Source organism: Juglans regia, chromosome 14, assembly GCF_001411555.2.
Source record: "Juglans regia cultivar Chandler chromosome 14, Walnut 2.0, whole genome shotgun sequence".
In the NCBI taxonomy this organism is placed as follows: Eukaryota; Viridiplantae; Streptophyta; class Magnoliopsida; order Fagales; family Juglandaceae; genus Juglans; species Juglans regia.
Window position 1 is genome coordinate 10780600 of NC_049914.1, and position 72089 is coordinate 10852688.

A 72089-nucleotide genomic window follows, 5' to 3' on the forward strand; every position below is an offset into this window, starting at 1 on the left:
TCAATGAAATTCATGGTCATGTGAGTCCATGGCTAAAGTGGCATAGGGAGGGATTGTAATAACCTCCTTGGTAGGGTGTTATCAATCTTTACCCTTTGATATACATCACAGCCTCTTATAAATTGCTCAACATCTCTCTTCAAGTTGGGCCTGTAGAATTCCCTTCTTACCTTATGAATGGCCTTGTCATACCCCGACTGCCCCCACCATGGATTGCTATGCATCAATTCCAGCAACTTGGTTTTGAAGGTCGTAGGTATGTACAACCTGTTCTTATACATTAGCAACTCCCCGTCATATAATACACATGGGCAGCTTGTTTTCCTTGAACTGAGTGATCAGCCCCTGTAATACTTCATCATTATCATAGGCAACCTTTAATTCCTCCATCCAACTCACAGAGGAAAATTAAATTAAGGATTGCATATATGGTTCCTCGATTTCCTTTCTTGATAGGTCATCGGCCACCTTATTCTCAATTCCCTTCCTGTATTCCACTAGGAAACCATACCCAAGTAACTTGGTAACCCACTTTTGTTGGACAGGTGTGCCCACCTTTTAGTCTAACAAATACTTCAAACTTTGCTAGTCAGTTCTGATTACAAAGAGCTTTCCCAACAAGTAGGATCTCTATCTATTCACCATTGAAACTATGACATACAATTTCTTTTTGTAGGTTGACATTTATTTGGTTCTACCTCTTAATGCTTGGCTGAAAAAAGCTAAGGGCTCCCTTTTTGCATTAATACAACTCCAATAGCTATTCTCGATGCATCACACTTGATGACAAAAGGAGAGGAAAAATTCGGTAGTGCCAACACTGAGGGTTGCACTACAACCTCCTTCAATTGATAGAAGACAGACTTAAGACCCCTTAGTCCACAAAAAATTGTTCCTTTTTAGCATATATGTTAGTGGGGCAGCAATCTCTCCATACCCCTTTATAAATCTCTGGAAGTAACCCATGAAACCCTCTTAAAGCCTTCAATGAGCTAGTTCTTAATGGCTAAAAGCTTTTTTGGATCAGCCTTTACCCCCTAGGTTGAGGTTAAGTGACCAAGATAGGCAATCTCTTAACACCCAAACCGGGCACTTGCTTTGTTTAGCATAGAGCCGATGCTACCTTAGTGTTTCCAGGGTTACCTTTAAGTGTTCTTCATGTTCCCGCTCCTTCTTGTTGTACACCAAAATATCATTAAAAAAATAAAATAAATCTTCTAAGATAAGGTTTAAATAGCTCGTTCATTAAGCTTTGAAAGGTTGAAGGGGGCATTGGTCAGCCCTAAGGGTATGACTAGGAACTCATAGTGCCCTTCGCGGATCCTAAATGTTGTTTTAGGAACATTTCCTAGTTTCACGCAAATTTGGTGGTAACAAGACCTCAAGTCTAATTTCGAAAATATCACAGCATTGAATAATTCATCCATGAACTCCTCCACAACTAGAATTGGGAGTTACCGTGACCTGATTCAACCCCCTGTAGTCCACACATAATCTCTATAAGCCATCGACTTTCCTCACCAAAAGAACTGGTGAAGAGTAAGGACTTGATTGGGTTAAATGACCCCCCGAGTTTAGGAGTTCCCAAACTATTTTTTCAATTTCATTTTTTTTTTATAGTAAGAGTATCGGTATGGCCTTTTTTATAGTAAGGGTATCGTTATGGCCTTATAATAAGGTAATGGCATGGTTTTTGGCTCGGTTTGGTGGTAACCCCTTCGGTTCTTGGAATACTTCACTGTAGGCCTGTAGAAGGGACTGAATAGTTGTTGTATGTTCACTTGTTATTTTCTATCCAGCATCTTCTTCACCCTCTATAACATGTATAAACACCTCTATCTTCTCCGGTTTACTGTCATGATTAAGGGGCCCTTCCTTTATTAATTTTGCTAGAGTTAGCCCCTTTAATGTTATTGCTCTCCCTTGGTATGTGAATTGCATTGTCAAATCCTCAAAGTTCCAAAAGATTGAACTAAATTCTTTGAGCCACCGAATTTCCAATACCATATTGCACCCTGCTAGTACCAATACATGAGCATCCAAAGTATACAAAATTCCTTATATTTTCACCCTCACACCTCTTGGGGTAGGACAACCCTATTAACAATAGTTGGATCCAAGAAATTATGGGTAGATCCCGTGTCAATGAGGATTGTAACCCAAGTAAATCCTATGGAACCTTTGACCCTCATAGTTTTGGGGCAGTGTGACCCTATTAAGGCATGTAAAGAAATTTTAAGGTTGGCCATAGTAACATTCACCTCCTCCTTATCCCTCTCGGGTGGAACACTGCCTCATCTATTTCATCCTCATTTTCAGTTAGGACTTCCTTCAATAGGTATAACCCAGGGTTTTGACATTTATGCCCTGGGTTCCATTTAGTGTCACAATAATAACACAACCCATTTTCCCTCATTTCCTTCATTTGGGCCTGCTTTATTTTCTGGACTCGCAGGTTGGTTGATTTCTATGGTGTGTGGATTCTCAATAAACCTGGTTTGGCTGAATATGAGTTTGGTTGGTTTGTGGTGTTATTATTATTATTATTATTATTATTATTATTATTATTAGGTTCTCTTCCTGAATTTTTGCTAGGCTATAGGTTGTAGCTAATGTGGAGTGAGTCGAAGACTATATTCTCACATGGAATCTAATCTCATCCCTCAAGTCACTTAAGAAATAACTTAATTTGTAGGGATCTAACAGCCCCCTCAATCTATTGGATAAGGACTCAAACCGTACCTTATATTATTCCCTAGATCCTCCTCCTTGTCTTAGTCTAGTTAATGCCTTCATGGGATCATTATAGGCATTAGGGCCAAACCGAAGTTGTAGGGACTTAACTAGGGAGTCCCAATTGGATAGTAGACCAGAATCTTCCAAGTCTTGAAACCAAATGAGGGCTTAACCCTCAATATGAAAGGAAGCTAACCGGATTTGGTGTTGTGGTGAGGTATTGTGAAAAGAGAAGAACTACTTTACCTCGTATAACCAACCCATGGGGTCTTTTTCATGAAATACTGGAAAATGTAGCCTCACACGTCTGGCTTCTACGTCTCCACCAGAGTTGTTCCTTCCTTCATCCCGATTATGCATTCCCAATGTAGAGCCACCAGGGTTGTAGGTGCTGTTTCTTTTCTACATTTCCATTGTTAAAGCTGTCATTTGTTGCAATAAAGCTTCCATTTGTCTTTTTAGGTGCACTACTTCTACATTTATGGACTTTTTAGCACCGTCAACCCATCTTGTAACTGTGTTAGGCGGGTACCCCCAACCATTAAAATCATATTCTCACAAAGACTAGTATTTCTCTGATACCAACTGTAATAGATATGTAAATGTAGCAGTTGATTGAGAAAAGGTTTGATAATAAATTTGTAATATAATGGTTGATTGAAAAGCAAGATCCACTTTGAGGGTGGAAAACCTTCAAGAACTGGAGAAGGAAAAGAGAAGAACTTTCTAGATAAAAAAATACTACAGCTAGAGAACCTTCATTATTTCTGGTAAGAGAGGTGTGGAGGTAAAGAATAAGTAAGACTTTTTGTTCTGGGAGAGTGTGCATGAAATCTCCAATTCTATGTTGTGTGGTCCATTCTTAAACAAATGGGACAATGATGTTGCACCCTTCCATTGGAGGGTATTGTTTGTGGTTTAACACCACATCATCTCTAAAGATTTTCTCTTTTATTTAAAATGTAATACGTGATATTTGTAATCATTGAATTTTTTACTAACAAGTGAAGTAATCAAAATGTTTCGTTTATACAAAGAAAAGTAAGTCGTATGAAATTTCCAAGAACCAGTAGAATTATATTTAAGACTGTTCATCTGAATTCCAGCCCGAGAACCCGGGTATACCCAAACCAAAACTCGGGTTTCATCAAAATGTAATATGTGATATTTGTAATCATTGAATTTTTTTTATTAACAAGTGAAGTAATCAAAATGTTTTGTTTATACAAAGAGAAGTCAGCCGTATGAAATTTCCAAGAACTGGTAGAATTATATTTAAGATTATTCATTAGGGTTCCGGCTCGGGAACCCGTATATACCCAGATCGGAACTCAAGTTTTAAACCCAGGCCAAAACCCGGATTGGCTTAGCTCGGGTTAGACCTGAGCCAAACCCAGATGAATCTAGATTTTTAAAAATCCGAGTTCCGGGTTGAACCCGGGTCTTTTATTATTATTCATATTATCATTATACGAAAGCCTACATTGTATAAGGTAAATTCTAAAAAAAGTGATGAGAGATTATACACTCGGTTGAAAGAAAGAGTCATGATTTTTTAACAAGATTGACAGGAAGTTGAATTATTTGATTTGAGGATGGACACTTCGAGTCTTTCAGGTGTACTGCATTTCATTTAACATATCATTAGGAAAGAACATCAGTGTACTTTGGAAAAATTAATTAAAAAATATACATAATAACCTTCCAAAAAGAGCAGCAGATGAATATATCATTTTCCAGTTCTCCAGAAGTACCTTAACTCGAGTGGAGAAAGCGCAATTTCTATTTCTTTGAATGATTTTCCTTTCGTTTCCAAAACATTGCTCTTCGCAAAAAACACAGCCAGTAGCAAAAAGCACCAAAGATCATATACAATATTTATGCCTAGGAATGACAATGTGATACGATGCATTAATTCGATATGAATACAACATGATAATAGCATATTTTGATTTAGTCTTAACGGATTCGAATAAAAATGAAATTGACCCGTTAATACACGATTGCTTAACGGGTCAACCCGTTAAGAAAGTTAAAATTACAATTATACCCTTGTACTTAAAAATAAAATTGATAAGATTTTAATTTTGATATTTTTATAAAATTTAGATTGTAATTTTGAACTTGTAATTAATTTTATATTTTTTTATAAATATTATGATTTTAACATTTGTATAAAATTATATTAAACTTAATCAACGAGTTAAATTCAATGTCGTGTTAATATATTTTGTAATATTCACTAATTGGTCGTGTCAGCCCATTATGTTAATGGATCATATTAGAATTTGAAATTTTAACGCAATAAATTTAACAGGTCGTACTCGGATAGACCCATATAGTATAATATACATATCTTAACACGATACAAACACGACTCGTTAACAAGATTTGACACCCCTACTTGTGCCCCTATTTGCTCTAGTAGGCGCATAACATTGCTTTTGGAGTGATTGCAAGTTATGTTTTTAAAACCCGATACCGGATTTCAAACCCATACCCAAATCGAGCTGGTCAGATTTTAGCATCTTAGATTCCAGCCCGAGTTTGATCCAAGCCAAAATCCAAAACCGGCATCCGATTTCCTGGGTTCCAGATAGGGCCGGAAAATTAGCTATAAATGGAAGAAAGTGAATGCTAAATACGCCTGGAGCTTTCGATACAAATGCTAAAGCTCTGATGACTAAAACAACCCCCGCTTATATGATACAGAAATAAATCAAGCAACGTTTTCAACTTTTCTTCAGGCAATAACAAGCACGCAAAATCAAAATAATTATAAGACATGTACACATCTGGGGAACAAAAAGGCGGCAAATGAAACATGCGAGAAGATGATGGTTATACTGTTAAACTGTAAGGCGGGGGTATTTCTCGGTCCCTCGAAAGTCCAAGACCTCGGGGCCTCGGCCACCCCCAACCCAATTCACGTTTTGTTAGAATTGTGAAGGCAGTGAGTGCTAGAGTCAGAGAAAGGGAAAAGGTAATTTGGGGCATCTGCCAGCCTATTTGATCAATTAAAGCACTCAGCCAGCACCGATAATCTATTCTATCCGTCAATGTCATGATTTCATATGACTTGTACAATGGCAGCTTAGATCACCTGCACATAAATAAAAGGATGTAATACGAGTCAATCTATCAGACAATACCAACTGACAGTAACAAAAAATCAACAAAGAATATTTAGTTTTCATAAATATAACCCCCGCGACATCAGCAGATTATACCGGCTAATAGGTAAGCATTCAAGCCGTAACTTGGAAATCTGTTTTAATTCTGTTTGAGATTGTTGAGAACAGATTTTGCAACATTAAGAACAAATTTTGCAACATTAAGTTAGAGGACAGGTTTAGGGAGTGAGATGAGAATAGTGTTTTGTTAGAAAGTTTAAAATATTATATTTTAATATTATTATTATTTTGAGATTTGAAAAAATTGAATTGAGATTTGAAAAAGTTGAATTATTTATTATATTTTGTATGAAGATTTAAAAAATGTATAATGATGAGATGAAATGAAAATTTTATATTTTGTCTTGTACTCCAAACCAACCCTAAAAGTAGGCTACAGGAGCATGGGTGCATGCCCGCCCATGGAGGTCTACAAGACCGAAAAGCATTCAGATAGGACGAAGGGGCAGGGGGAGGGGGGGAAGGGGAAAGAAGTGTGATTCCACGGGGAAGAGAAAAGTCTGCCACAAAACATGCAGCCACTGTAAGACACAAATATAACAAGCGCAGAAAAAAGTTTGGTCCTTACCCGATCGCAACCAGACCCCATATCTTTCAGGAGTTTTTGACGCATCATAGGCCTGTTGAGATCGGTTATGAATTGTAAGTCAGTGCCATCCCCTCAATATGGCGCTACCAAATTACACAAGATTATTTTCATTTGGGTTTAAGCATTGCCAGCCACGCAAGAAGTATCATCCTGACAAGAATCACATCCCAAATGTCCTGTTATAGAGATCACCAGAGCTCGGCGTCCGATACTTCGAATCTTCATAGCCAGTATAAAATTTATTATACCCCAGTCTATCATTTCTTAAGAGCTCTGGCATACCTAGACCATTCCCACTTTGAACTTCATTCCAACTGTCCCAGTGGCCATTAGACATAAGTGCATTTCTAGACTGTTGGAGGGACAGCTGTGCAGCAAAAGGGGACAGATTGCTCGCTTGTGATTGATCCGCAAGCCTTGTAGAAAGGCCATAAGAATTGCTACGATGAGAAAAATTATCATCAATGTCGGCAAATCTCATGTTCTGCTGCTGCGAGAGCGATCTTTGCATCAATAGCTGAAATCTGGAGTCACTTTCATATGCACTTAATTGTGGAGGGAAAGTTGATCTCATGTCTAAGACTGGATTGTTAAGCCCACCTTGAAGTCTCCCTTCACCCACAGCCAAAATTGCAGGATCCATAAACTCAATATCCCCAGTATTAACAATATTTCCAGTGGGCATCGTCTGATATGAGTTTCTCAACAAGGAGGACGGGTCAAGCAAATGATTCCCTGACAAATAAACGAAAAAAAGTAAATTACCCAATCATTTTCTTTTTCTTTTATCAGCTAATCATTTTCAACATGGAATAGAGATGTGAAAACCTGGTTAAAGATCAGGATAAACAAATATTATATAACTAACCAGTCATGGGGTCAAATGCCTGGTCCATTCTCTTGCTAGAGGAAAAGCCCGGTGGTGGTGCCCTGCTTGACATAGAGAATCCAGGTGGGGCTGAAATTTGTGCCCTTGAAACACCTGAAAAAATTACGGCTGTCATTTTTTTATGAGCAAAATTAAGGCTGTCATTAAATTAATTTCCAAACGGCCCAAAGGCAGCTATCCCCAAAACTAAACAGCACAGAATGTAATTGATAGAAGATTACATAAAAGCGGAAGCTGCAATTAGATGAAAAAAACCCCCCAACATAAATCATAGAATGTAAATCAGAAGTTCAGGAAACTAAAGAAGACTCACCAGAAAGCTTATTAGGAGTGAAAGCGGGATGAATGTTAGCAAGATTCTCAGATTCTTCAAAATTTCGGGAAGAGAAACCATTGCCAATCCCATGATTTTCCAAATACAAATCTCTTCCACCACAATACTGGCTGAATGATCGGCTCATTGGCAATTGCTCAATGGCATTGAAAGATTGCTGTACATCAAATGGTTGACTTCTCAACTCCTCATGCCTTGCAAAAGAAAACCTCGACTGATTATTATTTGGTGCTCTCCAGGAACCTGATATCATGTGAGAACCAGTCTGAGTATCACCTTCCTTAAACAACTTAGCCAGATTCTGAGGGGATCCCAACGACTCATCCCATGGATCACAGTCCAATGACAATATATTTGAGATTATACTGCTCTCTCCTTTATCGACAGCAGCATTGCCCTCATTATTCGTCACACCACTCAAGAATCTCCCCATTTGCTTCCCTTTATCTTCATTTGGATGCAAAAAGGAATGCTCCAAGGTTATATCCAAACCAGGGGCATTGTTCACCAAGTTATCAGGGAAACCATTAGATATCACTGAAATGCTAGATGAATGTAGAAGCAAACCATCGTTAACTCTATTATCCACAGATATCGGACGATCAGCATTTAAACTAAGTGCACCATAATCCTCACCATGCTGAAGAGGATGAGACCTTGAAACATGGAGCGAATTAGCCAAATTGGTCAAATAAGTAGACCTACTTACAACTTCTGGGTCCTTGAGTCTTTGACTCTCAAAAGATAGAATATCATCTTCAACTTCAGAAGATGTATCTTGTATTACTCGAGTATGTGAATCTGATATCCAGTCACACTGTTCTCTTGATGCACACACCCCATCGATGGAAGGTGCTTTCCCAACAGTTGAGATTAATAAAGGTTCTGTATGTTGCTCAGCATAATCTTGCTGCAACCTTTGACGTCCAGGTTCTTTAATCAAGACACGATCAAAAAGTGAACTATTAGGTCTGATTGCAACAGAATGTTCATCTCTGGCAATTCTATCAATACTTATTGAAGATATATCAGAGCATAAGTTCTGAATCTGTCCATCACTGGCAAGCCCTAATTTTTCATTGGTAGAACCGCAGGACACCTCAGTATAAGCAGAATTTGTAACCTCTGGTGGCAGACTAATACCTCTATCATTGTCCTCAGATGCTGGTGGACAAGAAAACTCACTGCTTAATGTTAAAGAAAAAGTTCCATCCGGCATGGCAACTTTCTCGGATGAATTGGTTGGAGAATCTGTAATTATATGCTGTTTCAAAGTGTTTAATGATTCCAGTTTACTGGTTGGGTTTATAGTTTGAATATCTTCATTCAATGTGGGCCTCTTTGCAGCATCACTTTGCAATAAGGAAGCCTGAGTTATGCCTGTAACTGCTGATGTAAATGACAATGTACTAGCAACTGTGTCAGGGTTCTGCTTAGAAGGTCCATTTGTACTTGCTATACTGGAAGCTGGTAGATGGCCATTAGTAGCTCGCATTCCCCTGGTACAAATAATACAAATTTGAGTACTAGTAATTGTCACAAACAAAATAAAGGACAATAATTGGTGCATACCATGAGGCCGCAGCAGGAAGAGCTACAGATCTACCAGAACTTCCATTTGGTGGAGAACTTCTAACAACACTCGCAATATTCTGCTAGATAAATGTAATCAAATCACGACATTTATAAAGCTTAGTATTCAAGAATACTGTAAGTTCAAACATTTTTAAAAAAGCATGGGTTCCGCAAATCCAGAGTATCTAAGATATTGTAAGTGACACAGTTCACTCAATCACAGGTTGCTTAAACTTAAGATGAGACTCGTACATCTCAATTATAAAACTGAGTCTCTCAGTATTCCCTTTTCAATGTAAGTATTGGATATCTCACAATCATTAATGCTAGATATCTCTTGCATTTGTATCTCTCCAGTATTTTGGCCACAACCATTATTCTGAAAAACAAAAAAGCATCATCAATCCTATCCAATTTGTTATGCTTACTAGGTATGTGTTGGATGCCATGAGTGTCTCGATAAGTCATTTTCCATTTCCTTGAAGAAAATGAAGTGTACATGTAATGTGTGGTATAAGGTGTGTACCCAATCTTAAAGAGACATCCATCCAACAAAAATGTGAGTGAAAAATTCACACCAACACAATTATAGGAATGATCATTACAAATGGGAAGTCACAACTCTTCTTTTCTCATACACCAAAAACGAGTACCAGTCCAACAATAGGCATGTTGGGAACATCTGATACACCAATATTGTGATATAAGGGCATGCAAAAGCATTCCTTCCACGTGTATTGAACTGTGTACCTAAAATAGATCAATTTGATAATGACAAAAATAGAGCAAAATCCCTCTGCAATATGTTACTTTAGTATAAAGCAAACTGCCTATGACAGCAGTCAAGCAAAATGCATAACTTATGGCATCTGGTCTTACACTAGTAGTTTTGACAATGGGCTTTCCAGTTGAAGTGGAACTGTTAATATAATATTCATCTGGTGGTGGTGGTAACACATTCCCCGAACGCCGCTGCATATTGTTTGTTGCACCAGTAATTTGTTGAACTCGACTCCTTTAAAACCACTATGTAAGTTAATTAATCTTCCTATGAAGACACCATGTAAAGATCAAGCAGCACAAAGCAAAAAAATTCAATCGAAATATTTTTGTAAGATCAATATACCCAATACATGTCATATAAAATTTTCAAATTTCATATGTAAAATTCTCTTCAAACATTGAAACTCCAACTTCATATACTATCTTTCCCAATAATGTGCAATTCCTATTTTAGTAAAAAACAACAAAAAAAACATGACTTTAAGATTTTCCAGATGCCAACCTTCTTTTAGCCATGCCACCCCTGGAATTTCCAATCGTGTCAATTAACCAAATCCAGAAATGGTCAAGGTTCCTCATCTTTTCTGATGCTTAGGTTTCACATATATAGTTATTGCCATAATGAGGAATGTTTTTAAAAGACACCATTGGACGAGGCCAGAGACTAGATTTCTTTCAAAACCAAGGTGCTTATAACCAATCACATGAAAATTCCATTGTGCATTGTTAATCACAATTTCCATCATAGAGAAAGAAAGTTGCAGATGCACGCTCACACTCAATTAGCTCTTGCTACAGTATCCTCGGAAAATAACATAAATGGGCATTACCTAAGTGACACCAAGCTAATAACAAGAACAAGGCTTTTAAAAACAAAAATATCACATGCACAACTTATACATTTACCTTGTATATGCTGAAATTATTTCATCTTTAGAGAAACTATCCTCTTGAGGACCAATCTCATGCAAATAGAGACAATCCGTATTGCTGCAAGGCTGCACCGAATATACGTTCCGTACTCAATTGGATGAACAATTTGGCTTATGTGACAACTAAAAAGAAAATTATAATACCTAATAAACCAAGCAAGGATGCATACCACATTTCTCAGCCAAGCATGACAATACTTTGTGGTTCCAAAGCAAGCCCTAGCACATACTCCGAGAGTTATTGATATTATAACTAAAATGATGCATGCTCATAAACCACCCACTGATAATAGAAGTACTTTTCAAGAAGCATCAGCATGCATATACCTCAAGGATCTGCCATCCAAAATAAACCCATGTACATTTTGAATACAACGAATAGCTTCCTCCTCTTTGGAATAGGTAATATATCTGGATACATGAGCATTTAGTAAGTACAATACTAATTACCTGTGAACGAAGGTAATCAAAACAATGTTATAAACCAAATAACTCAAAAAGCCCTATAAAACAGGATCACCGAAAAACGAAAAGGCAAAAACTACGAAAGGATACTATAATGGGAAGGCAAAATAATAGTAAAAATGTATGCAATTAAATTCAAACGACATTTTACACTTTAAAGCATTAGTAACACAAAATTTAAAATATCCAACAAGACAGACGAACATGCAGTGCATCATGTGTTGAGTAACCAGGCGAAAATAAAATATATGTTACTTACACACTACATGTACTGTTTGGAAATTGTTGAATTACACCAGCTGCAGTCCGAGACATGGACACTTTTAGAACCTTACCATACTGACCAAAATATTCACGGTGTTGGAGAAGCTGCATAAACATTAAGATATATTCATGCACACCTCAAAAGAAATCAACCAAACATAATGAGTAGAGATTAGAGAGAGGAAAGAGAAAGGCTACATCTTCATCTGCCAGATTTAAAGGCAAGCCAACTATGTAAACAAGGTTCCGTTGAATCACGCGAACACTGCTCAGTTGCTTCCGTCCCTCAGATGGTTTGCATTTAGCTTTCAGGCACTTTTTCCTATCCATACTGATTTCAGCCACCATCCTGTTGAAGAAAATAAAATGAAAGCAGCATTACAAATACTAATAAAGATTCCATACCAGCAGCAAATACTGTTCATAGAATAACCACCTCTCACAGTTTGCAGCCATCCCAACAATCTTTACTTTGTCATAAGGGGAGCGACAGGCAGGACACCGCCCCTCCGTCTCATCCTTTTCAGCCATCTCCAGGATGTGATGCCAGCACCAAACACATATCTGTATGTAAGTGGACAAAGGTTCAGAAGATAATTAAGAAAGTAAATAGTAATATGGTTGACACCAGAAATGTAGATACAGCTAGTTCATCTACAAAATTAAGAACATATTTTGTATAAACTCGTCATACTATAAGAATTACAAAGCATATTATCACAACCAAGACCAAGAGAATGGAGAAAGTGCAACATATTCTTCAAATTCATCCCGTGTATACTTCATTTATTGCTGGTTCTGCAGCTAACATGATGAAAGGAAAATGCATTGCAAGAGCATGGGATAAAGACGCACGTGATTGAACCTCTGTAGTGAACAACGATCAGAAAAGGAAAAACAACTCGATATACTTGTTAAAATATATACTCCAATAAATAAAGTTAATCTACTCACTCAAAAACCGTCTACCCAAAAAAATAATAAACAGTCTCAAACCTCATAACCACATTTACATGGCTTCAACTGCTGATCAGTCAAATCCATCTCTTCTGCGCAGAGAGGACAAGTCTTTTCTCCCTCGTCACTCATGATTTACCTGAAACAATCTGGAGAAAGGAAAAAAAATGATGCTATGGAATCAACAACAAGTTCACCAGATGCCCAGAACAAACACTTGAATGAATATAGCATATATGCAAATAAATCATTAAGCTTGTTTCGGTAGATGGTAACAATAGCGGATTTTAAACCTTCGAAAGACCAAGGTAAGTCTTCACCTCCTTTTTAAAACGATATGGGATTTAGATGCACAATTTAAAATCTAACTTTCCTTTCCCTTCAATAGTTTATAAAGTATTAACGACTAAGGCAGAATTTGACAAACGGAACTTACAAAATACATACCCCTCATCAAGCAATAACAACTTCACAGAAAAATAAAAGAAAAATGAGTGAAACCAACCCAAATATTACAATAACAGTAAAAAACATCAAATCTAACCAAAATACATTTTCAAACCACTCGTGAGTCGTGACGTTCCTTTGAAAAATCCAAATTCATATTCTAAAAGCCCTATCCATTCAACGTATCAGGCATTTTGCGGCTAACTGTTAAAAATTAAAAAAAATAACGATAATCCAGAAATCGATCAAATAAACATCGCCTCAAAGATTCCACAGATCATTCAAAGAAATCAAACAGGAAAAATCCCCCCATATTAAACTATATTAAATAAGTAACTAGATATAAAATAAATGACCTACTTTCTAATCAGAGTCGTTGACATGCAGGACACAAAATCCGAACCAAACAAGTAAACGGACACAAATCTGGAAATGAGTGTAACATACAAACATCTCCAATTGTCCCAAAATATAGATGAAAACAGATTGAGCTTTGGAAAACGAAACCAAAAAAAAGGGGAAAAAATTGGGGATCTTAGAAAGAAAGAGGAAGGATCCAGGAACTACGAATTTGAGATTCAAGCTGAAGGACTTACACAGTTGAGGGATCGAGAAGAGGAACGAAACTGCGAGGATGAGAATGTGTGAGAAGCGCACGATAGAGAAGGAGAGAACCACAAGAGAGGCCTATCGGAGAGAGAGAGAGAGGGAGAGAGAGAGTGCTGTTGTGTTTGGATGGCTTTTTCTTTCTTTCTGCTCTGCGTCGCTGTCATTTATAAATAAATATTATCACACATCTTTTCCACTTAAATGCCCCGGGGTTTGTAAAAAAAAAAAAAAAGCCATGGGGTTTTGTCTTAATTCCGGGTATATGGTTTCGGTTTTTTCGGGTTCGGTAACCAGGTTTTCCAGTGTTGGATATCTCCAGCTGGCCGGGGGAGGCCCCGCCCCATCCCATGTGGACTGCAGGGTATATCTCCTGAGGGCGGAACCCAAGCCCGTCAGTCTAGCCCATATTATATATATATATATATATATAGCTGCCTATATCTTAAAAGTATATATAACATCAAAAATAATGAAAAGTTTAAAATAAAGATCAATCCAGCGTCGTCTTCTTCTGTCGTTCATTTCCATAATATTTTCTTTTATTTCGGTCACATTTTTACTTTTGGTTAGCTATTGTATTTGATAGTCCAAAATATCTACCCTTGATAGAAGGGATGGAGTGTAAAATATTTTCTACAATCTGCAGACATTTCATACTCAAGTTGAGGAAGAAAAATTTCTTGTCGTGCTGTTTGAGAGTTTTCTTCTCGCCGTTTGGTATGCAAAAATTTCTAATTTCACTTCTGCATCTTATTTTAATTCTCCTCTTTCTCACATGTTTATTTTCTTTCTACGGCTCAATCTCATGTTTGTTTTCTTTCTTCAGCTCAACAACATAGGTATGTTTCTTTTTCTTCTTCATTTCCCTTCTTTCCCGTATGATTTCTTTCTTCATTTCAGATGTATTTTCGTATCTCTGTTTTGTTTCTTCTTCGTTTCTTTTTGGTTTGAAGAGAGGAAGAGAAAGAGTTGCCGTGTGCGTCTGAATGGCAGTATGCGACGGAGAGGGAAAATGAAGTTCGTGGTGGCCGGGTCTGGTAGAGATTGTCGCCAATGTGAAGTGGTGGAGGTGTGGTGGCCTGGGTGGGCGCCTATAGCTGCGCTGGTTGAGAGAAATGGGAGAAACCCATTTCGGATGGGTCTCCACGGGGGACAGATAGGGTTGCGCGTGGGGGACATCAGTGGTGGCTGGGTTGGTCGCCAGCATGAGGGGGAGTCGCCTGTGGTGGTCGTGACGGTAGGTGGCCGCATACAGCGACGCCGGTTGAGAGAAATGGGAGAAACCCATTTCAAATGGGTTTCTGCTAGGGAGAGATAAGGCTGCGCGTGGGGGAGAGATGGTGCCTTGGTTGGTCGTCGGCGTGAGAGGGACTCCCCGGTGGTGGCAGTGAGGCTGGCCGGCGCATGGCGGAGCCGGACTGAATTGAAGGAGAACGGACCTTGAGGATGAATCGAGCCACAGAGAGAGACAACATGAAGAAAAAAATTAATAAAATCATTATAAAATCACTACAAAAAAATAATATATGTTGAAAAAATATCTAATTATTTGTTATTAATAAATAATAGTCAATTCTTATTTTTTTTGGCATAAAACTGAATATATAATATAATGTAGGTAGGAATATTTATAAAGAAAATAGCTCTAGATGGAAAAGTCAATAATGTCCTTAATAACATACAAGATTTTAAAGCCAATTTTCCCCCCACTAGTTGAACCACTTCCTTTCTTTTTACAGAACCTTGTATCGCAATCCCTGACCTTTTCAAATTTATAAACACATTTCATCAAAGAATTAAGTTGATTACATTGAAAATCAGTATCATAGTAGACAAATAAATATAAAAGAATTATCTGCATGTCAACTATTTTGAAACAAATAAAATATCCAGCATGCTCATCTTAAATGGATTCATTTCCAATAGCCAGGAATCAAACGGAATACAGAATAAAAAAAAAATTAAAATTAATGACTTCAAACCCAATGTATTTAACCATTAGTAGATAATATGCGAGGATTGGTAAAATTACTCCATGTATCAAAAATTAATAATTATAAGCTATTGCATATTTAATATGAATAATACAAAAAAGAAAACTTACATAGGTGTTCAAAAGGCAGGCATACGTCAATATGAATTGGAACACTTTCAATTCTTGAGGTATGTTTCGGTTGTTACCAAAAGAGAGATAATAATAAAATAATAAATAAGAGAATATTGGACTGGGCTTTTGGGTGGACTTGGACTTTTAGCTCGTACAAGATGGCTTGGCTTGTTGTAGGTATCAGTGTCACTGGTGTTGGACTTGGATCTACCCACGGGAGAGTTGATCAATCCCAATTAATATATATGTTGAAGAACATTGACAATAATTTGAAGGTTGATTCAAGATAGATTGGAACTATTATATACTTTTAGAAAATAAAATGGTATATATTACTGTCTTGGTGTGGTATAATTTTTAATTTTTCAATTTAGTTCCAATCTTTCTTTTTTCTTTTCTTTTTCTAAAAAAGAAAAGAACCAAATATAGAAAAAATGACCATGAGTGTGATATTAGTGTAGAACTTTTTCGAAAAAAAAAATGCTCGAGGGAAATGGGTAGTTGCTGATCAGCAAGTTAAATTTTTCGTTGGGATAGCTTAAATAAATATGTATTCTTGATTTTTTTAATTGTTTTTAGCATTTGTATTTTTTAAAAAAATACACAAAAAAATGCATTAAAAAAAAACATAATACACCATTCGGTACGGAATGTTGGTGGGAATAGCACTCCCCTTAAGAACATATTTGGGTAATGAAATGAGATGAAAATTCGGTGAATAATAATGAAATAGTTTGTAATTTGAATTAGTTTGTCTTCCAAACTTACTTGAACCTATAGTTTGTTTAAACTTATTGCTATTTAAATTAGTAGTTTCTAAATAAAATAATCTATATTATCCTCATAGACCCTATCATTAAATTCTCTTCTTCTACACTATATGTTTATATTTTAAAACAATTTAATACAGGACAAACATGCTTCGCACGTAATTTCACCGTTAGTATATATATATATATATATTTAAAAAGTAATTTTTTTCGTTTTGAAGAGAACTAACGACTACTATTTTTATTAGGTTTTGTTTAAAAACTTAGGGCTGGTTTAGATTCAAAGATAAGATAAGATGGTCTTAGATGAAAGTTGAAAAAAATATTATTAGAATATTATTTTTTAATATTATTATTATTATTTTAGAATTTGAAAAAGTTAAATTGAGATTTGAAAAAGTTGAATTGTTTATTATATTTTGTGTGAGAATTTAAAAAAGTTGTAATGATGATATGAGATAAAATGAAACAATTTCCGAATCCAAACAGGGCCTTAACCTCTTTTCCCCCGCAGCGTCTCTCTCTCTCTCTCTGGGCCTCGTCCAAACTCCCGTCGCTATCTCTCCCTCTTTCTCTCATCGTTGAACCTAGCCTCCCAGCCTCAAGTATCTCTCTCTGCTAGAGTTTGGCTTTGGATAATTTTAGATTTTTGTTTTTTTCAATTGGTTTTGGGCAATGGTTTTACCCGGGGAAGGGAGGAGGGTCATGAGGGCCAATCCGCCCCCCGACATACAGGTGGCCCATTAATAGAGGGGCTGGACAACCTTAATTGTAATTTGATTCCTAACGAATAGGAGTGAAATTGATTTCATTTAGTTTGATCTATGTTATAGCATGTTGGGAAATCAAACCGACCGGTTTGATTTCAAGCATGTTTGGGCATTTGGAATATCTTAAAATTTTGTGAACAGTAATGAAATGATTTAAATAAAAATATTTTATTGAGATTTGGGAAATGAAAGAAAAGAGTAATGTTATACACCACTCTCATCCCATTTTAGTAATACTAAATAGTATGTGACACATTCATCACCATTAAATAATAAAGAAGCATACAATAAATAATCATTTGATGGTAATAAATGTGCCACATCTTACTAAGTGAGATGAGAGTAGGATGGTAATATGGTGTGTAGAATTTTCCATTTTAAAAATCCTAAGTATGTCTAAAAGTGCCCATATTCATATCATACAATATTTACAATGATGCTATATAACTAGGTCATAATATACCAATACGTAGAATCAAACTAATAACTCAATATTAATATTTATACACAATAGTAAGTTGTACTGATAGCTTTATAATATGTATCATTCATATAATGTATATTTATATGTATTACAAAAATAATAAATCATTTTCTGAAGGCCAACCGAAAACTTGAAAACTGATATTCAAAACCAAAACCGACAGATCATAAAGAAAAGGAAAAGTCTAAAGGCAGGCATACCTCATGCCTATACGCGGACGACATCCTACGTGGAGATCATGCGCACCGTTTTATTTAATTCAAAACGGTGCGTATTTGAGATAATGAAATGTATTCTGGTTCTCCCAGGTATGTGTTCTGATAACGAACCCGAACCCTAACATTTCAAAAACCCTTGCTCGACTTCGTCCTTCTTCTTCTTCCTGTTCGGTTTCTCTGTGCGAAGAGGGGTCGTCTTGCTCGACGCGGTTTCTTCTTGCTCGAAGCGGTTTCTCTGTGCGAAGCGATTTCTTCTTGCTCGAAAACCCAGATTTTTCTCGTGGTGCGAATCGATCTGTGGTTCCCAACCCAGATTTCTCTCCTCCCAGGTATGTGATTTCTCTCCTCCCAGGTATGAGCTGTTAAAATTCACTAGAGAATGACTTGTGTGTTTCTGTTATTATTCACTAGAGAATGACTTGCTCGAAAACCCAAATTCACTAGAGAATTAAATAAATCCAATTTTTCATGCATTATTATTCACTAGATAATGACTTGTGATCATTAAAATTTTCAGGGTAGTTGATTAGTTTTTGAAGGATTTTTTGTAGAATATGGAAGAGAAGCTGATTTATTTGTGGTTGGATATTAAAATCATTCCATGTCAATCAATAAGAATAAATTGGATTCTTGAGCTCAATAGGAATAAATTGGATTCTTGAGCTAAAATATCATGTCCAGTAGAGAGAAGTTCATTGGTGGATTCCCCATAAATATAGGGTTGTATGCTTAATGGATTCCCCATAAATATAATTTTTTTAAGTTACCTACATGCAAAGTTTATATCTTAATTGATAAAAAGAACGAGGATGAATAAGAACTAAAAGGGAAAAAAAGGAGATGAAATGGAACACGTGCAGTGGATAGGTTTGTATATTGGAAAAAATAACTACAAAAAGGGTATGAAATCAGTGGAAAATGGTCTAGAGGGTATGTACCTGTGCATATGGTCTAGATGGGATTTCGTGGAAGGCAGTGGTGAAGAGAAAGTACTTTTTGAAGTATTCACAACCATCAACCATTACAAAAGTATATTTGGACAAGGGTAAGGTACCAACATTTTACAACTCTGAAGCAGCAATAATGCCTAATATTTTTCAGATTTGATATGTTTTGATATGGAAGTGTTCTTAGAGCATCAATAGTTTGGTCATCATGTGTAAATAGCTTGATATGCTAGGGTGTCGAATGAATATGTTTGGATTAAAAACACCTGGTGCATATATGAATATGTTGGGAAGACATATATAAAGGCAGACTTAGCATTAATCCCTATCAAGTCTACCATTTCCATAAAACCTCACTTGATTTTATAATGGTGAGGCAGATAATGAACTTGTATGTTATAGTGGGCTGTTATAGATTGTTTGTTTTGGGGGGAGGGGGCTGCAGAGGATGTTATGAATAGGTTGACTAAGGTGTATGAAATCACCATGTATTTGTTGAGGCAGATTTATAAAGCCATGAGAACATTCCAGATTTACTAAGTGAACTGAATCTTATGATGCTACTTGTTTTAGTGTCCTAGTACAGAAGGAAATCCTAATTAATGCCTAATATGCTTTGACTGGTATTTTTCCAGGTACTTCAACCCTTAAGAGTCAGTTTGGATGAAGAGTGCAAGTGGTGAGTTCCTGCATGAGTGCGATTCGACCTTTTCTCAGCAGCTTGAAATCGTAATTTGTTGCTATGTGTCTCAGTGGGCAAATATGTATACATGTAGATAGGCGTATATATAGGGACCTTATGAATAGTACTGTGTATTTATTGGCATTCCTAGCCTCCTGTAGTACTTCCCAAACATGCAAACTCTTAATGTAATTCCATGGCCTTCATTGACTGTATATTGGATTAATGAGTAATTAAATCTATGTTTCCTCAATACTAATTTGGTATATTATGGATGAGCTGAAAATTTTAATCTTGATTTTGAGAGGCAGTCAACGTTGATGGTTGATGGTTTGGACTACTGATTGTTTGGGCTGTTTCATTGTTGGAGGTGCTGTGCAGGTGTCGTGACAGATTTAGAATGTCGTCATCAGTTGCTTCAACGTCGTTGCTTAATCATACATCGAGTAACGTCCCAATGTGCAGCTGTGGGAATCAAGCTGTACTTAGAATATCAAATACTCGAAGAAATCCGGGCCGAGCATTCTTTGGGTGTCCACTGTACAACAAAGAGGTAGGTAAACGCAATTAATAGTACTTGTGTGTTTCTGTTTTCATATTAATGTTTTATTCAAAAATTTGATTATTTATTTATAATCAGGGGTTATCGCAGTGCAAGTTTTTCAAGTGGTCAGATAGTAGTGAATATAAAGAGCAAGCCCTTGTAAAGAGAGAAGCTGAAGTATTAAGGAAAGAGGAAGAACTTAAAAAGAGGGAAGCAGAATTAAGGAAAGAGGAAGAACTTAAAAAGAGAGAAGTAGAAGTATTAAGGAAAGATGAAGAACTTAAAAAGAGAGAAGCAGAAGTATTAAGGAAAGATGAAGAACTTCAAAAAAGAGAAGCAGAGTTCGGGAAGAGGGAGTTGGCACTCCATAACGATCAAGCCCAGTTTCGCCGTCAGGAAGCCGACATGCTGCATGCACGCAAACTATTTCTTGTACTTTGGCTAATAGCCATATTTATTTACTTGTATTTGATACTCTCACTGCGTTGACGAGTTTGTATTTGTATTTTATAAGAACTTAGCGTTTGTAAGTCGAGACTTTAAAATTATGTATTTCAGACAATATTCTGATTTGTATTTGATCTTCAATCCTGAGACTTTATTTTGTCTGAACGTGCCACTACTTATTAAAAAGTATGTATATGCGTGAAAATGACTTACTAGCCTGATCATTTTGTCAGAACATTTGACAGGAATAAATTACAGGTTTATTGATTTACTTTTTTCCACGTTGACATAAGAGGTAATATCAAACACAGTATAATTTACAAACCAACAACTGATGACAGTCACATTCAATCAAAACTACATAAATTAAGTACTTGGATACAAACTCCAACTTACATATATAGCGTACTTGGATACAAAATGTGCAAAACGTGGGCTCAAATACCAAGCCGCATTTACAAAACGAATACTTTTACCACTAATACATAGTCTACTCCAAAACTCTAACACTAACACGCAAATTCCTACGTTTCACCCCTAACACACATGCCAACAAACTACATCCAACCCAAATTCAACACACAACATAAGTAAACATAATAGATCTCTAAAATTTTGCTACAAGACGATGCTTGGCTGCGTTCCATCTACCATCTCCGGTTGTGTTCCATCCATTCCTAGTTGCATCTGTGAACATAATATAAGATAAAGTAAAACCCACATAAAAAACAACGAACTATATAATAAAATGATTTCTCAAGTGGTAATTGTATACTTTCTTGTGTCCCTATCACTGGATGTTGTCCACTTTCTTGTGTTCCCATCACTGGATGTTGTCCACTTTCTTCATTGACCATTATGGGAGTTTGTACATTTTCTTGCATCCTCATTTCCGATAGGCCGAGTTGGTTTTCACTGCTTTCCAATAGTTCGGTGTCCAATCTACGCCTCTGACAACATAGAAAATATGAATGAGTTCACAAGTAAGTGAAAGTAATAGTATATTATCAAATACTCGAATATGAACATTAGGTAATAATGACAATAATTATGCTCTCACCAGTCTACTTTTTCCCTTATCTTGTTTCTTATTCGCAGCCTTAGTTTTAATTTTCTTCACTCGTTCCTCCATCCTCGACATCCTCCTCTTACACGGGGGTCTTCCCTTGCCTCTGACAACATGGGGACTTAGCACATTTTTGGAACTTCCTTCCGTGACTGCATTCACGGTACTTCCTCCAACATTGAGATCTATGTTGGAGGGCTTCGATGTGCGCCATACATCATTCATCGCATACAAGTTCGAAATCATTTCCTGAGTATGTCCATCGCACGAAACTGCATTTGTTATTACCTCATTGAAAGTTCTCAAAATATGTTTATACCTAACAGTTTCGGGTCTCTGATCAACAGCGTCATAACTGGTCGAAATAATAGTATAAGCCCGTTTTATGTCTTTCCTCCACCGGTCTATTATGTACTTTTCTGGCAATTCACGGACTTTCTTAGCTGAAAAAATGGCAAGAATATGTCTACATATTATCCCTCGCATCTCAAACAACCCACAAACACACTTCGCCTCACACTCGGCCTCATTAAAGTAAAGAGTATACGTAACCTCCTTGATGAAATCTTCAGCCTTAACTTGATCATCGACCGAGTAAGTTGCGATTACTCCATCCATTTTCTCGAAACGACAATGACAGTATATCATTCCCATTATCTCTTGTTGAACCTCCTTAAATTTTGCATTTGTGTATACATCTTGAAACTTCTTCTCAAGAGACAAGTGTGATATGCAAGGGATAGTGAAGTTAAATGAATTGAAGTCAGCTTGGTTTTCGTTCTCAACTTTTTTCTTGAGAGCATTGTCGAACTGATCAACAAACTCTTTAAAGTTTGTTCTGGCATGCACGTAGCCATCGAAGAAAGCATTCATGCTCTCACTGCGTTGAGTTGTACTCGTTCCAGCCCAGAACGAGTTCTTTAAATATACCGGCACCCAAAACTCTTTTTCTGCATATAAGCTTTGCAACCATGCATTTTCATGCAAGTTGAAAGTATCATTGAGGCTTTTCCAAGAATTCTCAAACTCCTCAATTGTAAGGGAGTCATATACACAAGATAGCAACTTACTTTTCAAGCCACATTTGTATTGACCATGTGAACCAAGTTTCTCAGGGACCTTTCGCAATATGTGCCACAAGCAATATCTATGCCGCGTGTTTGGGAAGACAATGGCGATCACATTTTTCATTGCGCGATCTTGATCTGTAATAATAGCATTCGGCGCTTTTCCATCCATGCAATCAAGCCAAGTTTTAAATAACCAAATAAACGATTCTGTATCATCACTTGAAATAAGGCCTGCACCCAAAATGATTGACTGTCCATGATGGTTTACACCCACAAAAGGTGCAAATGGCATTCCATACCTATTTGTCAAGTATGTGGTATCGAATGTTACCACATCTCCAAAGTAGTTGTATGCCCCTCTACTACGGGGGTCCGCCCAAAACACACTTTTTAGTCTATCATCATCGTCTAATTCCCTGAGGCTGAAAAAACCATCATTCTTGTTTTGCATCCTTCTAAAATACTCAAACAGCGCTTGAGCACCACCTTTACCAAGAAGCAGGTGTCGTGCCTTGTCAATATAGTTACGACAATCTTTTTCTTCAAATGGTACGTTCTCATACCCACCCGCTTCAGTCACAAGAGCATGGAAACTCTTATTCATCTGTATACCAGCCTCATCATTAGTATCCAACACCCTCTTAACGGACTCGTTAACTTCTCTGTTGCATCTGAAAAACCTGGATTTTCTAGGACTGAGCCCATGATTGTGTGTGTTAAAGACGGATGTCACACACAGCTTCCCATCCTTTAACATGACATTCATCCTTACCTTGCAGTCTGTCTTGCTTGTTGGCCGAGGCTTCGAGACGTTTGACGACCTATTCCGTGCCTTGCCACCCCGAGCACATCCCACAGTGACATATTTCACAGTCCCATCTTTCTCTCTTTTACTCCTTTGTGTCATTACCGAGGAAACCACATTGCCTTCCGTAATGTTTATAATAATTCATCAACTCAGTCTCCGACTCAAAACACAACCCTGGCTTTGGCTCCTCAGTAATATCAACCCCATCAGTGCCAGTCTCGTTCGTATCAACTGTATTACCCACAGAGGCAGTAGATTGCGCTTCAACTTCTATTGAGTCTGATGTGGCCTCACTAATTTCTTCAACAGAGTTACTTTGCTGCACTATATTTTCTTGTAAATTAGTAGAAAAAAGTATGACATGAAAAAATATGTTTTGAATAATAATGTAAAAGACACTGTATGTGGAGAATCCAAGACATCACCTCACTGGCACATGGATATGGGTTGGTAGAAGTTGGAGGAACGAATGCTGGTAAAGCCGAACAAGAGCTAGCAGCAACACTAGCGCTGGTTTGTACACTAGAACTGGCAGCTACACTAGAGCTGACACTACTTGAGGAACTAGACGTGAGAGCGGAAGTAGAGATCCATGGGTGTTGCTGTAGTTTTCCAAAAGGTATGTCGTAAACATAAGCAGTTAGACCAAATATTCAAGTACAACATTAACTACAAAGGCATACTCTACAAAATGATCACCTGGCTGCTCCATGGATATGGGTAGGCAGTTGGAGGAGGTCCCATCATTTGTATAGCGGAACTATACAAGGCAGCAGTACTTGATGCGGCACCGGAACTATTCAAGGCAGCACTACTTGACGCAACACCCAGGCTACTCAAGGTAGCAATACTTGACGCGGCAGCGGAAGTAGAGTTCCATGGGTGTTGCTGTAGTTTTCCAGAAAAATTTAAACATAAATAATTAGACAAAATATTCAAGTTTAGAAAATTAAAGCACACTAACTACAACAAATATTCCAAGAAATGATCACCTGGTTGCTCAATGGATATGGGTAGGCGTTTGAAGGAGGCACAAAAGGTGGTAACCACGCATGAGGCACTGGACCATAGTAACTTGGCATGTAATTTGAAAAAGTTGGATAAAGTGGTTTTGATATGTTGTCCTAACATATAGCAACATAATGTTAATCAACCCAGTTCGATAATGACTACACATAAAATAAACACACGCCAACTGTTGAAAGAGGTTTACAATACCTGGATTGATGGATTGGTAATAGGAACTGTTATGCGGGATACATCTTCTTTCTCTTTCTCATTATCCATCTATCTCAATAATAAAATTAAGATGCACGCACCTACAATATTATATTAAAATGACTTTCAATATGACAAAAATATTTTTTTTCCTATTACACATAGTAACAAGAAGTCAAGATATCCCTTCAGGACTTAGCCTTTAAGACTTAGCTTAGCATCATAATTTAGTCTACACTTTTGAAATTAAAATTTTATTCTATACTAGAAGTCAATCTTTACAAATATATAAGTAAACTGAAAAATCTTTACATAAATACTTGAATAAGAAAAATAATTTAGTTGGACACTTTTATATATATATACAACTTTTTACTATATTTGTCATTCAGTATTTCTTTACACAAAAAAATTACAATCAATTTCAAACAGAATGCAAATGTTCATCCCAAATAAATTTTTCCCTTTCAGATGCAATCAAGCCACTGGGCGTGCGTTTTCCCTTATCAACAAGAAAAAATAGACTAAAAAAAATAAACATCTAAAAAAAATAAACTACATATTTTTCATTTTTTTCAAACAATAAATCACACTTAATAGTTGCAGCAACTGGATATGGACATTACCAATTTCAAATGGAAATGGGTTGCAACAACTGGGTGCGCTTTTTCCCCTTTCGAAGACTGCAAATGGTCACTCACGGCAGACGGCGTTTCCCCTTCCGCACGAACTGGCGTCGACGGCTTCTGTTTCTCTCGCTCACAGTAGATTTTCACTCACATCTGATTCACTTCACCCACGGCAGATTCACGAAATAAAATCTCCCGCTCGAAGAAAGCTTCTGTTCTGCTTTTCCTTTCCATTTCTATTGTTTTACATTTCAATTTCTTTTTTTTTTTTTTAATTAATTACTTATGTGGCAAAATGCCACGTAAGTGTCGTCCGCAGGCAGGCAGGGCAGTTCTCTAAAGAAAAATCGGATCTAAGAACCCAATTCAATTCGGTTTTACCGTTTTTCTAAACACCCCTCCCGGCAACAGTGACTGGTTATTGAGAGTCGAGACCTTTTTATTGTAGAAAAATAGATCTACATTTGGCACATCTTGGCAAGGTTTCAAAGAAGTCGGCCGAGCGATATTTCCACAAACGGGTAGCATTTTATGAGCTATAAATGGAAGGAAACTGGATGCCAAAGAAGCCCGGGGCTTTGTTCCGACGACGCAAACAACCCACTTTTAATACAAAAATACATCAAAGAGATATTTTCAACATTTCTTCAGACAAAAAGAAAGTCTCGCAAAGGTCAAAATAATTTAAGACATGTACACACATCCGGGAAACAAAAATGCGAATGAAACATGTGAGTAGATGATGGTTATACTCTTGAACTGTATTGAGGGGGCATTTCTTGTCCCTAGAAAGTCGAAACCCTGAGGGCCCCGGCCGCCCCCCAATTTCACATTTTGTTAGAATTGAGAAGGCAGTGAATGTTAGAGTCGAAGAAGAGAGACGTTCAGATTCCATCTATGTATTTTGGGAGCAACACTCTTGGAACATCTGGAGCATCTGCCAGCCTATTTTTGATCAATTGAAGCATTCAACCAGCACCAAAAATCTATTCTATCCATCAATGTCATGATTTCATATGACTTGTACAATCACAGCTTAGTTCACCTGCACATAAATTGATGGACGCAATAAAAGCAAATCTATCAGATGATTCCAACTGACAAAAACAAAGAATACTAAAATCTACACAGATGAGATGAAATGAGAAATCTTTAAATAGTGAGATACTTTGTGAATAATAATAAAATGACTTGAGTTAAAATGTTTTATTGGGTTTTAGGGAATTAGAGATAATGTTGAATACAAATATTATAAAGTCAAAATATTATTAGAATATAATTTTTTTTTATTTATTTTTGTTTTGAAATTTGAAAAAGTTGAATTATTTTTTTGTAGTCTGTTTAGAAGTTTGGGGAAGTTGTAATAATTAAGTAATTTAGATGAAAAATTTGAAATTAAAAAGTACATTTGAATGGTGTTTAGATGTTGAGATGGAATAGGATGAGAGGTTGACACCATCTGTGAAACCAAACGGGAAGTTGTTTACAATAACATAATCCCTGGCAGATTATACCAGATAATGGGCAAGCATTCAAGCCATTACTAAGAAATCAGTCTTCATTCCGTTTGAAAATTTTGAGATCAGATTTTGCAACTTAGGCTGTAGACACATCTGCTGCCAACAATTTTCTGAATACAAGACCTAAAAAAGAATTCAGATAGGGGGAAGAGGAGGGAGAGAGAAGGGAAAAGTATGAGTTTTCACAGGGAAGAGAAACAGTACATGCTCACAAACTCTGCCACAAAACATGTAGCCACTCTAAGACAGATATACCCAGGGTTTAAAAGAGTTTGGTACTTACCCGATCGCAGCCAGACCCCATATCTTTCAGGAGTTTTTGGCACTTCATCGGACTGTTGAGATCGGTTATGAATTGTGAGTCAGTGACATCCCCTCAATATGGCGCTACCAAATTGCACAAGATTATTTTCGTGTTTAGTTTAAGCACTGCCAGCCATGCAAAAAGTATCACCTGACAAGAATTACATCCCAAATGTCCTGTTATAAAGATCACCAGAGCTCGGCATCCGATACTTTGAATCTTCATAGCCGGTATAAAATTTATTATACCCCAGTCTATCATTTCTTAGGAGCTCTGTCATACCCAGACCATTCCCACCTTGAACTTCATTCCAACTGTCCCAGTGGCCATTAGACATAAGTGCATTTCTAGACTGTTGGAGGGACAGCTGTGCAGCAAAAGGGGATAGGTTGCTCGCTTGTGATTGATCCGCAAGCCTTGTAGAAAGGCCATAAGAATTGCTACGATGTGAAAAATTATCATCAATGTCAGCAAATCTCCTGTTCTGCTGCGGGGACAGCGAGCTTTGCATCAATAGCTGAAATCTGGAGTCATTTTCAAAGGCACTTAATTGTGGAGGGAAAGTTGATCTCATGTCTAAGCCTGGATTGATAAGCCCACCTTGAAGTCTCCCTTCACCCACAGCCAAAATTGCAGGATCCATAAACTCAATATCACCAGTATTAACAATATTTCCAGTGGGCATCGTCTGATATGAGTTTCTCAACAAGGAGGATGTGTCAAGCAAATGATTCCCTGACAAGTAAAAGACAAAAGTAAATTACCTAATCATATGAACATGGAAGAGATGTAAAAAACCTAGTTAAACATCAGGATAAACAATATATAAAACTAACCAGTCATGGGGTCAAGTGCCTGGTCCATTCTCTTGCTAGAGGAAAAACCCGGTGGTGGTGCCCTGCTTGGCATAGAGAATCCAGGTGGGGCTGAAATTTGTGCTCTAGAAACACCTGAAAAATATTGGTAAATTAAGCTCCTCATTTAGTTGATTTCCAACCCCAAACCTTGGACAACACAGAATGTAATCAATAGAAGATTGCACAAAAGCAGAAGCTGCAATTAGATGACTGAAACCCACCAATATAAATAACAGAAAGTGAATCAAAAGTTCAGGAAACTAAATAAGACTCACCAGAAAGCTTATTAGGAGAGAAAACGGGATGAATGTTGGCAAAATTCTCAGATTCTTCAAAATTTCGGGAAGAGAAGCCATTGCCAATCCCTTGTTTGTCCAAATATAAATCTCTTCCACCACAATACTGGCTGAATGATCGGTTCATTGGCAATTGCTCAAAGGCATCGAAAGATTGCTGTACATCAAAAGGTTGACTTCTCGATTCCTCATGCCTTGCAAAAGAAAACCTGGACTGATTGTTGTTTGGTGCTTTCCAGGAACCTGATATTATGTGAGAACCAGACTGTTTATCACTTTCCCTAAACAAATTAGCCAGATTCTGAGGGGATGCCAACGACTCACCCCATGTGTCACAGTCCATTGATAATATATTTGAGATTATACTGCTCTCTCCTTTATCTACACCAGCAGCATTGCCCTCATTATTCGTCACACCACCCAGGAAACTTCTCATTTGCTTCCTTTTATTGTCATTTGGATGCAAAAAGGAATGCTCCAAGGTCATATCCAAACCAGACGCATTGTTGACCAAGTTCTCAGGGAAAGCATTAGAAATCACTGAAATGCTAGATGAATCTAGAAGCAAACCATCGTTAACTCTATTATCCACAGATATCGGACGATCGGCATTTAAACTAAGTGCACCATAATCCTCACCATGCTGAAGAGGATGAGACCTTGAAACATGGAACGAATTACCCAAATTGGTTAGATAGGTAGACCTACTTACAACTTCTGGATCCTTGAGTCTTTGACTCTCAAAAGATAGTATATCATCTTCTACTTCAGAAGATGTATCTTGTATTCCTTGAGTACGTGAATCTGATTTACAGTCATATTGTTCTCTCGATACATACACCCCATTCATGGCAGTAGCTTTACCAACTGTTGAGATTAAAGGTTCTCTATTTTGCTCAGCATAATCTTGCTGCAACCCTTGATTTCCAGGTTCTTTAATCGAGATCGGATCATAAAGTGAATCATTAGGTCTGACTGCAACAGCATGTTCATCTCTGGCAATTCTATCAATACTTATTAACGACATATCAGAGCATAAGTTCTGGATCTGTCTATCACTTTCAACCCCTAATTTTTCAGTGGTAGAACCGCAGGACTCCTCAATATAAGCAGAATTTGTAATCTCTGGTAGCAGACTTATACCTCTATCATTGTCAGCAGATGCTGGTGGACATGTGAAGTCACTGCTCAATGTTAAAGAAGCACGAGTTCCATCTGGTGTGGCAAGTTTCTTGAATGGGTTGGTTGGAGAATCCATAATTCTATGCTGTTTCAAAAGGTTTAATGATTCCTTACTTGTTTGGTTCATAGTTTGAATATCTTCATTCAATATTGGCCTCTTGCCAACATCACCATTTAATGTGGAAGCCTGAGCTAAGCCTGTAACTGCCAATGGAAATACCAATGTACTAGCAATTGTATCAGGTTTCTGCTTAGAAGGTCCGTTTGTACTTGATATACTGGAAGCTGGCAGATGGCCATCAGTAGCTCGCATTCCCCTGGAACAAACAATACAAACTTTAGTACTAGTAATTGTCATCAACAAAATAAAGGACAATAATTGGTGCATACCATGAGGCCGCAGCAGGAAGAGCTATGGATCTACCAGAACTTCCATTTGGTGGAGAACTTCTAACAACACTTGCAATATTCTGCTAGTAAAATGTAATCAAATCATGATAATTATATAGCCTAATATTCAAGATACTGCAAGTTAAAATGTTACTTCATAGGGCATGGGTTCTACACATCCAAATGTAGACAATATTGTACGTGGCACTATTCACTTATTCCAATATTGCTTGGACTTAAGGGGAGACTCATACATCTCATTCAGAAAACAGGATATTTTCATATCATTTTTTATGTAAAAACTGGATATCACAAAATACCATATATAACGCATACATTTGCATCTCTCTAGGATTTTGGTCCAACCATTATTCTGAAAAAAAAAAAGTAGCATCACCAATCCTATGCAATTTGTTATGAGCACTTAGGTATGTGTTGGATGCCATGAGTGTCTCGATAAGTCATCTTCCATTTCCTTGAAGAAAATGAAGTGTACATCTAATGTGTGGTATAATGTGTCTAACCAATCTTAGAGAGACATCCATCTAACGAAAAAGTAAGGAGTGAAAAATTCTCACACCCACACACAACTATAGGAATGATCATTACAAATGGGAAGTCACAACTCTTCTTCTCTCATACACCACAAACGGGTACCAGTCCAACAATAGGCTTGTTGGGAACATCTGATACACCAAATCGTGATATAATGGCATGCAAAAGCAGTCCTTCACATGTATTGAACTGTGTAACTAACATAGATCAATGTGATAATGACAACAATAAAGCAATTTCCCTCTGCAATATGTTACTTAATGTAAAGCAAAATGCCTATGACTTCATGATGACAGCAGTAAAGTGAAATGCATAACTTATGGCATCTGGTCTTACACTAGTTGTTTTGACAATGGGCTTTCCAGTTGAAGTGGAACTGTTAATATAATATTCATCTGCTGGTGGTGGTAACAAATTCCCGGAACGTCGCTGCAAATTGTTTGTGGCACCAGTAATTTGTTGAACTCGACTCCTTTAAAACCACTATGTAAGTTAATTAATCGTCCAATAAAGACACCACATAAAGATCAAACGGCACAAAGCAAAAAACCTCATTCAAAATATAAGATCAATACCCAATACAAGTGATATCAAATTTTCAAGTCCATTACAAGCCATTTCATACTGTAAATTTCTCTTCCAAACGTTGAAATTCCAACTTCATATGCTATGTTTAACAATAATGTGCAATTCCTATTTAATAAACAACAAAAAGCATGACCCGTTAACACTAAAATTCTCCAGATACTAATCTTATTCTAGCATGCATCCCGTCAAATTTCCAATTGTGTCAATTAACCAAGTCCAGAAATGGTCTAGCATCCCCATTTTTTCTGACGTTCAGGTTTCACATGTATAGTTATTACCATAATGAGGAAGGTTTTCAAAAGACACTGGGCAGCATCATGGAATGAGACCAGAGATGAGATTTCTTTCAAAACCAAGGTGCTTATAACCAATCACATGAAAATTCCATTGTGCATTGTCAATCACAATTTCTATCAAAGAGAAAGAAAGTTGCAGATGCACGCTCACACTCAATTAGCTCTTGCTGTCGTACCCTCGGAAAATCACAACAAATGGACATTACCTAAGTGACACCAAGCTAATAACAAGAACAAGGTTTCTGAAAACAGAAATCTCACATGCACAACTTATACATTTACCTTGTATATGCTGAAATTATTTCATCTTTAGAGAAACTATCCTCTTGAGGACCAATCTCATGCAAATAGAGACAATCCGAATTGCTGCAAGGCTGCATCAAATTGATGTACCGTACTCAATTAGATGAAGATTTAGGCCTAAGTGAGAACTAAAAAGCAAGTTATAAGACCTAATAAACCAAGTAATGATGCATACCACATTTCTTAGCCAAGCATGACAATACTTTGTGGTTCCAAAGCAAGCCCTAGCACATACTCCAAGTGAGATTAAAACTAAAATGATGCATCCTCATGCTACCCATTGATAACAGAAATACTTTTCAAAAAACATATATGCATATACCTTAAGGATCTACCATCCAAAATAAATCCATGTACATTTTGAATACAACGAATCGCTTCCTCCTCTTTTGAATAGGTAATATATCTGGATGCATGAGCATTTAGTAAGAACAATACTACTAAACTGTGAACAAAGGTAATCAAAACAATGTTACAAACCAAATAACTCAAAAAAACCCTATAAACCTGAAAAATGGAAAAGGCAAAAACTAGAAAAGCATAATATTAGGGAAGAGAAATAATAGCAAAAACATATGCAATTAAATCGAAACATCGTTTCACACTTCGGAGGTAACACAAATTTTTTTTGATAAGTTAAAAAATACCTAACTACACAAAGAACATTCATTACAAGATTAGGGCTGTAAATGAACCAGTTCATAGGATTGTTCGCCCAATATACACTCGGTTAAACTCGAACCAAGCTCGACTCATGAAAAAAAAAAATTTGATGGTGAAAGCAATAACCCACTCGATTAGTAAATGATACATACTCGATTAAGCTCGACTCAATTAGAGCTCATTCATACGTTGTTATATAATATTCTTATCTAGATGTATGTATACATATTTAATTTAATAATATAGTATAGCAACCTTTATAATTAAATATATAGCATATAACCTAGTTACTTATGCCTAGTCATTTATGCATATATATTGAATGTAGCCTATCGTTATACGTTAGTTAGTTAAGTACTTAAGTGATTAAATAAAAGTAGCTACTTTTATGTATAAAATTTGGTAGGTAGGACTTAGTAGTTTCATATATGTTGTTGTAAGAACCGTATAAGAAATGTTGATATATGTCGTTGTATATACACACCATATCACCATTGCAAAACTAATATATACATATTATACATATATATATATATATTACTAACAAGTAACTTATGTAGACATATAAAATAAGGTTATTAGGGATAAATACCAACCAGTTACATATTGTAACGAATAAATTACATAAAATGCTTATAATTAGTCTACAGTCTGTAGTTACATATTATAGAATTTTGTTTCCCTTTCATCTAATTTTTATTATTGTTATCCCATTTGTAATTCCTTAGGTTGAGATTTAAAAAGGTGTAATGAAATTTTTTAAGTTCCAACTTTTTATTCATTCATAAAAATTTTATAATCTTATAATTCAATATAGGGCCTATATATTAGTTATAAAAATTTCCTTAAATTTCATAATCTTTTTGCAATTTTGAATTATTCAATTTCATTCAAAAATAAATAAATAGAAAATATTAAAAAAGATCATTAGCAAAGCTTGAAAATAACTCGACTCTGCTTGAGCTCGAGTTTTAAGTCAAGCTCGACTCATAACCCAAAAGATCGCCTCAGCTTCGATCGATTACAGCTCTAAGTTTACATGGTGTTGAGTAACCAATCGAAAACAAAAGATATGAAACTTACACACTACATGTACTGTTTGGAAATTGCTGAATTACACCAGCTGCTGTCCGAGACATGGACACTTTTAGAACCTTGCCATACTGACCAAAATATTCACGGTTTTGGAGAAGCTGCACAAAACATTAAAAAATTCTCATTCACTCCTCAAAAGAAGTCAACCAAACATAATGAGATAGAGATTAGAGACAGAGACAGAGAGGCTACATCTTCATCTGCCAGATTTAGAGGCAAGCCAACTATGTATACAAGGTTCCGTTGAATCACGCGGACACTGCTGAGTTGCTTCCGTCCCTCGGATGGTTTGGATTTAACCTTCTGGCACTTTTTTTTATCCATACTGATTTCAGCCACCATCCTGTTGAAGAAAATAAAATGAAAACAACATTAAAAATATTAATAATATTAATAACGATTCCAAGCCAGCAGCAAATACTATTCATAGAATAACCACCTCTCACAGTTTGCAGCCATCCCAACAATCTTTTCCTTGTCATAAGGGGAGCGACAGGCAGGACACCGCCCCTCCGTCTCAACCTTTTCAGCCATATCCAGGATGTGATGCCAGCACCAAACACATATCTGTATGTAAGCGGACATAGAGAATTAAGAAAAGCAAATATTAATAGAAGCATTAAAAAAATTATATGGTTGATGTCAGAAATGTTGACGCAGCTAGTTGATTTACAAAATTAAGGACATATTTAGTATAAACTCTTCATACTATAAGAATTACAAAGCAGCAAATATATAGTATTGCAACCAAGACCAAGAGAATGTAGAAAGTGCAACATATTCTTCAAACTCATCCAGGGCATACTTCATTTATTTCTGGCTCTGTTGGTAAGATGATAAAAGGAAAATGTTTCGCAAGAGCACATGATAAATATGCACATGATTGTGCCTCTGTAGTGAACAAGGATTAGAAAAGGAAAAACAACTCGATATACTTACTAAAATATAGACTCAAATAAATATAGTTAGTTAATCTACTCAGTCTAAAACTGTCTACAAAGAAAAGTAATACAAAGTCTCAAACCTCATAACCACATTTACATGGCTTCAACTGCTGATCAGTCAAATCCATCTCTTCTGCGCAGAGAGGACAAGTCTTTTCTCCCTCATCACTCATGATTACCTGAAACAATCTGGAGAAAGCACAAAATGATAATGTGGAATCAGCATCAAGTTTACCAGCATGCCCAGACCAAATATTAAAGGAACATAGTATATATGCAAATAAAATCATTAAGGTTGTTTTGGTAGACGGTAACAACTGCAAATTTAAAACAAGGGTCTAAGGTCAATCTTTCTCCTTTTTTTGGATCAATAAACAAACTTTTACTGATAATAAGGATAGGCAATAGCCCAAGTCTTTCTCCTAAGTCTTAAAAACGATATAAAATAAAAACACAATTTAAAATCTTACTTCCCTTTCTCTTTAATAGTTTTATCAAGTATTAACGAAACAGAAGGCAAAATTTGAAAGCCGGAAATTACCAATACATACTACTCATCAAGCAATAAAAACTTCACAGAAACATTAAAAAAAAAAAGAAAGAAGGAGGAGTGAAACCAACCAAAAAGTTACAAAAACAGTAGAAAAAATCAAATCTAACCAAAATACATTTCCAAGCCACTTGTGACGCTCCTTTGAAAAAAATCCAATTCACATCCTAAAAGCCCTATCCATTCAACGTATCAGCATTTAGCGGCTAACTGTTAAAAATTAAAAAAATGAACAAAAATCTAGAAATCGATCAAATAAACATCGCCACAAAGGTTCCAAATATCATTAAAAAAAGTCAAAAAGGAAAAATCCCCACCGATTAAACTACATTAAATAAGTATTTAGATAAAAAAAAAAATGACCGACGTTGTAATCAGAATTGTTGGCATCCAGAACACATAATCCGAAACAAACAAGCAAAACGGACACAAATCTGGAAGTGAGTGTAACATAAAACATCTCCAATTGCCCCCAAATATATAGATGAAAGCAGATTGAGGTTTGGAATACAAAAAAAAAAAGGGATAAAAATTGGGGATCTTAGAAAGAAAGAGGAAGGATCCAGGAACTAGGGGTTTGAGATTCGAGCTGAAAGACTTACACAGTTGAGGGATCGAGAAGGGGGAACGAATCTGCGAGTATGAGATTGTGTGAGAAGCGCACGATAGAAAAAGAGAGAACCACAAGAGAGGCGTATCAGAGAGAGAGAGAGAGAGAGAGCTGCTGTGTTTGGATGGCTTTTTCTTTCTATTCTGCTCTGCGTCGCTGTCCATTATAAATATTATTATAACACAACTTTTCCACTTAAATGCCCTTGGGTTTTGGCTAAATTCCGGCTATGTGGTTTCGGTTTTGTCGGGTTCAGGAACCGGGTTCTCCAGTGCCGGATCTCTCCAACTTTCAACCACTCAGCCGCCTCGGATGCGTGCCACGCCACTGTGGTTTGATTCCCGGCGAGTCGGCGACAGTGATTGATTATTTGCCCGACATTTACACGTTGATTGAGAAATATCGGAAGCGAGAATGGACCAATGTTAATTAATTTTTTTTTTTTTTTAGAAACAATTAGTTTTATTGAAAGAATTACATCATTTCTTTCAAAACTATATAAAAATCAGAAATTTTCTCAATATCTAACAAATATTCATGAAAGTTTAAAGCATCCTTGGCAAGTCTATGAGTAGCAGAGTTTACCTCATGCTGCATTGACCAGTATGACGACAAGTTTAGCAAGCCAACTTGGCTCCTGTAGTTAGTCTCCTTGGGAAAACCATTCACAACCTGAAGCGCATCCCCTTCAAGTATAAGGTTCCTGAGGCCAAGATCCTAACTGAAGGTGACTGCTATCGTGACAGCATAAGTTTCGGCTAGAAGAGCAGTGGCATTTAGCACTCTGGTTGCTTGAAGAGTACCAGTTATTTGTCCTACAGTATCCCTGATAATAACTCCAATGCCAATTTTACTTCTAACTTTGTAAATAGATGCATCCCAATTCACTTTGAAGAACCATGCAGGAGGCTTTTCTCATACTTGAGTAGATTGCAGGGATTGAGAGCTTTAAGTCAAGTGTTGGTCTCGAGAACTTTGGAAATCTTGAAGATCCTCCCTAGCTTGCTTGATAATGAAAGCTTGGATGATTAAGGCTTTGTTTGTTTTCCAAAAACATTTCATCTCATCTCATCTCATATCACCTCATCATTACAACTTTCTCAAATCCCTACACAAAATAAAATAAACAATTTAACTTTTTCAAATCCCAAAACAACAATAATATTAAAAAATATATTCTAACAATATTTTATTCAACTTTTTAACTTTAATCTCAACTCATCTCATCTCATCTCTGAAAACAAACGAGCAAGCCTTTCCCGTGAGGAACCTAATTCATTCTTGTCCAAATCAATCTAGTAGTTATGGATGCCTCTGCTAATTCATTCTCATTAGTTTGTGAAGCCATTGATCCCATATCTCCAGAAAGTATTCACTTTGCAAAGTCATTTTTTGGTGTTTGTAACAACTTTGATTCCAAACATCTTTAGAAGTTATGCAGCACCATAGGACATGACCCACAGTTTCGGCAACATTTTTACATATGGTGCATGTATCATCCTTGATAACATTCCTTCTACTCATATTGGATGCAATGGAAAGAGCATTTTTGCAGGCTCTCCATATAAATATTTTAACTGTATTGAGAATTTTAAGGTTGCGTTTGGGTAGAAAGGTGATCTCAGATATTCTGTAAATAGTAGTGAAAAAATAATAAAAAAGTAATGATAAAATATTGAATAGTAGGGGTGAAAACATTGGTGCGGTTTTGGTCTAACCGCATAGATTCCTTAAAATGATGTAAATCTCGACCGAAACCGGCCGGTGAAGGAGGAGAAAATCGTCGATATCGATCTCGGCGTAACTACGATCGATTCGTCGGCATCTTCAGCTGCGACGAAGGAGACCTTGCCGTTGCGTGCGAAGCCTCGGTGAGAGAGAGAGAGAGAGAGAGAGAGAGAGAGAGAGAGAGAGAGAGAGAGAGAGAGAAGACGTTGCAAGGTGCGTGAAGTGAGTGAGAGAGAGAGAGAGAGAGAGAGAGAGAGAGAGAGAGAGCAATGATGCTGCGGTGAGAGATGCGACGTGTGCTGTGTGTGTGTGTGAGAGAGAGAGAAGGGGTGGCGTGAAATGAAGAAGAAGAAGAAGAAGGCGCTAAGATTTTAAACCCTAGAGGAGAATGACACTGTTTGCTTTATATATTTTTTCAAACACTGAGTCATAAAAAAGTAAGTGAAACGACATCGTTTCATATATGTATAATTTTTTTTTAAAAAAAAACATTTTATCAGTTCGGTCGGTTCAGCAGTCCGACCCAGGATCAAACCGGGACCGCACCATTGAACATCTGTTTTTGGCAAATTCAACCGCTGGCCGACTGGTTCTATGCTGATCTCGGCCGGTTTGGGTCGGTTCCAATCGTTTCTCTGGTTTCTTGTACAGTCTTATTGAATAGTAACGAATAATAGTGAAAAGTAATAATAAAATAATGAATGATGGTGCTACCCAAACTAGCCCTTATTCTCCAAATGGCTTTCCATGGCCATTTAGTATTACTTCCTTCTAAAGATTCACCTGACGGCATCCTGTATAAATGGTATGCACTTTTCTCTGAAAAGTGAACATTAGTTATTAGTATAATATCATACCAATTAGTCCTTTTTATCTCCTAGATTGATAGGGATACTTTTTTATTAATTCAGTTTCTTGAAATGAGAAAACATTTTGAATCAGATGCTCCTTCCACCATTTACTGTCATCATCTATCAATTCAGAAACCTTAGCATTAGCATCTAACTCAAATATGGGAGACTGGATCAAATGAGTGGTTGGTCTTGGAATCTATCTTTCCAAATTTTAACTTTCTTTCAATTTTCAATTCTCCATATCAATCATTGCTTCAATAGCTGTTGGTCTTTACCAGAATACTCCTCCACACCAGAGAGGGTCTACTTCCAATATTTGCATCTGGAAAATCAAAAGTTGGAAAATATTTTTTTTTGAAGATACAAGTAGGCAATGACTCAGGGCTTTGTAGTATTCTCCAACTTTGCTTTTTTTTTAGCATAGTCATGTTAAAGCTTCTTGGATTCCTAAAGTCTAACCTCCTGAGCTTTTGAAAAGCCCCAATTGATTCCATTGCACCCAATGAATTTTGGACTGATCTTCATTGTAACTCCACCATAATTTCTTCATTAATCAATTTGTAATTGACAAAGGAAGCAAAAATATCCACATAGTATAAATGGGGATATCTTGGAGGATAGACTTGAGAAGGATTTCTTTTCTTGCTAAAGATAAAAACTCGGTCTTCCAGTTAGTCATTCCAGTCCAGATCTCGTCAATAAGAGAATGGAAAGCTAAAAAAAATATTGTTTTGAACTGCAGGAGGAGTATTTCTGCTAAAAAAAATATATAAGTCTTGTCTTTGTTTAGCATTTGACTTGAGGCATGTTCATAAACTTCAAGAATGTGTTATAGTTGACTCCATTCGAGTGAATTTGCTTTGCAAAAAAGGAGGTTATCATTAGTAAACAGAAGATGGTTAATGCACATATGGCTCTTTCCAATTTGGACTCCAGAAATAATTTTTCTTTCCTTTGCCTGGTTGAGCAAAAAAGTGAGGGCTTCAACACATAATATGAAAAGGTATGGAGAAAGAGGATCCCATTGTCTTATATCTCTTGAGGGCTAGAAAGAGTGCTGAGTGTTCTCGTTAACGAGGATTGAGTAGGATATAGGGTTTATGCATTTTATCACCAAATCAATCCACTTCTAATTAAAGCTCATTTTACTCATTACTGTTGTAAGGAAGTTTCACTTCACACGAACATAGACTTTACTCATATCTAGCTTGAGAGTTATATATCCAAATCTTCCAGCCATTCGAGCACTCATAGTGTGCAAAGTTTCTTAAGCCACTAGAATATTATCAGATACCAATCTGTTAAGGATAAAGGCACTTTGGTTGGATGAAATGATATCAGGCAGGATGACGTTTGGGTAGCGAAGATATCTCAACACTTTCCAAGTATTCTAGTACCAATGAAAATACTCCACATGCCAAACATAGTGAACCATTTTCGTACCAAGGTTTCTCCAAAGTCTCTCCACTATAATATTTATCACTATTATATATAAATCAAATCATCATTAAAAAAAATCAATCATTGATAGGACTCACACATTTTTCAATTATCTATCGAAAAGTCAATAACTCAACATACTTCATACATCCAAACAACTCAAAGTACTCTCAATGGAACCCACAAACTCACTCCAATCTCTACTCATAACTATTCACAAACATTCTATAATATTTATCACTATTATATATAAATAAAAAATAAAATCACTATAATATTTATTACTATTATATATAAATAAAAAATAAAATTACTATAATATTTATCACTATTAAATATAAATAAAAAATAAAATCACTATAATATTTATCACTATCATATAGAAATAAAAAATAAAATTACTATAATATTTATCACTATTATATATAAATAAAATCATCATTAAAAAAAATCAATCATTGATAGGACCCACACATTTTTCAATTATCTATCCGAAAGTCAACAATTCAACATACTTTATACATCCAAACAACTCAAAATACTCTCAATGAAACCCACAAATCCACTTCAATCTCTACTCATAACTATTCACAAACATTTTCAACACTTCTCAGATTGAGAAGTATAGATCACATTGCCACTATCTTATAGATCACATTGGCTAGAACCTTGGCCACTATCTTATAGTTCACATTGCACAAGTTTATCTTGTAGATCACATTGCACAAGTTGATAGGTCTATAGTTTGAGACTTTCTTTAAATCCTTTACTTTTGGTATGAGAGTGATGAATGTGTCATTTACCTTCTATAGTGAACCACCCTCATTGAGAAATTCCAACTCAAATTTATAGACATCTTCACCAACTGTGGCCTCGTTTTGTTGATAAAAAAGACCTAGAAAACCATCTGGACCTAGAGAGCTGAGAGGGGACATATGAAAAACAACCTCTTTGACATCTTGGTATGTGAAATCTTGCAAAAGTTTGTGATTCATCTCTTCTGTTACTCGAGAAGTCATAGCATATAGACAATTAAACAAATTGTTAGGAGAAGCAGCAGTAAAGAGATAAAAAAAAAAAGGAATACTTCACCAATTCTCCCTAGATCATTGATAAGAATGCCTTGATTATTCTGAACATGGGTAATCATATTGGTCTTCCTTCTTTGATTTGCAAACATATGATAGAATTCGGTATTCTTATTACCATGTTGGAGCCTTTTTTTAGCCATTTATTTCCATTTTAATTCTTCCCCCTATAGCATTAAATCCACCTCCTTTTGTAGCTGTTGGATAGCTGCAGAATGATCACCAACTCTTTTATCTTATAGTTGTCCTAGACTCTTGATTTTACCTTTAATAGCTATCTGATTATTAAGAACAACACCTACATTCCATTTCTTAAGCACTTCTCTACAATTCTGAATTCTTGTTGTGATGTTAGGGATGCCTGCTTCTGTGATACTATTGTTGCCCCAAGCATCAACAATGGTTCTTGCACAATCTTCCCTCAAGGCCCAAGTTACTTCATATCTGAATATTCTTCCTCGAGTATTGCTATTCATAAGCCCATACACCACACACCAAGATTTTTTTATTTTTTTTAAATTTTTTTAAAGTGTTTTTTGGTTTTATTATTCTTAAAATAATTGAATTATTCTACTCATAATCCACATACCACACATTTGATAAGAGAATAAAATTAAAGAAATCATAAAAAGGATGGTGTGTGGTGTATGAGGCTTAGGAATATAATTTTTCTTCTTCCTCTTCTCCAACTGTTGTGATTTGTATTCGAGGCTAAAATAAAGAGAGGGCGGTGGTCTGATCTCTGAGCTGGCATAACAAAGCAGTTGCCACCATGAAATGTCTGATGCCATATAGGATTAGCTACTGCTCTATCAAGTCTTTTCTTAGTGAAGTCTGAGCATCTCCTATTGTTTGATCAAGTATACTTATATCGTATTGTAAAAATGTCACTAAGTGAGCAAAAATTCAAAGTATCCCTAAATGCCTCCATTTGTTTGTAAGGCCTTACAGCAACATCAAACTTCTCATGCAGGTTGGTGATCTCATTAAAAATCTTCAAAATAGATCCATGGGAAATCCTCCTCAAGTTTCAAGTGTTTCAACAATCTCCAATTGTTATCTCTATGAGTGGTCCTCGGATTACCATAGAAGCCTGTCAACTGCCAAGATAAATCCCAATGTTTCTCAATTATCCTTGCAGTAATGTGCCATCTGGTATAATTAATTAAAGCAACCTTAGTCTCATGTTTCCAAAGTAGATCTAACCCTCCACCACTACCCAAATTGGCCATAGCAAAACAATGATCAAAGTTCAATTTCCTCCTGATAGACTCCATTTTATCCTTGATGCATTTAGTCTCCATGAGGAAAATCATGTTGGGGCACTTTTGATTAATCAAATGACTAAGGAATCGATCTATTTGGGGGTTTCCAAGTACTCGACAATTCCAATTTAAGAGATTCATTGATACTGGCTAGGTTGGCTATCAGCCTTCGCCAATATATCTACATGTCCAACTCCTAAAGAGTAGAAGAGAACTTACATTTCTTAGTTGTTGGGGTAGTAGTTTCTCCCCTCGAAACTCTTTCCTTGTTTGATCCCAAGGGAGGGGGGATCATCCTTTTTTTAGTATGGTCACTTCTAGCATCTTCATTACTAATAGATTCCTTTATAGCTCTTGCTCTTCTTTTCCACTTAAGAGTTGAGTCTAGTTTACTTTTTGGACCATCTTGATCTTTCATGCAGATAGGGGCCTCTTGAGTCTTTTTAATTATCTCTGTTTCAGTTTGGGGGTCCTCATTACACTTTTTCCCCCTTCCATTATGAGTCACATGTTGATCCAGCCCAACTTCAGAATTAGTAATCTCACAGTATAAAGGGTCAGGTAGATCATATCTTCATGCATATGTGGATAATCCTCTGTGTTGATAGTTTCCATATTTGATGTGTCTGACTCATATTCCTAATTTGGTGCAAATTCTAAATTCCTTAAACAACTTTTTTTCACGTCTTCTTTTCTTTCTTGCTCCGTTAGCATACTGGTGATTCTATTTTGATCTTCAATTATGTCCTCAATATGGTAATTAATACCTTTTTTTCTGTTGGAGCTGATAATTTAGTCAAGTCTTTTGTGCCTTTTGAATTTGTACCATATATGTCTAAGTTCCTTGCAACATTAGCATCTTCTTCCTGTTGACCTTTCAGTCTTTCACCAGAGTTCGCCTTTCTACCATTGCCAATATTACTGGGATTGGTGCTAGCTTTTTTAGTAGATGCTTGAAGCCAGGCTCCATATTGATTTTGATCTCTATCATGTAAAGTTTTGGCCAACTATGCCTTTAAACAACCTAATTCTTTATGTTTGATAATCCCCCATTTGAAATAAAAATTGGGCAACCTTTCATATTTGAAAGTAAGCCAGACTTTTTTCTTTTAATATTGACAAGGCAACCTCTTAGGAGAGGTTTGATGATGTCCAAGTGAACTTTGATCCTAAGGTAAGGACCCCATCTGATACCATCATCGTCCACACCCACCTCAACCACATCCCTTATCACTTTTCCTACTTGCTCTCCTATGCATCAATTCATTCTACTAAGTGACATGTTATGTATCTGCATCATAGTTGTGAAAATCGTACCGTACCGGCCACTAGGCCGGTACAGGTACCACCTGTATTTCGTATCGGTCTAAATACCGGCTGTTTCGGCCTGTATTTCGACTTGTATTTCGGCCTTCATTTTTTTTTAATTTTTTCAAACTACAAGCTCATTTTTTGACCCACAATTCAGACTAGACTATTTATAATTTATATATATATGTATTTATATATAATTTATTTATATATAGACTATTATTTTGGAATATAATTTATTTATATATAGATTATCCCGAAATATTATCCCGAAACGGTACTGGTATCGATACAGCGTTCGGTACGATATTCAAAAGATTGATCTGCATCCATAAGGACTCTTTGGAGAATATAATATCTTTTGGTGAACAAGAGCCATCAAAAGAATTTAGATAGAGGAGGTTTCTATCAAAAGACCAAGGTTTACCCATTTAGACTCTTTGAATATCTTTTTCATGCTGAAATTCAATGAGAAAAAGATTAGCACCTACCTCATGAAATTGAACTTTACCCTTTAGCTTCCAAACATTTAGCATGGTTTATCTGAATGCTTCCTTATATACTATCTTGTCTGATATGATCAATCCGACCAGACTAAGTTTCTCCAGTCTCACCAATGCCTTCTCTTCCACTTCAATCACTTCAACTTCATGCTTCTTTGCATCCGCGAGTTTTAGATTGTTCCACAAGGCCGTTATCTCTTCTAACATTTTACTCAGGAAGATCACAGACAATTTGTAAAAACGTAAAACCTCCTCAGTAACAACTAGGAGACCAGACTTTGCCCAAGGCAAAGAAAAAACTCCTCAATCAGAGCCAGAGCAAAGGCTAGGAGAAAAAATTGTCCCCAATTCACGACCGATTTGATTGAAAGAGAATTGACTGATTCCATGTTAATTTTAGTCTCATGACATTTTTTCGGCCAAGGTTTAAGTGCATGTTCTCAAGTTATTAGATCAGTGAGGGTTCGGTGGTAAAAGATTGCCTTGGCATGGATAAAGAATAATTACATGCATCTAAGGAAAACTACATAATACCTTAATCTTATAATATTAATATTAATTTTATTTTATGATGTGAAGAATCTCTCTATATACCATAAGGAGGAAGTGGAAGTTTCCAAAAACACTCGTGAAGGCATTTGTAATGCAAATAAATAAAATGAAAAAAAAAACATAATATAGGGTCAATAATTTGGTCCAATCACCCAATTTTAGCCAACATGGCAAGAAAATGCCACCACTAGAGTTCTTTCAAAACATTTCACCTGTTAATGTTATGTGGATTGTTTTTATTCATCTGTTGTGATTCAAACTCATAGCATAAAATGGTTCCTATTACATTAACATAGCTGTTGAAAACCCCATACCCTCGTCATCGAAGCAATGAGCGTTTAGAAAAAAGAGAACAATCTTCTCATAAATAGGGAGAAAAAATAAAACTAATATTAGATCAAATGCTATGCGAGGCTTGTACACCTATGGTGATTATGATGCAGTTTGGATAGTAAGATGAGATGAAATAATTTTAGATGAAAGTTAAAAGTTGAATAAAATATTATTAGAATATTATTTCTTAATATTATTATTATTTTAGAATTTGAAAAAATTGAATTGTTTATCAAAACGGGACAAACGGGACCATCTGTAAAGCTTGAGTGTTCTTATTATGAGTGTATGATGATGTATTTAACTTTCGACGAGGAATAAAACTTAAAAGAAAAGGAGAAGAATCGCATTAAAAAAACTTGAAAAATAAAGGAGAGAAGGGAGAGGTAGGAGCTTCTCCCTGTCAAATGAAACAATTACGTTCGTAGCTCAAAAGAAACCACTAATTTCATATGTCGTCTATGAGATCGCATGACAAGTTTGTAGTAAGAAATATTATTATATTTATTTATCTATCAATTACTCGATATTACATAATCCAACGTATAAGAATATGAGAATTAAAATGATCAGAAATAATCTCTCTCTTCTTTTAACTATGGAAAGAAGCAAATGAAAAGTGATTAAAATATTATTAAGTAGTTGCCACAAAATGATTTAATTATTTTACAATCAACTAATATAGTAGTGTCCTTTAAAAAAATGTTTAACTTTTTTATATTTGGATTCCAGATTTTTATATAACTATCTTCAATATAAAATAACATTGTGAAAAAATGTTGCAAAAAGTTTATATACTCTTTAACCATTATCTTTTTGTCATCTACGAACATAACACCAAACGTTTGGATTCGAAGATGACTTGAGATGACTTGAGATGAGTTGAGATGGATTGTGAATAATAATGAGATGAGTTGTGAATAATAGTGAGATTTGTGAGTTAAAGTTGCTGAATAATAATGAATAGTAGTGAGATGAGTTGAGATGAGCTGAGATCTCCTTCGAATCCAAACGTCTCATTATTTGTTATTTTTCATTTGATCTATCAGCGATTTCATGTCACGGCCGCGCATTACAAGAAAATTACTTATTTGTGACTAGTTATTTCTTGCAAAAAATTACTATTTTCTATTAAATGAATCTATTTTTATCGCAAATAGTCATTATCATTGTAAATAATTCATCACAATTACTTATTTTTCTTGTAATACATCAAGAGATACAAAAATATAATGAATAATATTTTTAAAAATAACAAAGGGTAAAATATACATGGACATAGTATAGTCCATTTGCTTAGAGATGTTCTTAAACCTTTAATTATTCTAACAATAGATACTCGAGACTGTAATTAACCTAAGAAAAATCATATAAATCATTTTTCTAATCTTATTTAAAATAATGGATATCTTTATAAAAATAACTTGTAAAATAAATATCATTTAACATAAATATCTTCAATTTAAAATATAGTTATATAAAATGTTGTAGTATCGTTACTCTTAACCTAATATTCAACAATGCAAATATTTCTGTATATTTAACTAATGGATGTCACGCCAAAAGAACAAGTACATGCCGGTTTCAATTGTCTAATCCAATCATTACCAAAAAATAATACAATGGAAGTGACTCTTAACTACATTGAAAAATAAACCATCCAACGCAATCATGATCAACAACTCCACAAGGCAACAAACTCATCCATCGTCATCTCCAAACTCATTAAAAAAAAAAAAGGCCCCATACTTCAAGCTCTTAAACCTACCTTGGCCTTCAGCTATGTTTTGTTCTTTGACTGAACTTAACTGAGTTCGATTCAGATTTAGACCTCTTCTAACATTTAAATATTTAACTTTTAAATCACTAAACTCATCTCAACTCAAGATCTCTTATTACATGGGATCCACAATTTTTTTTATCAACTCAACACCTCTTTACACGTGAAACCCACAATCTTTTTCATCTTTCTATAAATACATAACATCTAAACACATCTAAACTCATTTTAGGTGGACTCTACAGAACTCACTCCACCATCTCAACTCACTATTATTCATAGAGAGTTCAATTCAACTCAACACAATTCAGTTCAACATGCAAACACATTTTTAAACCCATTTCCATTGGAAGATCCATACATATACATACCCTTTAAAAGTAGTTATGATTATGATACCCGAACATCATTGTAAACTTAAAATTATTTTAGAATTTATTTTTGGGACGGAGAATTACTCGTGAAATAGATTTTTAATATATTTTTCATAATATATATTGGACTATAGAAAATATAAATATATTATAAAAATGATTCAAAATACAAACAAGTTATTAATATAGGGATGTGTGACACACACACACATACATATAAATGATAACCAAAAATAGATAATATTTTTTCCTCTTTAGCAAGAAAAACTATATGACAAATGTTAATTGCAAATAAGTATATTGAAAAGATTTATGGAAAAACTGGAAAAAAATCATGTGTGGAAAAGATAAAATATAACAACAAAAAGAAGTATTGAGGAGGACTCCGAGAAGAATATAGGGATTAGATACTCTGAGTTTTTTAATATATATTTTTTTTACTTTTAAGAAATTTTTAGAGGAAGATTTTTAGATGTTTAAGAAAAATCAATATTTTTGTTGCATGAATAATAATATTTTCCCCCTTAACCTAGTCCTTTTCAAATTCCTTGAAGGTCACCAACAAACCATTTCCTCTGTTTCTCATAATCTGGCTTTAGTAAATCTTTTCTTAATGGCTTTTTGTTTAAGATGAATTCTTTATTGAGAATTGCGATCTTGGGCCCTAAAATTTAATATTGGATTTGGGTAGGAGAGTCAGGATTTTGTGGTTTATTAAGCACAGACAAATAGGGTTGGCAAAAACTCTGTAATTCTGACTCTGTCTAATACCCTATTTGATTCCTAGAAAAAATTAAAATTTGGAAAGAGAGTCAGAGTTGGGGGTGAAAAACAATCAGAGTTCAAAGTTAGAGTTAGACTTAAGAGTTGGGGACTAGTGAAAAATAGTTAGAGTCAAAGCTTGAAGTCAGAGTTGGAGCTGAAAACAAATATTAAAAAACTCAAGTAGATAATATAAAAAAGCTAGCATAGGTGTTCATATATTATATAGAAAATAAAATGGATATCTCTCTCATCAAAAGGGACACTCATGCCATGGAGGAGGACTGGTAATGCAACAAGAAATGCTTGGTAATTGATCTTTGATTGGATGTGGCATAACTTCGAAAACTTCTAATAACCCCAAAAGAAGAAAATAAATCAGAAAATTATCACTAAAACCAAGATGCTTCAAACCCCAAATACAACTCAACTAGTACCATCCCAACCCAGATGCATATTCTTTGCCAAATGTAGGAGAGTGCTTATGCATAGTCTCACGGTGAGCGGTAACAAACGCAACTATTTTGGTTCTCTAATGACAGGGTGGCTATGGTGGTGATGGTGACATAACGTGAACAACATAGGGTGGGAATGAAGAACATCAACAGAGTGTGGAGAGGGAGTAGACTGTAAAGGCAAAGAATGTCTTGTTTGTCTCTGTTTCTCCAACCTCTGACTTCGACTCCGACCAACTCCAATCGGAGTCGAAGTCAGAACTCAAAATGACCTCCGACCCAAGTCGGAGTTAGAGGTTGGAGTTCACTATTCGACTCCGACGAAATTGGAGCCCAACCCTACATAGAAATAGGAGACTTCTATGGGACTTTCCGTCGTTATACCTTCTATGTTTACCTCTTCTCCTCGGTAAGAAAGAGTGTGAACATATATTAGGGGAATACTTTTTTTATATACTTTTCATAATATATTAGAGACTTGGCAACACTACCTGTAGCCTAGAGAATTTGTGATCCACACCGATCATGAATTATTGAAATATCTCAAGGGTCAAGGTAAGTTGAATAAAAGACATGCTAAATGGATGGAATACATTGAGACATTTCCCTATGTCATCCGTTACAAGCAAAGTAAGAAGAACATTTTTGTTGATACTCTATCCCGGAGATATGTACTTCTTACTTCTATGAGTACTATGCTTGGATTTGAATATGTGAAAGACATGTATGCCAATGACGCTGACTTTTCTGATGTGTATATGGCATGTGATAAAACGACATTTGGTAAGTTTTACAAGCATGATGATTATTTGTTTAAAAAAAGTAAACTTTGTGTGCCAAGTTGTTCTATGCATGAGTTATTGGTGCGTGAGACACATGGTGGGGGATTAATGGGACACTTTGGTGTCAAGAAAACTTTAGACATTTTGCATGAACATTTCTTTTGGCCTAAGATGAAGAGAGATGTGAATCGCATTTGTAGAAGGTGCATTACATGTAGAAATGTCAAATTTAAGGTTTTGCCACATGGGTTGTATACACCCTTACTCGTTCCTAGTGAGCCATGAGTAGACATATCTATAGACTTTGTTTTGGGGCTACCAAGGACAAAAATGGGTAGAGATTCTATTTTTGTGGTTGCAGATAGATTTAATAAGATGACACATTTCATTCCATGCCATAAAACAGATGATGCTACAAACATAACTGACTTGTTTTTCGGGGAGATAGTGCAACTCCATGGTGTGCCTAGTGCGACTCCATAGTGTGCCTAGGAGTATTGTTTCTGATAGAGATGTAAAATTCCTTAGCTACTTTTGGAAGGTGTTGTGGGGAAAATTAGATACTAAGCTCTTATTTTCCATTACTTATCATCCACAGACTGATGATCAGACTGAAGCAGTTAATAAGACTTTAACTCAACTTTTACGCACTGTTGTTCATAAGGATTTAAAAACTTTGGAGGATTCTTTGCCATTTATAGAGTTTGCATATAATAGGACCATGCATACTACTACTTCATATTCTTCTTTTAAAATTTTTTATAGTTTTAATCTACTTACTTTTTTAGATTTGATGTATTTACCTGTTGATGGCAAAAGTAACTTAGATGGACAAAAGAAGGCAAAATTGGTAAAGTCACTTCATGAAAGGGTACGGCTTCAAATTGTCCAAAAGAATGAAATGGTTGCTTCCCAAGCCAATAAAGGGCGAATGCATGTCATCTTTGAACCAGGAGATTGTGTTTGAGTTCACATCAGCAAAGAAAGATTTCTAGCCCATAAAAGGATTAAGTTGCATCCTCAAGGAGATGGACCTTTCTAAATTCTTGAGAAAATTAATGACAATTCATATAAAGTGAATCTTCCAGGTGAATATAATGTTTCTGTTACTTTCAATGTTTCAGATCTTTCTCCTTTTGATGTAGGTGAAGATTTGAGGTCGAATCATTTTAAGGAGATGGGAAATGATGGGAACCAAAATGAACCTAGTCTTAAAGATCGTTTGCAAGTTCTAGATAGGTCAATCATAAGATCAAGAGCCAAGAAGATCAAAGAAGCAATGCAAGGATTGGTACAATCTATTTAGGATGAAACTAGCAAGAGCTCAACACTCAAGATGAACTTGAAAGAAGAAGAACCAGTTTTGATCCACATGATACAAGCTGTGGAAGATATGATTTAGAGTTATTGTTTGAGCCTATTATTATTGAAGGCTTTTAATTTGTTAAAGGATTTATTTTATTAGGTTAGAATAAGTGGGCTTGAGGATGTTTGACCCATATATATCTTATTTCTTATGAACTAGAGTTTTTGGAAAGGCCTTGTAATTTCGCTAAGGGCTTATTTGGAAAGTTATTTTTTAAGAACTAGGATTTCAAGAAGTTATTGTAGCTGCGTCACTATTTATTCAGGGGCATTTTGGGTGAAAGAGGTATTGTTTTGGTCTAGGGCTTTAATTAGATTTTGGCTTAAATACTATTTGTAACCTCATTTTAAGTTTTAGACAATATTGAATTTTCATTGTAAGTTGAGTTTACTCCTCTTGTTCTTGATTGAACTTTTGAACTTATCAAAGGTAAATCACAACATTTGTGGCGTTTCTCCTTATAATCTGGATTCTTGAGACGGTTCTTCAACTGATCTCGATTTTAATATAATCAAGGTTCTTGAAATGAGTTCTCAATGGGTCTAGATTCTCCATCCATTGACTTGATTTTAACTTTCTTAGGTGAGTTTTCAAATTTATTGTGGGTTCAAGAGATTTCATTCATGTGGATTCATATCATTTGATATCAGAGCGTGTGTTGAGGAACACGACACTTAAAACTTAGTTTAAGTGAAAATTTTGAACATTCACTTGAGCTATGTGTCGAGTGCACGATATACTTCAGAAGTCGCTCGAGCTCCATGTCAAGCGAGGGTTGAACGAACTCTCTGTATGAGTTCCGCTTGAGCTCCACGTCCAGCGCCTCTCGAGCGAACTCTCTATATGAGTTCTGCTCGAGTCATGTTAAGCACACTTCGATCCCTTTTTACTTTAACCCACTTCAAAACTTGTTACAACACAATTTTACAAAAGTTTCTGTGACAAAACCTCTAACCTATACGTGGACCTAATCTTGATACACCCCATACATGATTCCCAGATATAGGTATTGAACGAGCAAGAATATTTCTACAAACACTTAACAAATAGGTAAACGTACCAAAATAGAGATTCAAGAAATATTCACACATGTATAATCAATGTCTGCTAACAAATTTAAAAGTAAGAATTCAAGTATAGACATGACAAGCACAATTTTCATCAAGAAAATCTTCATTAAGAATTAATCAGACATTGAGTTTCATAAAGGAATATAGCAGCAAAAAAAATTATGTTTCACAAAAAAGTTTCACTTTGTTTACACGCTACTCCCCCTAGCTGTATCCTATCCTACTCTATATGTTGCTCCCCTACCAATGGTACCACTCCTCATACATGTATACCATATTCCCCCTACATACATACCACTCCTTTTTGTCACAAAATGACAAAGGGGCTCAATCCCCACCATCCTCACGACCATCACCATCCTCATCATTGGTGGCAACTAGTATCTTCTACACTTCGTTGAAGTGTCGTCTCACCAGCTGTTGGAGGCTATCAATATAAGTATCGAGGCTATCAAGATGAGCATCGATGCATACAAAGTAATCAAATACCATCTGTATGTTCGGCTCATTAGAATCTGATGCAGAAGTGGATGGTGCCGAGCTAGATGGCTGAGAGTAGGATGGCCTAGAACTGGACGATTGAGAAGTGGGTGTGGGATGATGCTCAATGTCTAAAGGATGAGGACGAATGTGTGCACGACTCAGCTGAATGATCTTACGATCAATAGGAGCCTTAAGAGGGATTATAGGCTCATGGGGAGGAATAGCACTAGACTGAGACAAAGCAATACGGGTGACAAGAAAAATAAAAGGTAATCTAGTTTGTACTTTGTTGGACTGAAAAGCCTTAAGAATGACCCTACAAAGATGACTTCCCAAATCAATGGGAACATCATTGATCAATGCATAAAGCAGAGTGGCTCTGTCAAGACCAATATCACTCAGATGGGCAGTAGGGTAGAGATTAGTGAGGACAACCCTACTCAAAAATAGATAGTTAGGTGGAAATTTAACGGAATGCAATGATGTCCTACCATCCCAATTTATAGGATATCCACACAAGAATGCGGCGATGGCTAACTTGCTGGGAGCAGAGGTTCCTGTATAGGGATATTGGGGGTCAGTTACACGAGGGGCCTAAAGCAAATCAGCTAACATGCTCAGAGTTGCTCGGAATTGGATGTTTCAGAGACTAACTTCAAAAGAACCATCTTTAGAGATGGTATGAATGTTGGAATAAAACTCTCGGACCAACTCCACATACGGAGCGAGATAACCAGTTGTTAATGATACCCACTGGCGTGACTAGGGCTGAAAAACCCGCAAACCCAACCTGACCTATTTTTCCGAACTTACCCGACTCGAAAACACGACCCGTTTACGGTTAAAATCGAAAACGGGTATTACCCGTTACCCATTTTTAACTTATTTCAATTACTGGTTTTCGATTTATTCTCAATTTTAACGCACACTATGTGAAAGAGAAAACAAACATACAAAAGGAAAAGTAAAAGTTTACGCAGACGTTGCTATTAAATATTAATTAATGAACTTTTGAAAACTAATTCAAGTGCCAACCAGTTGGCACTCATGCCTCTCTAAATTTCAAACTTTTATATCTAACAAATTTACATTTCACGAGGCAGAGCGATTATTGAAATGGGTAATAATCCTGTGACTCTCTCTCTCTCTCTCAGTCGAAAACCATCTCATCTTTTTCTTCTTTTTCATCTGCAGATCGCGGTATCGTATGTGTAAAGGTGCGCACAAATCAATTCATTTGAAAATTTTCATCAATGGGCTGTCATTGTGAGCTTTAGAAATGAAAAGCTAAGATTTGTTTTTCAATGTTTTTTTCTTCAGTGTTTTTCTTCTTGATTTTTCCATCTGATTTTTTCTTCTGTGTTTTTCTTCTGGGTTTTTGCATCCGATTTTTTCTTATGGGTTGTTCTTCTATGTTTTTGCATCCGATTTTTTCTTCTGGGTTTTTCTTTTGTGTTTTTCCTTCTAGGTTTTTCCATCCGATTTTTTCTTGTGTTTTTTTCTAGGTTGTTCCATCCGATTTCGATTTTAAGATGATTCTCATGTGGGTTTGATTGTGATTTGGAATTGGGTTATTGGGAGAAATCTCCCAAAAAAAAAAAAAATCAGGTAATTGGTTAACAGCAATGGGTTAATGCGTGATTGGTTAACGACCAATCGATATAGAAAAGAAATCGGGTTGAGTCGGAAATTGGTTTTTTTTTTTGTCGGACAGGGTCGGTGAACAGCCCTAGGCGTGACTCTGACTCTAAAATATGAGGCACAATGGTCTCGTGAATCTCACCTAGAGAGATCTCACGCTCAATGATCGGAGTCCGATGAGAAACATTTTGAGCATAAAGTTCCCGTCCCTGAGCATTATGGAAGTGTGCTTAGGTGGGAGGATGAGGATTTGGTCAGGGACGCACTCGTCGAGACATTTTAGCACTCTGTAGACAGTCCAAACAATAACAATGAGATAGTGTGCTGAAGGACATGAATGCTCCAATATATGCATGCCTAATGTGTCGACAAGGTGCCTAAAGTGCCTAATGTGTAAACAATGCATGCATGCATGCCCAATGTATGATGTTTAAATGAGGAGAAACATGGAGAGATAACAGACATGCCCAATGTATTACGTTGAAATGAGGAGAAACTTAGAGAGATAACAAACATTCCCAATGTATTATGTCAATGTGAGTTTTAAAACTTCATGCAAGTGCTATGAATCTCCTAAGTACTCAATGTAATGCATGATGAAAAACCTTGTAAATGCAATGAAATGGACTGCTTAAGCATTTCATCAAGCACTTGGTGTGCATGCTCTGCCAAGCATGGATTTAGTGCATGCATACCCCCAAAATTCCTAAATACAAGTGATGAAGAAACACCCTCAAGAGCCCATTACATATTCGAACTCAACTCCCAACAAGTATGCCCTATTTCAAAACACGAATTTCAAGAATCTCAAAGCCGAAATCCTACGCGCATGAGAATGTGAAAGTGAAAAGATACAATGCACGAGATTGGTTGGAGGAGAAATGACTTACCATGACTTAAAAGAGATTTGGTGAAAGAGATCAAGTAGAAACCACACGGAGAGGTGAGGAGAAGAGGAGAAATCGCAAGGAGGGAAAGTTTTAGGAGTTTTCGGGAAAGTGTGTGAATGGCTCGAGCGGCGCTGGGTTTGTAGCCTTGTAGGAATTTTAAACATTTGCTCGAGCGAACTTTAAACCCTCGAGCGTCCACTCGACCGACATGCAAATACAAGTTGTTTGACTCAGTTCAAAAAACTAGAATTCACATGGCTCGACTCCAAGCATTAGTGAAGTCAATTTTAAAACCCAAAATACATATCAAAAGTAAAAGAACATCATATTCCCATAAATCACGTATGTAGCAATACAAAGTATTATAAGTAATTTGAACATGCTTGTTTAGAAATTCCTTAATCAAGAAATTCCAACCGAAAGAGTGGGGTTGGGCTGAACAAGAAACCATAAATGTATGGAAAGCTCTTTCAAGATATAGAAAGTCAAACCTAATGTTGTTAGGACTTGGATGCTTATGTTTGAATTCATGTATCAATAGTGGGTACTACATGACCCTTTTTATTTTTTTATTTTAGTGAACATCCTCATTTTTCTTTTTCATTGATATATAATATTTTTGCACAGGAAGAAAAATAATGAGGTCATCTAGCCCATGGTCAATTTTGTATACAAGTGGAGCTCCATTACACTTTTGATTGCCTCTACAAAAACTCACAAGTGGCAAAACGTTAGTTCACCAAGCCAGGTGTGCGGTATGTGATGCAGGTAAAAAATTACTAATAACACACATGTTTCGAACCTTTGTAACCCATACAGGCATATGATACAATTTTTAAAGCACACATGCACCTAGATTTTTAGAATTGTTAGCACTAATGTCCGTTATCACATCCATGTGCACAATATATATCTCACTACTAAGATGCATATCAGAGAAGAATTTTAAGAAAAAATGGACAATAAGGAGAAAGGAAAAACATAAAAAACAGAAATAAAAAATATGCATGTAATGCATGATTCAGCTCTCAAGTCAATGCACAAATCCTAATAGTCTTTATAAGGCATTCAAATCGAAGCATGTCCAAGGGTTTGGTAAACAGATCGGCTAGTTGATGTTTAGTGAGAATGTACTCAAGAATCACAACATGTGTTTCCACTAGTTCTCGAATAAGATGATGCCTAATGTCTATGTGCTTGGTCCTAGAGTGTTGGACATGATTTTTTGAGATGTTTATAGCACTAGTGTTATTACAATACACACTCATGACACCTTGAGTAATGCCATAGTTGATTGAGCTAAGTTATTGATTTTATACATTTAGAACTAATATATTTTATTTATTTCATTACATTATTATTAGTTTTTGATGAAAAAATGGTTAAAATGAATAAATTCGAGTTGTGATTTAAATTGGTTAATAGCATGATTTATACTTAATTTTATAACTTCTCATTTAATTGGACAATGTTCATTCGCATGCACAATATATTTTTTATATTCTATTATTCTTTTTTATTTTATTTTATTTCTAATTTCTATAATTTTTTTTAGGCCAAGAAATGAAAAGGCATGAAAAAGAGTCAAAAAGTACCAAAAAAAAAAAAAAAAAAAGAAGAAGAAGAAGAAAGAAAGCAAGAAAAGTCAAGAAGGCACCAAAAGTAAGTTAAAGAGGACCAACATTATCTGGCTGTTTGAATTTGATGGAAGGAACACAAAACTCTTTTGGTTTTGCACTGCAACACACTAAAAGAAAAAAAGCGCTTTTTTTGACTTGGGGAATGCAAAAAGACAGAAGAGGCACGACTTCTTGATTTTATTTTTCATATGGACACAAAGAAAATGGGATACAACGCACACAGCGCCGCACACAATTGAAGAGCTCCTCCAGGGGTCCAATTGCCGCTCCAGCCCTGTCCTCCACTGCTTTCCATCTTCATCTCCATTTATTTGGCTTGCTCTTTCCACTCTCTTCTATTTATTTAATTTTAGTTTAAAGTTTATGGAGTATTTTTTAGATTTTTGACTTAGAAGTTTGGGCAATTTATTTTTCTTAATGTCGTTACTTTTCTCACTTCTTTAAACTTTCATTTAACAGTGATTACAATTGCTATGGATTGATTTTGAGAATTTGTGATTCGAATATAAGGATGAACTCTAGAATCTTGATTTTGGGGCTTTTCAATTCTCAGTTCATATTTTGTCAATTACTTTCTAATCTAGTTTAATTCTTACCTTAGTTTTATTAATCTCTTAATTTCATTGCTATTAGATTGATTAAAGCTTAATTAGGACTTAAATAATTTCAGTTTTATTATTTAATTTTCAGATTAATTAAGATTGTTTAGTTTAGTTGATTATTTGACTGTTAATTTCAATTTGTTAGTCTTTTACATTTCATTTCGACACTCAAAAATCTAAAAATATGAATCTAGTCAATGACTAGTGCCATTTTCATTCTCGTTGCACTCTTCCATTCATTGCACATACCATCATTTTTATTTTCTCTTTGTGAATGTTTTCACCATTTTAAACGAGTTTGATTTTAATTAACTTTCCATGAGAAGACGATCTAGGAATTTATTCATAATTATTACGCGACATCCTCCTGCATTTGGGATAGCCTTTGTGCTACTCATTTTTGAGTGAGTCAAGTTTTTGGCCTTGTTGCCGGGGAATAGTTACGTAACGTAAATTTAAACTCATGATTTTTTATTTTTTATTTCAAATGTTTATTTTACTATCTTATCTTTGATTACACATTTCACTTATCATCTACTACTTAGTCACTTGAACATTATGCTATTTGGACTGAAATTTCATGTTATGGATGAGGGACAATTCAAATAGGTTGGTTAGAGTTACATCGAGCACTGAGAGTAGTATACACAGTCCAGAGATAGATAGCTCTTCTATTTTTTCTACAGACGAGGACATTGAAATTGAACAAACCATGGTTGCACCTGCACCACGCACTCTTAGGGATTATTTGCAGCCCACTCGCACCACTACACCATTATGCATTATTTTACCTGACGATGCACCTAATTTTTCTATTAAGCATGGCATGATGTTAGTGATACCTCAGTTCCACAGGATGGATTCTGAGAGTCCTTATCAGCGCTTGACAGATTTTGAGTTGGCATGTACAACTTTTATCAATAGAGCCACTACTGATGAATTTATTAGATTTCGTTTATTTCCTTTCTCTTTAAAGGATAAAGCGAAAATTTGGTTTAATTCTTTGAGACCTAATTCTATCTCTAGTTGGTTTGATATGCAACGTGAGTGCTTACAAAATAATTTTCCTTTTTAGAGAACTCAATATTTACAAGAGCAGATCAGCCAGTTCAATCAGAAATCTGATGAGACTTTTCAGGCCAGCTGGGAAAGGTTTAAGGATTTGGTAAACATCTGTCCACATCACGGTTTCGAATCCTGGAGGTTGGTGAATTATTTTTACACTGGTCTCACTCCACAATGCAAACAGTTTGTTTAGACTATGTGCAATCGAGAATTCTTTAGCAAGGAACCTGATGAAGCATTGTCATTTTATGACTATCTTGCTGAAAGCGCACAAAAATAGAACACTCGCACTGATCGAATTTCATTGACAGCACAGCCACTGGGGGCTATTACTGGTGGGGCCAGATATGAGCTTAAGGAGAACACTAACATTCAAGCCTGAATAACTGCATTTACTAGAAGATTAGAGGTCATGGAGATGGAAAAAGTGAAGGCCGTGAAAACAGTAAAGGCATGCTCTATATGCGCTGATTCGAACCACAAGACCCAAGATTACCGGATTATGCCAGTATTTCAGAAGAGTGGCTCTAGCAGATGCAATCAGCGAACTGGGTAAATAGAATACAAAAGTAACCTTTCTCCAATGCATATAATCCAGGGTGGAGGAATCACCCAAATTTCTCATTGATAAATTATCAGCCTGGCCGGTCTCCACCACCTTCTCAGCAGCCATTTCATCAGGCTGCTCCTCAGCAGCAGTATCAGCCATATCAGTGTTCTCAGAGCTATCATTTTGTAGCACCTTCAGGATTTCAGCCTCATGTAGTTGTACAGAATTCTCAACCTCAATTAGGGGCGCAACCCTTCCCCACACCCTGCCCTGCATGCGGGGCTGGGGGTGGGGTTTTCACCTCCGTCCCCCGCCCCCAGGATGCGGGGGAGAGATACCCCGCCCTGGTGGGCGGGGTGCGGGACAGATTCCCAATCAGCCCCGCCTCTTTTCACTTAAAAAAAATTACATTTATTTGATTTAAAAATTATTTATAAGTGCAAAAGTAATTAAAAATACATTTTTAGATCCAAATTATAAATTTAAATTTTGTAAATATGAATATAATTTAAAAACTATGTAATTTTTAAATTTGCTAGTGCATATTTTGTGTCAATTGTAGTGTATTAATTTTTAAACTATGTAGTTTTTAAATTTGCCAATACATATTTTGTGAACAAGTCTAACAAATTGTAATATATATTTATATATACATAATTTGTAAAATATAAATATATATTTATGATTATATATATGTATATAATATATATATATATAAATGGGGGCGGGGGCGGGGGCGAGGCGAGGTTGGTCCCTCCCCACCACCCGCCCTAGGCGAGGGGGGGCCTCCATGGGGTTGCCCCCCCCTCTGGGCGGGGCGGGGCCCTACTGCCCACCCCTAGCCTCAATCATCTGTGAAAAAGTCTATATATGACAATATGACACAAATGGCCAATACACTTCAGCAATTCATGCAGATTCAGGCCACCATAAACAATCAGAATACTCAGGCCGTAAATGATTTGCGGGGCACCATCAATAAAATGAGCACGACATTGAGCACTTTAGAGAGAGGTAAATTTCCAGCACAGCCTCAACCTAATTCTCAAGTATACCGGCAACAACCACAATAGGTACATAATGTCTCAGGGGATGTTATTGAGACAGGGAAAACCGTTCTTACTTTGAGAAGTGGAAATGAAGTTCTCCAACCAGAGATGACCATTGACAGACAGGTAGTTGCTCCTACACCTGAAGATGCAACAGAGACTGATGAAGCTAAAAAAGAACCAGAGGTAGTGACACCAGAATTGAAGAAGCCTGTGAATGCAGATGCTGAAACTAGTAAGGGGTACCAACCTGTGGTTCCCTATCCTCAGAAATTGGCAGTTGGCCAAAAGAACAAATATCACACTGATATTCAAGAGATCTTCAAGCAAGTGAAGATTAATATTTCACTATTGGATGTCATACAACAAGTTCCTTCATATGCAAAATTTCTAGAGGACTTGTGCACAGTGAAGAGGAAGCTGAATGTAAAGAATAAAGCTTTCCAAACGGAGCAAGTCAGTGCATTGATATTAAGCGAGACTCCTCAGAAGTTTGGAGATCCCGGCTCTCCCAACATTTCCATTATGATCGATGAGTCACGTATTGTGAGAGTTTTACTTGATTTGGGGAGTTGTGTAAACTTGCTACCGTTCTCAGTGTATGAGAAGTGGGGATTAGGTGAGCTGAAAAAGACCTCAATCATGCTACAGTTGGCTGACATATCAATTAAGGTACCGAGGGGTATTGTTGAGGATGTGTTGGTCCAGGTAGATAAATTTTACTACCCAGTGGATTTTATAGTTCTTGATATGCAGCAGTCAGCCTCCACTATTTACCAAACTGCTGTCATCCTTGGAAGACCATTTCTAACTACATCAAATGCTTTGATTAATTGCAGAAGTGGGGTTCTGAAGCTTACTTTTGGGAACATGACACTTGAGTTGAACGTTTTCAATGCTTGCAAGATGCCAGTACATTTTGATGATACAAGTGATTTGAATGCTGTAGAGAGTTTGACACCAACAAAATTTATTTGCTCAACTTTTCATTTTTCTGATGAAGATTCTATTTTTCAGACACTTGAATTTTTACTTGATCAAAAAACTGACCATGTTGATGAAAATGTCTTTGAATTTTTGGACTATTTTGCAGATTCTTCTTTACCACTTGAAGTACAACTTGCAGGCGCAAGATGGAAACCCCAGTTTGAAACTCTACCACCACGAGACGTACTTAAATCTTCAGTGAAAGAAATTCCCCAGTTGGATTTGAAACCACTTTCTCAAGATTTAAAGTATGTTTTTCTTAGTCCTGAATGTGACACTTTTCCAGTGGTGATTTCCTTAAAGTTAAATTAGAAGGATGAAATCCAGTTGATTGAAGTCTTAAGAAAGTATCGAGGCGCAATTGGTTGGACAATAGCCGACATCAAAGGTATTGATGCTTCTGTTTGTACCCACAGAATCCATCTTAAAGATGACGCTAGACCGGTTCGTGATGCTCAACGTAGGCTCAATCCTACCGTGAAGGAATTTGTCAAAGAGGAAGTATCATTTACCCCATCTCAGACAGTAAGTGGGTAAGTCCAACTCAAGTGCTACCAAAACAATCTGGTTTAACTGTTGTTAAAAGTGATAAAAATGAGTTGATTCAAAGTAGAATGGTTACTAGTTGGAGGATGTGTATTGATTATAAAAAACTTAATTCAACCAATAGGAAAAATCATTTTTCTTTACCATTATTGGATCAAATTTTAGAAAGAGTGGCTGGTAATGCATTTGATTTGTTCTTGGATGGATACTCTAGTTAGTATCAAATTGCTGTAGCGCCTGATGACCAGGAGAAAACCACTTTCACCTGTCCTTTTGGCACATTTACTTTTACCAGAATGCATTTTGGTTTATGTAATGCCCCAGCCACCTTTTAGAGATGCATGATGAGTATTTTTTCTGACATGATTGAGGATATTTGTGAAATATTCATGGATAATTTCTCTGTTTTTAGAAAATATTTTGATTGTTGTTTGCATAATTTGACACATATTCTCCAGAGATGTGAGGAAAAAAATCTTTTACTTAATTGGGAGAAATGCCAATTTATAATTACTCTGGGCATTGTCTTGGGACATATTGTTTATTCTAAAGGTATAAAGGTCGACAATGCAAAAATTGAATTAATATCTAAACTTCATATCCTTAGGACGGTTAAGGATATTCGTTCTTTTCTTGGCCATGCTTGTTTTTATAGGCGGTTTATTCAAGAGTTCAGTTCTATTGCAAAACATTAGTGCACTGTTTTACAAAATGATATTGAATTTGTTTGGACTGATGAGTGCCAAAAAACTTTTGATACCCTTAAAGAATCACTTATCAATGCCCCTATTATGCAATCCCTGCAGTGGGACTTTCCATTTGAAATCATGACTGATGCCAGTGATTATGCCTTAAGAGTTGTTTTGGGGTAACGTGTGGATAATAGACATTTTGTGATTTATTATGCCAGTAGAACCTTGAATGATGCCCAGAAAAATTACACCACTACTAAAAAAGAATTGCTTGGACTGATGGTTTTTACACTTGATAAATTTCGGGCTTACATTCTTGGTTCTCCTACTACTATTTTCACTAACCACTCTACTCTTAAGTATTTGTTGGCCAAGAAAAATGCAAAACCACGCTTGATTCGCTGGATTTTACTACTTCAAGAGTTCAACATCACCATTAAGGACAAGAAATGAGTTGAAAACGTGGTAGCTGACTACCTCTCTAGATTGCCATCATCCTCCTCTTCACATGGCAGCCTTTCTCTTGATGATAGTTTCCCAGATGAGCAGCTCTTTGTGATTCACAAAGCTCTCTGGTTTGTTGACATGGTTAACTATCTGGTGACTAAGAGAATGACTTCTGAATGGTCCACCCAAGACAAGCATCGATTTCTCTCTAAGGTATGACATTTTTACGTTGATGATCCATACATTTTCTAGGGATGTAAACGGTCCGGTCCGGTTTTGGATAAAATCTAGGATCGAACCAGTATGTACCGGTTTTGTATTTTTCAAAACCGATTACGCACTGGTTACCATCCTAAACCAGTACTTCCGGTTTTACCAGTTTCCGATCCGGTCCGATCTGGTTTTTCAATTTTTTTAAAATGTAAGTTTCACAATTTATCATTAAAAATTTGTTTATAAAAAAAAAAATTGATTTAAAAAAAATTGTTTTATACTTTTATTAATAAATTAGACTATATAACAGTATTAATATTAGACTATTGGTATAGTTATAAGTTATATATTAGTATTAGTTATAAACTTTTAGTGATTCATTATTAATATTTTATGTAATAATTTATAAATTATAATAAGAAATTATTTCATATATGAATATATATAATTATATATATTATATATAAAAATTTCACATAAAAATTTATAATTATACATTATATATAAAACTTATATATATTAAAATATTAAAATATAAAAAATATTTTGTATAAAACTTATATATAAAAATATTATTTTTTATTTTTTTTAATCAACCGGACCGGTCCAAAAAATCCTGGAACCGGAACTGGACCGGAATCGGCCAGTTTTTACATTTTAAAAATCGGTTCCGGACAGGACCAGTTCAAAACCGGTAAAATCGGTCCCGTTCGGTCCGGTCCGGACCAGTTTTCCGGTTTGAGTTTACACCCCTAGCCTTTTCAAATATTATTCGGACCAATTGATTCGAAGATGCATTCTTGATGATGAGTTTTTTTCTGTGTTGAGATTTTGTCATGTGGGTGTATCTTGTGGTCATTTTTCAGCAAAGAAAATAGTCTCTAAAATTTTGCAAAGCGGTTTTTACTGGCCTTCCATGTTTAAAGATGCTTATAATTTTTCTAAGGCTTGTGAGCCTTGTAAAAAATTGGGATCCATTAGCAAAAGAGACATGATGTGTCTCTCTCCTCTATTCTTACCTTAGAAATTTTTTATTGTAGGGGAATAGACTTCATGGGACCTTTTCCAGTCTCCTTTGGAAATACATTTATTTTATTGGCTATGGATTATGTTTTAAAATGGGTGGAGGCCATCGCTTGCAAAACAAATGACCATCGTGTTGTCCTAAAATTTTTCCAATATCTGTTTGCTCGCTTTGGCATGCCCAAAGTTATCATTAGTGATAGGGGTTCTCATTTTTGCAACAAACCATTTTCTACACTCATGAAGAAATATGGTATCACAGACCGAGTTTCTACCCCTTATCACCCTTAAACAAATGGGCAAGCAAAATTGACAAGCAGAGAGATCAAAATCATTTTAGAGAAAACCATCAATCCTAATTGGAAAGATTGATCAATTAAGCTTCTTGATGCTTTATGGGCTTATAGGACAGCTTTTAAAACTAATCTAGGAATGTCCCCTTATCGATTAGTTTATGGTAAAATTTGTCATTTACCTATTGATATTTAGCATCGAGCTCTTTGGGCTATAAAACATGTTAACATGTCACTTGATGAAGTTTTAGGATTGAGAAAATTGCAGATCAATGAATTGGATGAATCTCATCAGGATGCCTATGATAACGCTCAGCCAGCAAAGGAACGCGTGAAAATTCTACATTATCAGAAAATTCATCCAAAGCATTTCACACTTGGCCATGAAGTTCTTCTTTACAACTCTCGCTTACATATTTTTCCTGGTAAATTGCAATCTCAATGGAGTGGGCTATACATTATAAAGAAGGTTCATCTTCACAGGGTGGTAGACATTGTCAATTAGAAGAATGACAATAGCTTCACTATCAATGGACAACGTCTAAAACCGTTTCTGAAGGTCTTTGATCCACAGGAAGAGATCTTGCTTGTGCAAGATTTCAGGGAAGTGTTTTGATCTTTTTCCCCCTTTACAGCTTTCTTTACTTGCATTTTTTTTTATTTGTTGTTTTGTTTTGATTTTATATTTCATGTTGATTTTTTTTTGTTTTGCTTGCTTATTCTTGTGCACTTTGTTTTCTTTCGTTTGATTAATTGAGGATCATGTCTCTCACTAGTTGGGGTAGCGTGTTTTGCTTGCTTATTTCTGTGCACTTTGTTTTCTTTCGTTCGATTAATTGAGAATCATGTCTCACTAGTTGGGGGTAGCATGTCTACACAGATTTTTTAAAAAAAATTACAGTAATGTGATGTGCATTGATACACATATGATTGACACACACTCTATTTCTAGTATTTTGTAAAATCTGAGCATCTTGGTGAAGTAGTTGAGCATAATCAATTTGTGAACATCTATTTTCAAGCTTAAGCATAGAGCATGATTTTTTATGTATCATATTTTGTTGATGTGTGGCTTGAAACACCGGGATGTTATACTTATTGAGATGAGACTTGGTAAGATTTATATAGAATGAATGGTAAATTTTGAAAGACATTTTGCACATGCTTACATTTGTAGTGTTCCTTATTTACTGTTCATTGATTTAACACAGGAGAAGTAAACTGCAAGATTACCAAGTTATGTTTCAAAAAAAAGAAGAAAAGAAGAAAAGGAAAAAGAAAAAAAAAAGATTTGAAAAGAATAGAAAAAAAAAAGGATAAAGGCGGCTTAGTGAAATATCCTAAGTAAAGGACTAGAAACAGTTACCCAAGACTTTGGGAGTTGAGTGTTCAACCTTTAAAAATATAGCTGGCGTGAAAACTGCTAATCCCTTGGGCTTTGAGGTAGTTAGAATCAATAATGATTAATCTTAAAGTTGAAAAATCCTATGAAAAATCATGGCTAGTAATGAGGAATACACAACCAATTTAGCTCCACACACACATTTGAGTTCTGAGACATTTGCCACAATTCTATTTGAAAGATTGTTGAGATAGTTTCCGTGGGTATAGTCCCTCGGGGTTGAGTAGTAACGTATCACTTTTTTGAGAATTCAGAATTAAATTTGATTATTTCTATTTGGATTTTGATCTTTATGCAATATTTATCTCAATTAATTTTCACTATTTTGCTCAATGATTAGCAAAAAACTAGTTGGGAAGTGTGATTGAGCTGAGTTATTGCATATTTTATACATTTATAACTAATATATTTTATTTATTTCATTACATTATTATTGATTTTAAATGAAAAAATGGTTAAAATGAATAAATCCGAGTTGTGATTTAAATTGGTTAATAGCATGATTTATGCTTAATTTTATAACTTCTCATTTAATTGGACAATGTTCATTCACAGGCACAACATATTTTTGATATTCTATTATTATTTTTTATTTTATTTTATTTCTAATTTCTATTATTTTTTTTAGATCAAGAAACGAAAAGGTATGAAAAAAAGTCAAAAAATACCAAAGAAAAAAAAAAGAAAGAAAATAAAGCAAGAAAAGTCAAGAAGGCACCAAAAGCAAGTCAAAGAGGACCAACATTATCTGGGTGGTTGGAATTTGGCGGAAGGAATACAAAAACTCTTTTGGTTTTGAACGCTGGGCAACACACGAAAAAGAAATTAAAAAAAAAAAGGCAAGGGTTTTTACTTGGGGGGCAAAAACGCAAAAAGATAGAAGAGGCACGACTTCTTGATAATGTAGCGAAGTATGTTTGACAGTTGTAAAATGAGATTCTTTGGGATTTGTTTGAAATCTAGCACAAACCCCAACACTGAATGCAATGTCTAGTCTACTAGTAGTGAGATACAGTAGACTCTCAATCATGCTTCTATACAGTGATTGTTCAACACTCTTGCCAGTCAGATTAGTACTAAGCTTGACACTCGTGCTCATGAGGGTTCTGGCATGACTTTTGCCATCTAACCCAAATTTTTTGATCAGATTCTTTATATATTTGGATTGGGATATAAACATCACATTGTCTAATTGTTTCACTTGGAGACCTAAGAAGAATGTCAATTCACCTACCATGCTCATTTCAAATTCATTTTTCATTTCTTTTGCAAATTCAAGAGCAAGTGCATCAATAAATGATCTAAACACAATATCATCCACATAGATTTGAGCAATCGTTATGTCATCTCCAACTTTCTTGATGAATAGTGTTCTGTCAACACCTCCTCTCAAAAACATGTGATCTAATAGATATGTAGTCAGCCTCTCATACCAGGATCTGTGAGCTTGTTTTAGACCAAGGCTTTTTTCAACCTATAGACATGATTTGGATACTTTGGATCCTTAAAATCTTTTGGTTGCTCGACATACACTTCTTCTTGAAGGATCTCATTCAGGAAGACACTCTTGACATCCATTTGATAGAGTTTAAAACACATATGGCAAGCAATACTCAACAATATCTCGATTGGCTCAGGTCTAGCAACTGGTGCAAATGTCTCATCGAAATCTATTCCTTCCATCTGAGCATATCCTTGAGCAACTAATCTTGCCTTATTTTGCACAATGGTACCATTCTTATAAGACTTATTCTTAAAAATTCACTTGGTACCAACCGCATTATGATCCTCTGTTCTAGGAACTAAGTACCAAACATCATTCCTCACAAATTGATTTATTTATTCATGCATGTCATTTATCCAACTCTCAACATTCAGAGCTTCTTCTACTCCTTTTGGTTCAATCTGTGAAATGTAACTTGAGTGGGCTAATTGATTTATCACTTTCCTCCTTAGCCTCATTCCTTCATCTACATTACCAATAATGTTATCCTGAGGATGGTTTAACTTCACTCTTGAAGATGACTCTTTATGAATATTGACTTTTTGACTAGAAGATGTCTCGAAATTTTCATCAAACTCACAAGAATCTTCTTCTCTAGTTTCACTTGGTGCATTTACTTGCTCTTTCTTACTCAGTGCCTCTCTAGGAGTATCATTTACAACCACATTTGTGGATTCCATAACAATTTGAGTGCGTAGATTGTAAATCCTATATGCACGACTATTTCTGGAATAACCAAGAAAGATTACCTCATCACTCTTTGGGTCAAACTTAGCCAAGTTTTCTGTATCTCTCCAAATGTAGCATTTGCTTCCAAATACCCTGAAGTAATTTACATTTGGCTTCTTTCCTTTCCACAGTTCATATGGTGTCTTGGATGTGCTTGGTCTACAATAGACTCTATTCATAGTGTGACAGGCTGTGTTTACAACTTTTTCCCAAAAGTGAGTAAGTACGCTCTTATTGTGCATTGTGACTACAGCTATTTCTTGGATGACTCTATTCTTTCTTTCGACCACTTCATTTTGATGTGGAGTGATAGGAGCAGAGAATTCTTGACGAATACCCTCTTCATCACATAATCTCTCAAAACTTGAATTTAAAAATTCTCTACCATGATTGCTCCTGATTTTGACTATGGGATTTCCTTGTTAATTCTGAAGTTTCTTGCACAATGTTCTAACCATGTCAAACGCTTCACTCTTTTCTCTCAAGAATTCTACCTAAGAGTATATAGTAAAATCATCTACCATCACCAATATGTATTTATTTCCCCTTAGGCTCTCAGTTTAGAGGGTCCTATAAGATCAAGGTGCAACAACTCTGATGGTCGTTTGGTCAGGATGATTGTTGTGTTCTTGTGAGTTATACTAATTTGTTTCCCCAATTGACATGACCCACATACTGGAGACTCTATTTTACTCAACTCAAGTAATCCTACTACCATTTCTTTCTCGGTGATCTTAGACAAGTCTATGATTTACATGCCCAAGTCTTTGGTGCCAAAGATCAGTAGCCACGCTCTTAGCACTATTGTAATTGTACTGTGAGCTAGGAGCGATAACATAGCAATTATCAGAAGTCCTGGCTCCCTTCATCACACAATTTCCATCATTATCAGACACGACACACATTTCTTTTGAAAAGTGAACTTCAGCACCCTATCAGATATTTGACTTATACTAAGCAGATTTGCTCTCAAGCCATCAACAAACAAGACCTCACGCATGACAGGTAATCCAGGAATTTCAATCTCACATTTCTCAATTAAATCAGCTTTACCACCATCTCCAAATGTCACTGTTCCACATTTATACTCTTCAATAGTTTTAAACAAAGTTATAGAACAACCGCTATCAAAGTACCACAAAGAAGTGTCTCTAGCCTTTAAAACAATGTGTGCTACATGACATGTGTCTCTTTCTCCCTTTTTGATCCACACTTTTTTTTTTTATCTTTGGATGGTTCACCTTATTAACCCTATGGCTAGTAGTCAATTGGTCTAACTTTACATTAATCATATCATTTTGTTTAGTTAAGACCATGACTTGACTCCATAAGTTCTGACACCCTTTTCATGAGTAGCACTTTTTATTTTTCTTGGGATGCCTCCTAAACTCAAAACAGTTTGGTCGGATGTGACCAATCTTACCATAATTATGATACACGTGGCTTGCTTTGTTAGCACTGTCTCATGAAGGGTGAGACATACTTAGGAAAATTCATGAAATTCTTACCCTTTTTTGGAGGATAAACAGTCCTACTTTTAGAGGATGCAGGAGCATGCATAGAATGATTCCTTAATCAAAGCAATCTAGTCTAACATGACCAATGTTTCTACAATGATGACATACAGAGCTCGTTTTGCGAGCTCTTTGTCTCTTAGGAGATGGAACTGACTTTTGCACATATAAGGATTTTTTACCCTTTTTTAGATGGGTAAACATTCCTATTCTCAGTCAACGCATGAATAAACACAGTTTTTCTTACAATTTCATAGGAGGTTTTTGAAGTTGAAGGAACATGAGACTTTTCTTCAACATAGCCTAGATCGCTTTTGTCACCAGAGGACTTTCCTACACTTAGTTTGTAAAACTTTTGTGTCCCACTAAAAAATTTTTGCAATTTAGTTTTCATGAAAATCAACTCACTTTCCTGAGTTTTCACTTTATCTTCAAGGACACATTCCTCCTTTGTAACTGGTCTGTTAGACTAATGGTTTCATTTAATTTGTCTTGAAGACCATTCTTATCTCTTTTGCAAAATTCTATCTTCTCAATATGTGCTTTATTAAGTTTCCTCAATTTCACACACTCCATGTAAAACTTCTCATAGATTTCCTGCAATTCGTCTTCATACTCGGAATCATTTCTAGATACACTCTCATCATTAGACACTTGTTCACTATAGTGACTTTTGTTACCAACAGAAGAGGTGAGCGCCATGTAGTTGAGATTTTTCTTCGGATAAGAATTCTCTAATGAGTCACTTGACTCGGACTCACTTTCACTTAGGGAAGCAATCTTTTTGCTTTTTCTTTGCCCTTTTTGTAATTAGCACATTCAAAGCAAATGTGCCTAAAGCCACGATATTCATGACACTGTACATTTGATTGTACCTTGTATTTGGTAGCTCTAGTGTATTTCTTAGAGCTCTTTTCCTTGTTTCCTAAATTCGAATCTTTGTTGAATCTTTCAAACTTTTTCTTCTCCTGTCCTTGGTTCTTGTTATTTCTAGACACAAATTTTTCTTCTCCTGCCCCTAGTTCTTGTTATTGCATAAAAGGCTATTTCCTTATCACTCATGAAAAGTTCATCAGATGATTCATCTGACTCCTCTTTCACTATGTTGAGAGCTATTGTAACACCCCATTCCCGTAGGTTAGAAGTATCACGTGTTTTTCATAAAATAAACCCGACAAGAGATCTCATATTTAATAAATAAAAATAGGATTTATTTTGTAGGAAAATGTCTAATAAAATGTCTTCCAAAAACATTAAATGAATAAACTGAATAAAATTTAAGTCATAAAAACAATTTTATTCTAGAAGGTCTAAAACTAAATCAACTGCTCCTTCTAATCCTGGCCTGCCTGCTCGTATTCATCATCCTCACCTGGTTAGTTAAAAATATGAAAATAAACTAAAATGAGTCGAAGACTTAGCAAGAAATCCATCACAACGTAAACGTAATAAACATAATGTTTTCATAAAAGTTTTCATGCTGAGAGCTTAAAATTTATTACTGTTCATACTGATGCTTATGCTATGTATGACTGATTTAACTGAATTAACTAACTGATCTGACTAATTTATCTGATTTAACTGATTTATCCGACTCACCAACACACTTAACCCTGTATGCAAGGTTGTGCACCAGCCCCACGTCCCGTTGCAGCAAGGGGAGAAGCTGATAGTATTCTGGCATACTATGGTGGACCACATCTAAGTTTGTGGCTTGCTCATCCACCTTGAAACTGAACTATATTGGTATCATGCATTTGAATGGCCATCTTATTAACTGATCTTATCTTATCTTGCACTTGAATTTAAGATGGCTTACGTGTCTTATACACATGAGATACATGTCATATTACATACATAATCATAATTTCTGAATTTAAACATGATGCAGAATGACAAAATCGTATGCTATGCTAGATGACATGTTTGCATATAACGTGAGTGGTGCATAAATAATTGGCTGGAAATGAACTGGCTTGAATAATACTTATTTATAAGCTGAACTGTGATGATCCTAATTTGTGATTAAATTACTTACCTCGCTGTGCTTTTTCTTGAATATCACTCTGTAACTCATCACCTATACGCAATAATAACTATTACTAAATCTATTTGGGAACAATAAGTACTAATATCTTACTTAATTAAATTTGCAATCTTGAAGATAGTCAAATAAATATTTTGTTTAACACCATAATCAAATAAATCCTAGTATTTAAATTACTTAAATACTAATAACATATTATAATTTAGTAGAATACTTGAGCTATTTTAAAATAAATCATAAAACTTCAACTCTTAAAATAAGTTTCATTTCTTAACATAATTAGTAATCTTATAAGAAATCTAATAAATATTAATATCGTTTAAAATAATTCTTAATATATTTCTTTATTTTCAACCTACAGCTTTAATAAAATAATTATAACAACATCTATTAAAGTAGACAGTAGAATCTCGTTTAATAAAGCATTCAAAATAATTTAAAAACTATTAATGCTGAAATATGATATCTAATCTTTCAAATATAATTTAATTGTATATATATATATATATATGAATCTAAAATAATTTGTGGAAACATTCGATTAATAAAAATAGACTTAATCATAATATTATTCAACACTCATAACTTATTCCTTAATTTCTTTTTAAAGTATAACATAATAATTTTATTAACATCCGACTAAATAGATAAAGGAATATTAATTAAAATAATAGGCTCCATAATATACTTCAAAACACATTTTAAATTCCTTAAACATTTTCTTAAGCACAATTCAATTGCAATAATCAATCCCACAAGAGTCTAAGCCCATTTAAAAACATATACCAGTTTACAAAAACTAGCCCCTTTCTTAAAAACAAGAAAGCCTGAGACCCGCATGAAGAAGTCCACTAGGAACTAGGGCTTTTGGCCGGATGGGCTTTAAGGTCTACGACCCATCATGAACTTAAGGATTTCGATGGAAATCAAAACATATAGGCCAAACAAACAGAGGAATTGCGAGGGAGGGGGGGAAGTTCTGCGATGGACTCATCGAGAGAGGAGGGGCTGCACGGTGCGATGGTTCCGGTGGCTGGAAGCCAAGGCGATGTGACTGGGTCTTCTGGCAGCGTAGTGTGACGCCGAGTGAGGGAGAGAGAGTTTGAAGAGAGAACTGTTAGACCAAAAACAAGAGAGAGAGAGAGAGAGAGAGAGAGAGAATGGCAGAGACAACAGCGGCTTACCTGAGGGAGTGGGTGCGACGGAACAAAGATGGTCGGCAGTTTCTGTGTCGTCAGACAGGTGGTTCGGCGTCCCTCTAGGTGGATACCGTGGAAGCGAAACAGAGGCTTTAGCCTTCACGTCCGTGGCTGCTATGGCGTGCCTTCGCGGCTGGGGATGGTCCAATGTCTTCTAAGGTGGCTTCGACTTGTTCTTAGCAGCGTGGAGTCGCTGCGGAGGAACATGGGTGATGGTGGTGTT

At 35.9% G+C, this 72089-nt stretch overlaps 4 protein-coding genes across 8 annotated transcripts; all 4 read right to left on the reverse strand.

Annotated features, from left to right (window-relative positions):
- Positions 1-5416: 5416 nt before the first annotated feature.
- Positions 5417-13913, reverse strand: LOC108989633. 2 transcript variants are annotated; one of them, XR_004798310.1, is made up of 14 exons: positions 13762-13913; positions 12758-12867; positions 12198-12325; positions 11960-12110; positions 11757-11866; positions 11360-11443; positions 11203-11251; positions 11007-11098; positions 10197-10332; positions 9315-9394; positions 7722-9241; positions 7388-7501; positions 6499-7254; positions 5417-5839 (listed from the first exon to the last, which is right to left on the reverse strand). XR_004798310.1 is itself a non-coding variant. In XM_035685283.1 (13 exons), exons 2-13 carry the CDS (start codon positions 12848-12850, stop codon positions 6680-6682), a joined length of 3132 nt encoding a protein of 1043 aa, XP_035541176.1. In that variant the 5' UTR covers positions 12851-12867; positions 13762-13913; the 3' UTR covers positions 6244-6679. The 2 variants fall into 2 exon arrangements, 1 of the variants encoding a protein (XP_035541176.1); XM_035685283.1 differs by lacking the exon at positions 5417-5839 and having other exon boundaries at positions 6244-7254.
- Positions 13914-21150: 7237 nt separating this feature from the next.
- On the reverse strand, positions 21151-23206 carry LOC108989635 (protein FAR1-RELATED SEQUENCE 5-like). The gene is made up of 3 exons (XM_018963309.2): positions 21804-23206; positions 21519-21693; positions 21151-21430 (listed from the first exon to the last, which is right to left on the reverse strand). The coding sequence occupies exons 1-3, from the start codon at positions 23169-23171 to the stop codon at positions 21351-21353; spliced, it is 1623 nt and encodes a 540-aa protein (XP_018818854.2). The 5' UTR covers positions 23172-23206; the 3' UTR covers positions 21151-21350.
- A 563-nt stretch (positions 23207-23769) lies between these two features.
- LOC108989624 (putative protein TPRXL) lies at positions 23770-24974 on the reverse strand. Its single transcript, XM_018963295.2, has 5 exons — positions 24906-24974; positions 24680-24811; positions 24387-24575; positions 24113-24289; positions 23770-24006 (listed from the first exon to the last, which is right to left on the reverse strand). The coding sequence occupies exons 1-5, from the start codon at positions 24972-24974 to the stop codon at positions 23770-23772; spliced, it is 804 nt and encodes a 267-aa protein (XP_018818840.1).
- Positions 24975-26152: 1178 nt separating this feature from the next.
- On the reverse strand, positions 26153-35816 carry LOC108989634. Of its 4 annotated transcripts, XM_035685281.1 has the most exons (15): positions 35445-35463; positions 34608-34716; positions 34023-34150; positions 33776-33926; positions 33572-33681; positions 32148-32231; positions 32001-32049; positions 31805-31896; positions 30975-31110; positions 30084-30166; positions 28491-30010; positions 28195-28308; positions 27338-28093; positions 27049-27177; positions 26153-26579 (listed from the first exon to the last, which is right to left on the reverse strand). In XM_035685281.1, exons 2-13 carry the CDS (start codon positions 34698-34700, stop codon positions 27519-27521), a joined length of 3135 nt encoding a protein of 1044 aa, XP_035541174.1. In that variant the 5' UTR covers positions 34701-34716; positions 35445-35463; the 3' UTR covers positions 26153-26579; positions 27049-27177; positions 27338-27518. The 4 variants fall into 4 exon arrangements, with proteins under 4 accessions (XP_035541174.1, XP_018818850.1, XP_035541175.1 ...); XM_018963305.2 differs by lacking the exons at positions 27049-27177; positions 35445-35463 and adding an exon at positions 35680-35816; XM_035685282.1 differs by lacking the exon at positions 27049-27177 and having other exon boundaries at positions 30084-30163.
- Between the last annotated feature and the right edge of the window lie 36273 nt (positions 35817-72089).

Bases quoted from the DNA above. Each gene is read 5' to 3' on its own strand.
- LOC108989633 (XM_035685283.1), bottom strand. From the start codon at position 12,850: ATGAGTGACGAGGGAGAAAAGACTTGTCCTCTCTGCGCAGAAGAGATG. The intron at 10,333-11,006 runs GTAAATGTATAA...GTGGTTTTAAAG, and splicing joins ATAATTTCAGCATATACAAG to GAGTCGAGTTCAACAAATTA. The intron at 9,242-9,314 runs GTATGCACCAAT...TATTTGTACCAG, and splicing joins CTTCCTGCTGCGGCCTCATG to GGGAATGCGAGCTACTAATG.
- LOC108989635 (XM_018963309.2), bottom strand. From the start codon at position 23,171: ATGCCATTTGCACCTTTTGTGGGTGTAAACCATCATGGACAGTCAATC. The intron at 21,694-21,803 runs GTGAGAGCATAA...CTATGTTGTCAG, and splicing joins ATAAGGGAAAAAGTAGACTG to AGGCGTAGATTGGACACCGA. The intron at 21,431-21,518 runs GTATACAATTAC...TTATGTTCACAG, and splicing joins AGTGATAGGGACACAAGAAA to ATGCAACTAGGAATGGATGG.
- LOC108989624 (XM_018963295.2), bottom strand. From the start codon at position 24,974: ATGGATAATGAGAAAGAGAAAGAAGATGTATCCCGCATAACAGTTCCT. The intron at 24,812-24,905 runs GTATTGTAAACC...GCTATATGTTAG, and splicing joins TTACCAATCCATCAATCCAG to GACAACATATCAAAACCACT. The intron at 24,007-24,112 runs GTGATGTCTTGG...AATATAGTGCAG, and splicing joins CATATCCATGTGCCAGTGAG to CAAAGTAACTCTGTTGAAGA.
- LOC108989634 (XM_018963305.2), bottom strand. From the start codon at position 34,700: ATGAGTGATGAGGGAGAAAAGACTTGTCCTCTCTGCGCAGAAGAGATG. The intron at 34,151-34,607 runs GTTTGAGACTTT...GCTTACATACAG, and splicing joins CATGTAAATGTGGTTATGAG to ATATGTGTTTGGTGCTGGCA. The intron at 30,011-30,083 runs GTATGCACCAAT...TGTTTGTTCCAG, and splicing joins CTTCCTGCTGCGGCCTCATG to GGGAATGCGAGCTACTGATG.